The following is a 72,089-nucleotide window of genomic DNA, read 5'->3' as shown; positions in this document are numbered from 1 at the left end:
CTGCAACCCGAAAAAAGCTGATTTTGGCTGTTTTTGACAGTTTTTCGACCGTTAACCGCCTAAATTTGTTCTAACTGATAAAATATCATCCATGAACATGGTTAAGTAGTTACAACTGAGGATAAGAGGGAATCGGCTGTTCTTATTCGTAAATAGAGGTCCCAAAGCCTATAAATATAGCCCCAGGGCCTTCATTTTTTCAGATCTGGAATTCTCGAGCGTTGGCGAAGCCTTGCCGAACTGAAGACTGAAGGAGCATGAATTTTAGAAGAGAGGAGGAGATCGATCGAGTTTGTCAGCGCATGAAAGAAGAGTTCGTCAGATCTACAGTTCCCGTGTTCTTCCCTTAAGATTACCCCGTTGCGATAATCTTAAGAAGAGTAATTATCTCGCCGTTGCTGAGATAATTGCTTCGGCTTTTTGATTCATTCGCGAATTGATGAAGCTTTGGATTTGATCTAATCGTCAGGTGGTCCATGGATATTAACGTCCCCGTCACTGGCCAAGAACCCACGCAAGCAAGAGTCGATAAATGAATCTTGTGTTTATTTTTGAGAGAGTTGTATTTTATTATTATTTGAATTTGTTGTAATCGACTAAAGTTATAATAAAATCAATCACGAAGGCGACTTTCGAAGGAAACAACTGATGTTAGTGTTCAGTCAACTGATAACATTCACAGGGACTTATTTGCACAGAGAAATTAAATTTCAAACCCCTTTTAAAACTAGAAAATAAATTCCAAAAATTATAAAATTTAGGAAAATATTTATAAACATAAAAATAACATGTTACAAAAATTTTTAAATATCATTTCTCATTTGTGAAAACTTTTCATTTTGCAAAATCTCATAAATATGTGTTTGTTTAAACACTTAATTTTGACACTATGACTTAAACCATATTTTGAAATCTTTTGAATTGATTTATGGGCTTAAGAAGAGATGTAAACTAGGATTATTTAGTTCATAAATCAATAACATAATATTTTCTCAAAATACCTTTATTTTGATAAAATTAAGAAATACGTGTGTGTATATAAGAAATGAGCTCGAAGTATTAACACACAAAATATAGCACCTAAACTAATATACCCAAGATGATTGCCTATGAAGCTTGTTCTTGAATCTTTGACTTGATATGTATTGGCTTCATTTCAGATACAATCGACCTAGATACATGATACACAAAACACATATACTGGAAAAATACATAATTATAAATTGTTTATTAATCATCAAAACTAGATTAGATAATAGGCTCATAAACATGAGTCCTAACAGAACTCATTGTCCATCAATGTATTTGAAGCACTGATGAAGTATTGAGAGGATGAGCATATTGGAATGGATCTATGGTCGTCCGAGGAGAAGGTTGTAAGGTATTTCGACATTAATGAACAAGTCACTTTTGTCTTCAAATTACTGATCTAACATTTAAGTCGGATCTTCTCAAGAGATCGGCTACTACTAAAGTTGAAGCTGAATATGGATGCAGAAGTCTTTGAGAGCTTGTGTAGGGGAATACCCATAAAGCTTAAGAGTCTCCGCAATATTATGCTTAATGTAGAGCCTGGATCGATGTGAATCCTCTGAACCCTTACCAACCCTACATACCCTGTATAGTAAAGGGGTCGTTTATGATGGTGGTCTTTAATGAGCATGTCCTCTAGGGTGAAGTCATACAAGGCATTTACTATTCGCATTGATAGCACTGCTTGTGTTTTTCATCTTGAAGAGGCTCAATCAAGTGGGTGAGGGACGCCTCACTATTGCTCAAAGCTTCTTTTAAAACTTCTCTCGTCTCCTTAGACAAAAGTAAAAGTTTAAATAAAGTTATACAAGTCGGGATATTAGCTAATTGAGCCATGATATTATACCAGAATAGGGCTTTGGGATCATCTGAGGGACGCTGCAAAGCCTTGTCAAACCGAGTTTCTTTTTTCTTAACTGGTTTGGGTTATTTGGAAGGTCCTGACTGATCAAACTTCTTTAAATAATCTCGACCGTGTCTCGTCCTTGCCATGATGATCTTTTCTTCCTCTGAATCAGTAAGTGAAGTGATTTGTAGGGATTTCTCTCTAATAACTATGGAGATGGCATTAGAAGACTTTATCTTGTACTTGTTCTTAGAATTCTAAAGAGTCCAATGCTCATCTTAGAGAAGATCAGAACGTACTCATATTATTTCACCCCTCATTGTGGTGAGAAGAGATAAGCCTTGGTTTTGTCAGTTCTGTCAGTCATAGTTAATCACTTCCATCCTTGTAGTAAGAATAGGGAGAACACTGTTCAGGTTTGGATTTCCAGCATGGAGTCGAATTGAAGAGTCACCATATCGACAGTAGCTTTCTTTTTCTTAGGCTTGAGCTTGAGAATTCCTGACTCATTGAAGGTATGGATTATATCAAGGATATAGCAGTTCTTCATCAAGTGTCCCAATATTCTATAATAAAGATAGTAGTTGGAGTCATCAGTCTTTTTGACTTATTCAGGGTGTCGAGCCTCAATAAGCTTTAACCGATTATCCTTGTTGAGAACATAGAAGATGGTTACTGTATGTTCATCTTTGAAAGAATAACTACGTTGAATTTTCTTTCTTGGTTCTCTTTTCTAGTTGTTGGGATTTTAGACTTTGACTGTGAAAGTCTCTTAGGCTTTCAATTGGGAAGTCTGTCAATATTTATCTTTGTTGCTCTTAAAGTTAGTGCTGGACTCGAATATGTTGAAATATTCTGATAATTTTTTTGTTATTTCAGCTTGCTCTATTAAATCCTCCCATGTGTGGGATATAACAATGCCCATGTGAGCTTCTATCCATCCTATAAAATTATGCTGATAAGTCTGAAGTAACATCGACAGAGGCTTATCTCAACATCGAATGTCAGAGTACAGTATTTCTCGATGAATTCCCTGATCGACTCATTTTTTCTTTGCTATTTAGAAAGGAGTTTGGTCATGATAACATCAGATTTTTCCTCATGGAATTGTGAGAGGTACTTTGATTTCAGATCTGCCCATGATTTGATCGAACCTTTAGCAAATTCTGGAGCTAATCGAAGGTTACCCCTAGAGGGTTCCAATGAAAATTCACGCCTTAATGGCATCGTTACCCGCTACATTCCTTGTTTGTTGGTAAAAGTAGTAGATATGTTGGTCTAGAAAACATTTGTTATCAAACATAGGTAACGTCGGTGGCTTAAATTTCATCAGATACAGGACCATGTCCCACTCGATGGGATAAGGTCAGGTAATTCCAGCCTTCTTGAGCTCAGTTCATTGAGAAAGAATATTGAGCTATTTTTGGGTGTCCTCCAAGACCTTTTTTCCTACTTGGCTTTGGAGATGCCAACATTTCTAATTCTAAGTGATCAGAATCTGTGTCATCTTGATGTGGTTCATCTTTTTCTAGGAAGGATTCACTGATTGGCTTTTTTCCTTTTGAAGAACTTAGTTGAAGTTGAGATGTTAATAGGAGTTGTCCCAGTATCTTCTCCAAGCATTAAATTTGCTCACCTAAATCTTTCTTTTGAGCCGTCATTTGAGCAAGAAGATCTTCTCAGTCCATCAAATCTTCTTCTTATTGTCGTTCTTAACTTGAACTGGAGGTTGTATTTGATGTTATGATAGAGTTGGCATCACTAGGATTGCTTTGATCCACTTGAGATGAAGTCTATGATGTCCATGTTTAGAGGGAGGAGTGGTCAAAAAGGATCACTGCTCTTTGCCTTAACCTGATATGATGATACACATCGTCCAACTCCAGTAATATAGCCCCGATACCAGGAGAGTATACCAAGTCGGGTGAGCAAACAGTACTTTCTTCCTCATTCCTACACGCTACACTCGTCATGTTGATAATAAACTTTTAGGATTTACCCTTTTAGGTGCGTCATCATCTTTTAGTACAAACCTCTGAAGGTTCAGGATTACGGGTAAGATGACTAAAAAATGATTCCTTTTCAGGAATAGTTTTACATTGACAACTCCTCTGAATTATCGTTACTACTTCTTTGAGGGTCGCATAATGCTAACATTGGTGAGCTCTTTTTAAAGATAGGAAATCTATCGGGTCACCAGTAGTTCCAAGTTGAGGGCACTTTTCAGAGCCAACTTCACTTTTTTAGCATTGGCATGCAAATGTCAATTACAACGACGCTAGCTAGGCTTTTGTCTAACGAGCTATTCCCTTGTGGGAATTTAGATGAGGGGTTACCCCCCCTTTTTTTTTAGCTTCTATCGAGGAAGCATAGCGAGCATCGTGAGATCCTTTGAACTGAACACCTAAAGGAGTTTGTGGAATGATGTTCGTGATCAATAGATGTAATTACGTCTTGACCTTCGCTCAAAATGATAGTCGAGTTTTGTTTGCTCTGGATGAAATTCGTTTGGCTTCTAGCTAAGCTTAAATTGTCTTTGTCGAATATTGTCTTTACATACGTAGGGGTTGATTTAGACCCGAGGTTCACATTGCAGTGAATTTTATGACAAATGCATACAGTCATCATTGATGAGAATCGGTCTGTGGAAATGAATTCCTCAAATTTCACTTGGTCAAATTCAATGACCAACGATTCAGTAAAAGACCCGAGGGTCTTAGTGTTGGTGCGTGGCACAATTTTCTTGTCAGAGAAGAAAGAAGTATCTAACAGAGTTACCATCTTATTTCGGGTCTTTGGGTATTGCAATTAATGCAGATTATAATAAAAAGAATACAATAAAACTAAGAAAAAAGTTTATATTATTAGGGTTCTTTTTTGTGTGCCGAAGGAACATCGATCTTGTATTTCATTACAGAAAAAAGTATTCGGTTATTGGGGAACAATCAATATACCTCTTGCATCAATTCCCCTCCTTTAAAGAGATAGATCCTCCTTTCCCTTTCATCTTTCTATTTAACTGAATCGGGCTTTAATGAGTTCTAATATGCAGCGCCAAGCAGTTCCTCTTTCTCAGTCCGAGAAGTGCATTGTTGGAACTGGCGACAATAACCATTGAGTTGTTCTATCTCCTATGATTTGAAGTGGCTCATTTCGTACTAGAAAAACAACAGCGTTATTTAGTCTTCGAGACCCTACGAAGAAAACGGAAGTAATCGTTGTTGTTCATTGGATTTTGGAGGAATGACTTCGTTAGGATTGGAGAATTGCTGTGATTCTTCCTGAATAGACTCGATTCTCCATCCAAATGAAAGGGGAATTGATCCATGGTCGATTCCATAACAGATAAATAGGAATTGCTAGTTATACCTTGTGAAAAAAAGAAAGTGCGATCCTATCAACTTGTTCCGACCTAGGATAATAAGCTCATGAGCTTGGTCTTACTTCACTGTCGAGAAACGAAAGAAGACTTCAATATCCATTTCTCCTACTCATTGTCCCCCCTACTTGGCCCTTCCCCTAAGGGGTTATTGTGTAACAAGTGTGTAATGTCCAATCGAACGTCCATGAATTTTATCATCAACTTCGAACTTGGAACGAGCATGAAGAAATTAACGCCCATATCAATGGAACGGGTAACTCATTATTTCGATGAATCATTTCTTCGGACAGAAGTCTTCCTTTGCTTAGGGAATAGGTTGGGTTAAGTATGGGGGTACGACTGAACCGGAAGAAGATATCTGAGAAAAGCCAAATTTAGGGTTAGAGGTGGAAGTTCGCTTCAAGACGGTTTTTGTTTGCTCACAAAAACTTATTACCCAGAATCCTATTTTTTTGGAACGAGTTGAAGGAGTGGCGATTATTGGTGGAGAGGGGCCAGGTCATTTGACGGAAATGGAAGGTTTTTTTTTTCCGAGCGGCTCATTCATTCTTTGAAAAAAAATTCTTTTTCGCTCCTTACCTTACCTTTCTTTCCTTTTTCTTATTCCTATCCTAAGTTTTAAATATAAAAAGTAATGGTCGAGAACACCGGCTCTACTTCCTGAAACTAAGGAACTGGCTTTCGATCGGCTCATTTGGAGGGAAGAAAGACTGCCGGTGAGAAGCCGGAGGAAGGTGAGGATGCAATTTCAGTAGTAATTTTCCATTTTAGTTGAAAGTTGGTGAATACAACCAACTATCATTAAGAATTTCATCTTTGGACCAAAAACAAGCAAGAGGTAGGTTGAACTAGCGCTTAGAGTTCGATGCGAGCAATCACGAATGAAGATGTGTCGAAGTGAAGGCCCCGGGGGGTATTTGAACCCGAGTATCCGGGAAAAAGAAGAATATTTGATGGACGAATAGACGGGAGGCAGCAGTGGGGAATTTTTCGCAATGGGCGAAAGTTTGACGGAGCAATGCCGTGTAGAGGTAGAGCTCACCCTCGCGGGATCGCGACCCTATGTCCTGCCCATTGTAGCACGTGTGTCGCCTAGGGTAAATGAATGCCCCGGTAACCTTCCTTTAGATCGTGCAGGGTCCCTTATCTTTTGCGGGTTCCTGGGAAGACTCAGACTTCTTTCCTTTCTCTGTGATGCCCTGACTAAGATGATGAGTCTTTTGCTGTAGATAAGAACTTAGTGGCTTGGAAGATGGCTCAATATTCTCTTAGCACTTCTACTTAATTGGATCACAAGTGCGATAGTAGTAATCTCTTTATGCATTTGTGTTGATCTCTCTATGACCTCCTTTCATGCCAAAAATGAGCAATCTTTCCTCCTTTTATAGGCTAAAAGAGAGAGTTAATAGCATTTAATTATAAATTAAGTGACCATTAAAATAGGAGATAGTGGGGAGTAGTTATTCTCTTGAAAATAACCTTCAAACCGCTATTTGGCAAGGTTTGCCGACTTGGCGAAGCTCACTGAAGATGTCTAAGCGAAGTTCGCTGAAGATATTTAGGCGAAGTTAGTCGAAGACATTTGGGCGAGGCTTGCTTGGACATGGATGAGTCTTCTTCAAAATTGTGGATGACTTGGTCCACTTGGTTTGCCATGAGCGAAGTTCATTGGCTGGCGAGCTTTGTCAGTGAGTTTGAATTTGACATAGAATTTGACTCATGATTTGACCAACTAATGACGCCTTTTGACTCAGTCTAGAGCATGAATTGGGAGTCGACTTGCTCTTGACTTGGTCAAGTCGAGTTGAGTCGAGATAGGCTGTGTGGTGAGGTTCACATGTTTTGTTAAGTGACCTTCGCTACATCTTGTTGTAGGCTCGATTTTGATTATTTTTAAAGTATTTAGCCTATGAGCGTTCACTTCTTGGATCCAAGCTAAACATTAGCTTGAGTAAGAATATATTTTAACCGTCTACACACCTACCCTAGTAACAACGTCAAAAATTTGATACGAATAAAATCACGCAAAAGTTACAAGTGCATAACAATCAAGTTATAGCATTTAAGATATCGATCCATAGGGAAACGTAGTATTAGAAAGATAGCTCTAAGTGAGTCCTTGAATGAATAGAAACTAATAATGAGAGTGTAAAAGAGAGTGCAGAGTGATTTTGGTAGAGGTTTGTACAAAAATAAAAGGCCAAAGGAAGAGGGAAGAATGAGATAAAGAGAATAAAATGAGAAAGAATAATAAAATAAAAAATAAAAAAATCAAAATAAAACAATAAAGGATTGAAAATATAGAGGAAATCAAGAGAGGAAAATAGGAAGCTAGAATTGAATCTACTAGTTTATTTCAAATTGCATTTAAGAACTACTTTCTTTTTATTCACATATTACTTTATAATTCTTAAGCATAGACTATCAAGTTACTCAAAATAAGCATAACATATCTAACTCACATCAGTAATAGACAACTAGATAATAGTCCAAAAATTAAATAAGCACAACCTATAAAATCATTCAAGGAAAGCATAGATTATTAAACTCTTTTCTATTAATTAGTTCTCTAGTTGATTATCCTAAGATGATTATTTTCAGCACAAAGGAAATAAATAAAAAAATAAAAAAAGAAATTAAACTAGTTCATCTAATCCTAGAATTCCTCAAGAATAAGCTACTCATATTATAAAAAAACAAAGAAATAAAATCTATATTAGAAAGCATAAAAGAATAAGAAAATAAATTTAAACTATAAAGCGATAAAAGAAAGAAATAAAAATTCAAAGCAAAAAAGAGCAAAAAATATATCTATACTATGAAGTATAAAATAATTCTAATCTACAAAGCAATAACTCTAATCTACTAAACATGGAATTAAAGAAAAAACAAAATCTTAAAATATACAATCCTAAAATTAGAAAATAAAAGAAAAAATAAAAACTTATATTGCAAGGGGTGACCCCTTAAAAAGCAAATCTTCATCTCATTATCAGAAGAGAAACATAAAGAAAATTAAAAAGGAGAAAAAAATATTTATTTATCATAAATAGAAAGCTTATAATTTTTGGAAGGCCTTCTCAAATAAAAGTGGCCCTTCTCTCCAAATGGAGCTTATAAAATTTACATACCCTCAACCCCTCACTCCACACCTCTATTTATAGCCTACAACCTTTAACCTCATCCCTTAGACTAGTTAGGATTTTGAGAAAGTAAAAATTAGCCATTGATCGATTCTGTTACACTCTAATCGACGAGCTCATTGATGATTTCATCTCATTGATGGTTTATCGATTAATTTCTAATAGAATTGTAACAAACTATCTTGATTGTATTCACTCCGTATTCTTTTGGGCTTCTTGTAGGCTTCAATAAAGTCTTGAAAAATAAGGAGAATTGGTCCACTTGGGCTTTAATTTTTTAAATCTTTATTACGTGCAATTTAAGATAAAAATATTATTAGCAGATATTTTTATTCAAAACAAAATAGATAATGAGGGTATAAAACTATAATAGAATATGATAATCATAAGGCACACAAATGTTCTCAAATTAAAGTAATTCGTTGGTTTACCTGACCATACCTATAATAGAGTCTTGCAATTAATAGTTGTAGTTGGGGAGCAGTTGACGAAGTAAGCAGCCATATTGACTGTTTCTGCTCAAAAAATCTTCGGCAACCATGAGTTGGAAAGCTTCCAATGACCTTCTCCAACAATGTTCTGTTCATCCTCTCTGCAACTCTATTTTGTTATGGGGTCTCTCTGATGGTGCAATTTCTTGTGATGCCTTCATTCCTACATAACTCATCAAGTTCTTTCAAACAAAACTCCATGTTGTTATTAGTGTCAATACACTTTACTTTCTTCTCTACTAGAGCCTTCCACTATATGAATGCTTTAAACACATCATTCGTATGTCTCACCACACAAATCGACCCTATTCATGAATAAGCATTGATCAATGATAAAAAATATTGAGTTTCACCCTTTGATGGAATGGAAGCAGGTCCCCAGATAAAATATATGTAATCAAGTGTTCCATTTATGTGATACAATGCCTTGCAAAACTGGATTTGGTGTTTCTTATCATAAATATAATGCTCACATAACTCTAGACTTGAAATCTTGTGCTCGCCAAACAAACCTGGCTTGCTTAGAATAGTCAACTCCTTCTTACTCATGTGACCAAGTTGCATGTGCGATAACTTAGTCTTCTTTGCTTCTTTCTTCTCTATCAATACAACTAAAGTTGAGTCGATGGTGGTTTTTTACTGTAGGAAATACAGCTACGATTCTTCACTTCCTTCATCATAACAAATGCACCTCTAGCGGCTCAAATAACTCCATCGCTGATTACAATCTTATAGCCCATGGAGTACATAACTCCCAAAGAAATTAGATTCTTTTTCAAATTTGGAACATGAGGAATCTCTGTAAGTGTCTTGATGTACATCATGTATCTTTATTTATATGGTGCCAAATACCAAGCCCCTTGCAGGGCTTATCATTCTCCATCAATATGTTTCCACCATCGAACCTCTCATATGTTATGGAACACTCCATATTCAGACATATGCGATATAAACATCTTGAATATATCACCCATACCGCCGCATAACCTGAATCAGTTACGGTGAGAACTCAATCTCTTCCGTCAAATGGTTCACTCTCTGTAACTCTGATAGATAATTCACTCGTCCTTTCCTAAGTGTTCCTTATTATTTTTTGGACAGTTAAACTTCATATGTCTCAGCATGAGGCAGTAGTGGCAAATGATATTCTCATTCCTGGTGTGTGACTTTGATCTACCTATATGATAAGTCTTATCTTATCTCTTCTCGGATCGACCCTCAGCCATGATCAAAACTCCTAGCAATCAAACCCTTAGCAAAATTCTCGTCAGCTTGTCCTGACATATTTTGCAGCAACTCTATTGTGTGTAATGCAGATATAGCTTCTTTGAAAGTTGTACTATCTTTACCGAAGAGAAAATAATTTTAAAAATTATCGTAGGAGGTGTTAGAGAGCATAGCACAATAAGGACGACGTTGCGATTGTCAGGCATGCGTGCCTAATGCAGCCAAACCTCCAAATCCTTTCAGCCATTTTGTTTGACAAAGGAAAATAAAACAAAAATGGCGGGCCCTACAGCATAGTAAAATATTAATATTTTATTGTACATAGTGTTTTTCCAAATCCTTAAGGAAAAATTCATCCCAGAAATAACTCCTCATATAGAAGAGTGAGAGAGAAAAAAATAGAGAGAGAGAGTATCTCCTTGTAAAAAAAGAGAGATTATAACTTCAGAGTTTTCTCCTCATAGTAGATCCTTCTATTCTTGTCCGTAGACGTAGACAATCAAGTACCGAACCACGTAAATCTGTGTGTCCATCCTTTTATCTCTACTTTTGCTCTACTATTACTACGACCCTGCTCTATTGGGCCCCCTGTGTTTGTCCCAACAAGTGGTATCAGAGCCAACTTAGGATACTTGTATATATCTACTTATCATATGCTCTGTGGCTGTCACCAAAGGTGGATCCTCCACATCAGAAAATAAATTAGGTTATCATTTACCCTTTGAAGGTGACGGTACTATTCACAAGTACGGTACTGTTCACAAATACGATACTATTCACAAGTACGGTACTATTCACGAATACGGTTACTGTTCATAAATATAGTACTATTTACGTAAAATAGTAAGAAGTTATTGTTCGTGATAGAAGCAATGGCGATGAAGTTCAAGATCGAGAAATTCGACGGGAGAATTTCTCTCTGTGGAAGTTGAAGATAAAGGCTCTCTTGAGAAAAGATAATTGTCTAGCAGTCATCGATACAAGGCCGACCGACATCATAGATGATAAGAAGTGGAATGAGATGGACGAAAATTCTATTACAAATCTCCATCTGGCATTAGCAGACGGAGTGCTATCAAGCATAGAGGAGAAGAAGACAGCAAAGGAGATCTGGGATACTCTAACAAATCCATATGAGGTGAAATTCATGCACAACAAAATCTTCTTAAAAAGGAAACTTTACACTCTGAGGATGGTGGAATTTACATCAATGACCAACCACATTAACACCATAAACACACTGTTCTCCCAACTCATAACGTTGGGGTATACAGTTGGTGTGAATGAACATGCAGAATTTCTACTTCAGAGTCTACCTGACTCGTATGATCAACTCATCATCAACCTGACAAACAAAGTCCTTACAGACAATCTAGTCTTCGATGATGTTACAGCCACTGTTCTGGAGAAGGAAAATCAGCGCAAGAACAAGGAATACATGCATACAAGTTCGCAACAAGCGGAGGCCTTGTTAGTGATGAGAGGAAGATCAACGGAACGTGGCTCCAGTAGGAGTATACCCATGGTAGATCAAAATCAAGAAGTAAGAAAAATATCAAATACTACAATTGTGGCAAAAGAGGGCATGTCAAATCGGAGTGTTGGCACAACAAGAATAGTGGAGATAAAAAGTCTTCAGAGCCATCAACATCTCAAGGATGCGTTGTCAGCACATCAGACGATGGTGAAATTTTATTCAGTGGAGCAACCACAGTTGATGAAGGCAGAAAGAGATTTGTTGATGTCTGGCTTCTAGATTCAGCAGTCTCCTAGCACATGACCTCCCAAAGAGAATGGTTTCACAAATATGAACCTATCTCAGGAGGATCTGTATTCATGGGGAATGATCATGCCTTAGAGATTTGATCAAAATCAAGAAGTAAGAAAAATATCAAATACTACAATTGTGGCAAAAGAGGGCATGTCAAATCGGAGTGTTGGCACAACAAGAATAGTGGAGATAAAAAGTCTTCAGAGCCATCAACATCTCAAGGATGCGTTGTCAGCACATCAGACGATGGTGAAATTTTATTCAGTGGAGCAACCACAGTTGATGAAGGCAGAAAGAGATTTGTTGATGTCTGGCTTCTAGATTCAGCAGTCTCCTAGCACATGACCTCCCAAAGAGAATGGTTTCACAAATATGAACCTATCTCAGGAGGATCTGTATTCATGGGGAATGATCATGCCTTAGAGATTTCTGATATTGGCACTATCAAAATTAAAATGTTTGATGATACAATACGCACTTTTCAAGATGTACGACATGTGTAGGGCTTGAATAAGAATCTATTGTCTTTGGGATAATTAGATGAACTCGGGTGCAAAACTCATATAGAAAATGGAATCATGAAGATGGTTAGAGGGGCGCTTGTGGTGATAAAAGGAGAAAATATAACTGCAAATCTGTACATGTTCAAGGGAGAGACTCTGCAGGAAGTTGATTCATGTGTGACATCAACCAACCGTGAAGAAGAACAAAGCATGATGTGGCATCGCAAATTAGACCACATATCAGAACGAGGCTTGAAGGTTCTCTCCGATCAGAAGCTGTTTCCTAGACTTAATTCGGTAGCTCTTCCATCTGCGAGCATTGTGTTACAAGTAAGCAGTATCGGCTGAAGTTCAACACATCGAGTTCTAGAAGCAAGGCTATTCTGAAACCGGCTCATTCTGATGTATGGCAAGCACCGGTTACATCCTTGGGAGGAGCAAAGTACTTTGTGTCATTTATTGATGATTACTCCAGGAGATGTTGGGTGTATCCTAGCAAGAAGAAGGCGGATGTGTTCTCAGTCTTTAAAGCTTACAAAGCACGGGCTGAGCTTGAATCTGAGAAGAAGATCAAGTGTTTGAGATTAGATAATGGAAGAGAATACACAGACGGTGAATTCCTAGCATTCTACAAGCAAGAAGGTATCAAAAGATAATTCAGTACTGCTTATACTCCTCAACAAAATGGAGTGGCAGAGTGGATGAACAGAACTCTGTTGGAAAGAATAAGAGCTATGTTGGTAACTGTAAATCTAGATAAAGTCTTTTAGACAGAAACTGTAAAAATCGCCTGTTATGTGGTAAATCGATCTCCATCAACTGCAATACAATTAAAAACGCCGATGGAGATGTGGACTGGCAAGCCAACTAATTATTCCAACCTCCATATATTTGGAAGTCCAGTGTACGTAATGTACAATGCCTAAGAAATTACAAAGCTGGATTCAAAATCCAAAAAATGCATATTCTTGGGATATGCTGATGGAGTAAAGGGGTATCGCCTGTGGGATCCTACTTCCCATAAGGTTATCATCAGCAGATATGTTATCTTTGTAGAGAATCAACTACAAAATGAAGAGAAAGAAAGCAGTTTGAGGAAGGACTCAGAGACTGTAGATGTTCAGGTAGAAGATGATCTGAATTCTTTTGAAGCAACACCGAAGCATAATGTACAGGAACCAATCGAGTCCGAGGCTTCAGAAATTCGAAGGTCAACTCGTGAGAGAAGACCACCGACTTAGCACTCGAAGTATATTACGGAGAGTAATGTTGTATACTGTCTTCTAACAGAAGATGAAGAGCCATCAACTTTTTATAAAGCTATAAATGGCACAAATGCATCTTTGTGGATGGCAGCAATGCAAGAAGAAATTAAAGCTCTCCATAAGAACAAGACTTGGGAACTTGTGTCACTACCACAAGGAAGAAAAACCATTGGAAACAAATGAGTTTACAAGATCAAGCGAAATGGCAATGTTCAAGTGGAGCGATATCATGTTAGATTGGTGGTAAAAGGATATGCTCAGAAAGAATGTATTGATTTTAATAAAATATTTCCTCCTGTAGTTCGATTTACAACAGTTCGAATAGTCCTGGCTATGAGTGCTATATTTGACTTACATCTAGAGCAGTTAGATGTAAAAACAGTTTTCTTCATGGAGATCTTGAAGAAGAAATTTATATGCTCCAACCAGAAGGTTTTGAAGAAAAAGAAAAGGAGAACTTGATTTTCAGATTGAACAAATCTCTGTACGGTCTAAAGCAGGCACCGAGGTGTTGGTATAAGAGATTTGATTCATTCATCATGAGCTTTAGATACAACAGACTTAATTCAGACCCTTGTGAATATTTCAAGAGGTTTAGTGAAAATAACTTTGTTATCTTATTATTGTATGTTAAATACATGTTGGTTGCAGGCCCCATCAAAGATCATATCAAAGAATTAAAGGCTCAGTTGACTAGGAAATTTGAAATGAAGGATTTAGGATCCGCAAACAAGATTCTAGGGATGCAAATTTACAGAGACAAAGTTAATAGGAAGATTTGGCTTTCTCAGAAGAATTATTTAAAGAAAATCTTACGGTGTTTTAACATGCAAGATTGTAAGTTAATTTCTACCCCACTTCCTATTAATTTCAAGTTATCCTCCAATATGACTCCTAGCAGTGAAGAAGAGAGGATGAAGATGTCTCAAGTACCGTATGCATCAGCAGTGGGAAGCTTAATGTTCGCTATGATTTGTACAAGATCGACATTGCACAAGCAGTGGGAGTGGTTAGTCGATACATGACAAATCCTGGTAAAGAGCATTGGAATGCTGTAAAGAGGGTTCTAAAATACATTCAGGGAACCTCTAATATTGTATTATGTTATGGGGGATCTGATTTTATTGTCAATGGATATGTTAATTCTTATTATGCATGTGATCGCGATAATAGCAAATCCACCACAGGCTATGTGTTTACACTTGCTGGCGGAGCTGTAAGCTGGGTTTTAAAACTGCAGTCAGTTATGACTACTTCAACAACAAAAGCAGAATATGTAGCAGCTACACAAGCTAGTAAAGATGCGATGTGGTTGAAGATGGTACTGGAGGAACTCGGCCATGAACAAAAAAAGATATCTCTATTTTGTGACAGTCAGAGTGCTTTGCATTTGGCAAGAAATCCAGCTTTTTATTCAAAGACCAAACACATTCGAGTTCAGTACCACTTTATTCATGAGAAAGTGTAAGAAGGAACAATGGATATGCAGAAAATTCACACCAAAGACAACCTAGCAGATTTTTGACAAAAGCAGTCAGTACTGACAAATTTACTTAGTGTCGATCCTCTTGTGGTCTGTCAGGTACGTAAGCAACATGAAGATGACAATATAGAAAGAATGGTGTGAAGATATGATTGATGCTCAATCAAATCTTCAAGTGGGAGATTGTCAAACATGCGTGCCTAATGCAGCCAAACCTCCAAATCCACTCAGCCATTTTGTTTGACAAAGGAAAATAAAACAAAAATAGCAGGCCCTATAGTATAGTAAAATATTAATATTTTATTATGCATAGTGTTTTTCCAAATCCTATAAATAGGCTCCAAATCCTTAAGAAAAAATTCATCCCAGAAATAACTCCTCATACAAAAGAGTAAGAGAGAAAAAAATAGAGAGAGAGAGAGAGAGAGAGAGAGAGAGAGAGAATCTCCTTGTAAAAAAAAGAGAGATTGTAACTTTAGAGTTTTCCCCTCATAGTAGATCCTTCTATTCTTGCCTGTGGACATAGGCAATCAAGTACTGAATCACGTAAATCTGTGTGTCCATCCTTTTATCTCTACTTTTGCTCTACTATTGCTGCGACCCTTCTCTATTGGGCCCCCTGGGTTTGTCCTAACAGTGATCTTCAACCTTCTCATCAACATTTCATAAATCCATCAAACTTGGATTCAATTTGTCGAGGTGATCCTTTAAGGTATCTCCTTGCTTCATTCGAAGAGCGAACAGACGTTGTCTCAAATACATATTGTTGGTGAGAGACTTAAAAGTAATATAATGATGAATTATTCATGATTGTAGGCTATCTAAAAATCACAACAGATAGCCAATCCCCATCAAACACCGATAATGGAAGTTACAATCTGACGACTTCCAGAAGGTTATAATTTGAAGACTTTCACGTAGATCGATGAAAGTTACAAATTGACGACCTTCGCAACAACTGATGAAAGCTCTAATCAACAGTCTTCACAATCAACATCGGGAGTTACAATCTGACGACTCTCTTATTTGCAAGGAGCCAAGATGAAGATTACAAGATGATGGTCTTTGCAATGCTCCAGCAAAAGAGACCACAAATTGATGGTCTCTTCACATCAAAACGCAGAGGTCATCCCTGCGTTTCACCATCAAAATACAGAGGTCATCCCTGTGTTATACCATCAAAACGCAGAGGTCATACCCATGTTTCAGAGTCAAAACACAAGGGCCATCCCCAGTATTCAAGTCCAAACGCAGAGTTCGTGGACTCAGAAACGCAGAGTTCATACAGAGTCCAACTATGCGTCTCAGGTCCAAAACGCAAAGTTCATGCAGAGCCTAACTCTGCGTCTCAGGTCCAAAATGTGGAGTTCATCTCTACATCTCAACTCTGCATTTCAGATTTACAACGTAGCGTGACCTGTGCGTTCATCCACCAAAATAGGCCCAATTCTGTGTTTTTAGTCTAAAACGCAGAGTTCAACTCTGCGTCTCAGGTCCAAAACGCAGAGTTCATGCAGAGCCCAACTCCGTGTCTTAGGCATGTTTGCTATATCCACTCCCAAACAGTAATTTTGAGAATGGGTTGCCGAAAATGCCCTTTTGATGTTGATGGTGTTTCTGGAATGGACTTGGCCTGTTTTGGTTTAGGAGAAGGGCAATTTAGTCCTCACACACCCCCAAAGTTACTGTTTGGGAGTGTGAATAGTTGGACCCCGTCTCAGGTCCAAAATACAGAGTTCATCTCTGCGTCTCGACTCTGCATTTCAGATTTATAACGTAGCGTGACCTGTCCGTTCAGCCACCAAAATAGGCACAACTCTGCGTCTCAGGTCCAAAACGCAAAGTTCATACAGAGCCCAACTCTGCGTCTCAGGTCCAAAATGCAGAGTTCATCTCTGCGTCCTAACTCTGCATTTCAGATTTACAACGTAGCGTGACCTATGCGTTCAGCCATCAAAATAGGCCCAACTCTGCGTTTTTAGTCTAAAACGCAAAGTTCGGGCCCTGAACGCTATTTTTCAGCGTTTAACTCGTTCAAAGCACGAACTGGACGGTTTTAAAACCGTTCTCCCCACGATTTGGGAAGCTATTTAAGGAGGGCGGTTACACCCCATTCAGCCTCACTTAGGAGCGAATTAAGAAGGCGGTTATACCCCTTAATCCCCTATAAATAGTGGGAAACTCAATTGAGTTCGGGGGGATTTTTTTGCTCGGGGATTGATCCTTTTTTTTTAGCAGCAAAGAAGAGATATTCGGCTGACTTTTTAGGAGAATTGCTGGAGCTTCCTGCAGCGACAAAGTTCATTGGAGCCTTCGGCATTGGCTTGTCAAACCGATTTTCGGTTAAATCAACTCTTTCATAGAGTTTCAAACTCGTTCAAAGTTATCAACTCGTCCAGAGTTCTAAAACTTGCTTTGCAAGTTCTCCACAACGTTAAATCGTGAGGAGAAGATCACGTTCCAGTGAAACAAGACGTTCGGATCGTTAACGGAGAGCAAACTCGACGTGAGCATTCGAGGGAGGCACTCCATCGTCACCATGAAGAACCCAGAATTAAATAAAGGGGAGAATCCAGATCATTCTCCTCTCTTTTATAATCGGAATCCAATTGTAATCACTGTTTTAAATATCGGCCGATAATCGATATTATCGGCCGAGTTATCGGATTTGGGAGCTCTCCGATAGGATAACTTGGATTTTTAATCGGTTATCGTTTTGACAAGTTATCGGGGAGTTATCGGCGTTATCGGTACTTATCGGCCGATAAGTAAGGTTTTTTTATCGGGATTATCGGCCGATAAGTAAGGCTATGCAATCGAATAGTTTCATCGTGCAGTCAAGATGCAAGTTTTGCTTTCTATAATTGGTTAGTGATTCTAAACATGATGATTTACATTTTGGTATGCTTATATTTCATTAAGTATGGTTAGATTATATTTTTTAGTTATCATATTATATATATACATCATCCAGTATATCACTCCGATAAATACTACTTATCCCCGATATATCCCCGATTTCCGCTATCCGATAAGGATTTTGGCCGTCCGATAAATCCCCGATAACCGCTATTTAAAACCTTGATTGTAATTGAGATGGAGAGAATATAAATAAAATTTTTCTTTCATTTCTTTTACTACGAATTTTCCACAAACAATGACATTGTACATGATTTTGCCATTAATCAGTGCTCATAATCATTGTTAATATCAGTTAAAGTATGCATGACAATTTAAAAGTCTCAAGTCAAAAACAACAATTATTTGTTTCCTCTCGGGAGAGAGAAGGGGAGCAGCGGCAGCAGGGTTTCAGGGAGTACGCTCGTAACCGCCTCTGCTGCACTTTTTCTCTTTCCTCCTCAATTCTCTCTCTCTTACTTTCTCTTTCTACTCTCTCTCTCTCCTCCTTCACGCCATTCCCATTGCTGTACGATAAAGGCGACGTTTTTACAACAAAGACAGCCCCTTTCTCATTCTCTCTCAACTGATACGGGAGTTCATCAACAAAGCAATAAGCTTTTTCTCATCCCCCCTCCCCCCCTCCGAGCTCGCTCAGGTGCTCTCCCTCTCTCTCTCTCTCTCTCTGTAGAGTTTCTGTTACATTGATTTCATTAGGGTTTTGTATTTCTTCACTGCACCCAAAAACCTGACCTTTTGATCTTATTTTTTAAATGACTGTTGTTTTGTAGCTTTTCTTTTTTCTTCTTCTAAATAGTGGGGCGTTTGGAGAAAGAAAGCACTCCTCCTTGTCCTTTTCAAACACAAATCCGCGTATTTAATGTTAAAAATCGCGCCTTTTTCGGGGCCTATTTGAGTTGGAGGGCGATTCCCCAATCCCTAACCCTTATTTAATTACTGCTCGTCTCAGCTGATCACTGCCAGTCGTCTGTTTTTTGAGATTCGGGGGGACTTCTTTCGTTTTCAGCTTCGTTTACTCCTTATTTAAGACGTGGGTCTTGGGAATTTTGTATAGTTTAGAGCGAAGGGGGGGCGAGAGAAAGAGAGAGAGAGAGAGAGAAAGAGAGAGAGGGGTGTTGTCTTTAATTAATGAGGCATTACTGTAGTTCACCAGCTGGCCTAAATGGGCTGAGGAATAAGTGAAGTGAGTGGGGAGGCATTACTGTAGTTCACCAGCTTCAAGAACCCCATGCTTGTCCTCTGTCTCTGTGCAAATTGCATATCAAAGTGTGACATAAATGTGAGCTTTGGGGGGTGAATCATGGGCTTTTGCTTATCATCATTATTATTATTATTTGTTTTTATTTATTTATTTATTCTGCTTCATGGGATCATCATGATGAAGTTGGAGTGGTTTCTGAGCCATTTCCACTTTTTTTTGTTTTTGTTTTTGTTTTTTGTTTTCTTTCGCTTGGCCTTTTCTTCTCTGCTCCCCGTAAGCTTTCTTTCCTTCTCTGGGCTCCTTGTGATCTTTGCTTTTGTCCATTTGCCCTGTGCAAGCGTATTCATTTGAAGTAGTTCAGAATCTTGTTCCCTTTTTTGAAGTCTAAAGGGTGGGTTCCTGGGTATGAGGTTTGTGTCTGTCACTTTTGCTTTCTGTTTCTTCTTTCCTATACCAGCTTGCGGTTTTTACTCTCTCTCTCTCTCTCTCTCTCTCTCTCTCTCTCTCTCTCTTTATGCATTTCCATGTGACCTTTGGTAATCATTGGAGTTTGGAGTCTAAAAGAGGAAGTTTGTGTGTCGCTCTTTCTGAAATTTTGTTTATAAAAAAAAATGGAGAAGCTAAAAAACTGGTGAAAATTTATCTCTCTAGTTTCTTGTTTTGTTTTGCTTTGTTTAGATTGAATTTGTGTTTAAGCTTAGCCTTGAAAGTTTTACTTCTCCATTAATAGCAATTATTTCTAAACATATACCTAGAGCTGCTAGCCGTTGAATTCCTTTTTGCAGCTTTAGTGGTTAGTCTAATGGTTGCTTTCTAATCTGTCTGGCCCACAAATGTTAAGACATTGTAATCTGTAAAGACTTTCTTTTGAGTTCTTTGTGATGGATGTTTAACCCAAAAAAAAAAGAAGAAGAAAGAATAAAACTGGAAAAAGAAAAGAGAGTTTATGTTCCAAATTTACTGTGGTAAAAGTTCTTTTTAGGAACCTAGCCATTTACCATTGTAAATACAGCTTATCTTATTTGTTCCTCTTTCAGGGTACTAACGCAAACCGATGGTTGCTGAAGCAAATAACTTGTGCTTAAGGTGAAAGTTGGCATTACCAAATAAGGTGATTTTCCTTTTTAAAGCATGTCTTTTTTCTGTTGTTATTATAGTTTCTTTGCCTCTTATTGCTTAATCATACTATAAAGGTGCCTAGCCTAGTTGCTAGTCTAATTGCTGATGAAAGATTCGAAGCCTTGGTGCCTGATTAAACTATGAATGCTTTAATCATTATCCGGGATTCGTGCTAAGTGCTTGTTTGCTTTATATATGCATAATGTATAGGGTTTGGACAAGTCCAGTCCATCAACCTTGAAGCTTACCAGTTCTCTTAACTTCTTCAGATTTCAGAACCTGTTTCAGATTGTGAGGCCTGTCTGCTTGGTATTTTTTGTGACAAAGTGAAAGCGTCAAGCTGTTCTGATCTCAAATATTAGCAGGGTGAGCAATTACATAGTTGAATATGTGCATCTTTTGGTTTACATTGCTGAATATGAATTATAGCTTACTGTTTATTCCAGAGCTCTATATATATATATTTGGGTGACTAAAACATAACATCAACATGGAAGATGCAGAACTTCTGCTATTGTAATGTCTTTTGTAATTAAAATATTTTCTATTAGATATGTTATAATTTTGATATATATATATATATATATATATATATATATATATATATATATATATATAGGGAGAGAGAGAGAGAGAGCAAATGCTTAGCTTACTAAAGAACGGTTCATCAGTCAATCTCCTAGTACTTGGAAAGTTGTTATTACTTTTCCTTTGTCTTTTTCTCTATTGACTTATTCTTATTTTCATCTGAATGGGAGTATTACCATCTGAACATGTCCTTTTTTTTGCTCCCTTAAAAAAAGTAGTTTTACTACCCTTAAACTTTTCATTGATGTTAGAATTAATATAAAACTATAATCATTAATCCTCACCATAACTTCGGAGTTTTGGTGTAATGATTAGGGGAACTAAATTTAAGATGGTATCAGAGCAACCTAGGTTCAAATCCGCTACGTGAGTTCAGGTTTCGACCCATAAAAAAAGGCGCTCAATCTGCAGGGGCATGTTAGAATTAGTATAAAACTATATTCCTTAATCCTCACAATAACTTTGGAGTTTTGGTGTAATGGTTAGGGGACCTAAATTTAAGAATTGACATTTTTGCTTCACTTATTCTTGAGTTCCAAAGCTTAACTTGTCTCAGACGCTCATTTTTGGATTTTTGTGACAAAATAAAAGTAACTAAAGAACGGTTCATCACTTAATCTCCTAGTACTTGGAAAGTTGTTATTACTTTGTCCTTTTCTCTATTGACTTATTTTTATTTTCATCTGAATGGGAGTATTACCATCTAAACATGTTCTTTTTTTGCATTCACTTAAGAAAAGTAGTTCTACTGCCCTTAAACTTCCTATTTCATTGACATTTTTGCTTCGCTTAATTCTTGAGTTCCAAAGCTTAACTCGTCTCAGACGCTCATTTTTGGATTTTTGTGACAAAATAAGAGTAAGCATCAATAACTCTTCAGAACATTGCAGTCTGTTTTCTCTTGTTTCAAATGATGGATTAGTCCTTTAAGTGGTTTGGATTCGAAAGACCTCATCTTGGTGTGTAGCTCCTGTTGTTCTACCATCTGTTTTCCTCAAGCTTCCTTTTATTGCATCTTTTTTCCCTTATGGATTGTATGTGGTATGATATTTTATTTTCTGTTTGTGTTTTCTTAAGGCCTCTTTATCTTTAGCTTAACAGGTAGAGAAGAAAGAAATTGGACCCACATAAATGAGGAAACTAAATATTTTCCTTTTCCGTGTGTGGAGAGGTGGAGTTAAAACTGAAAAGAGCAAAACTCCCCTTCTTACAGTAACCCAAACAGAAAGCATGACATGATATAAATACACAAAAAATGTGTGTAGCCTGACCTCTGAGTTGAGTGCAGCTTAATTTATTATTCTACTTGTAACATTTACTTTGTTTAAACTTAACATAGGTTTCAGTAACCAATATTTCTTTAGCGACGCTTCTTGATGAGCTTGAGCTCTCTGCCTTTCTCTGAAAAACAAGACCTTTCTCACAATTGTTATTCTTGGTAATGGCTGTTTAATAATTGTTTGCTCTTGCTCCAAATTTACTGTAATATACTATGATTTCAGATGTCTAGTGTTGATTCATTTTCTTATCTTTAATTGTACTTTTCAGGTTAACTTGGGCTGGTGTATCGCAACATTTCAAATGAGGTGAAACTGGAATATATAAATTGGTAAACCTTTTTTTCACTTGCTACTTATTCGCCCTGTTCTCTCCTTGATTTATATTTTCACAAACCAAATTTCCAGATTCAGAATATTTCTCCATCAAGTAATTATGTGCTTAGGTTTTGGCTGTCTTGCCTTCTAGTCCTTGTAAGTCTTCAAGTGTTTCTGTATCCTGGTCATCAAGTTGTATTAATAAAGATTTGAGCAAAAGAAGAGAAGATAGTACGTAAGGAGTTTATTGAAGTTCTTCCAGTTTCATATCTTGCAATGTAAAGCAACTTATTCTATATAGAACACGAGGAAATATAAAAAAAGGGGCTTAGTTCAAGCTATCAAGGATCGGCAAACACGTGTTGGTGTGCTCCATCTGCAGTTTAATTTTTCACTCTAATACTGGAAATTGACACCTCCATATTCTCAAGGGACCTGAGTGTTTGAAATTCTCAAATTTCGTAGTGAAAAACTCATCGGTGTACCATTTCCAATGAAGCTATTATTTCTCATTGATGTATTTCTCTATTTTCGTGTTTTGCATTGTTATTTTTACAGGAATATGTTGGTAGAATTATTTCTATATTTTTTTGATTCATGACTTCGCCTTGGCTTTTCTCTGATATTGAATTTGCTGTGCCGTACGTTGTACCAACTATTGAACATTGTTTTGCTTTAATATGTTTGAAAAATATACGGTGCTAAATTATTTTATATGAATGTGAACCTGCTGTATTGAATAAATAATCTCATGAATCCTCTAATGTCCATGCAGGTTCACTCCCTTCAATCCAAAAGCTGCAACTTGTTCTAAACATAATTGAGGCTATCTCTTGCAGAAGGATGTCATATATTCATCCATTCCTCTTTTATTTCCTTCTCTGCATCTCTACCTCAAGTGCAAATTATGCAGGAGATATCCAAACATTAATCACTCTGAGGGATGAATTTTCTCCAGCAAAAAATCTTATTCCCAACTGGTTTGATCCCAAAATCCCACCCTGCAATTGGACTGGCATAACCTGTACTGGGCTAACTGTTGAAGGAATAGATTTATCATACATTCCCCTTAAACTCTCTATTCCAAGCTGCATTGGGGAATTTAGATCTCTGAAGCTCCTCAACTTCAGCAATTGTCAACTCTCCGGTCAACTTCCAGAATCAATCAGCAAGTTAAAAGACCTACAAAAACTAGACTTAAGTACAAATCAACTCTCGGGAGCTCTTCCACCGTGGATTGCCAATCTGAAAATGCTCAGGGAACTAATGTTGGACAACAATTCCTTCTATGAAAGCTTGACTCCATTCATTTGCCAGCTTCGAGGTCTTGTAAAGCTTTCTGTGAAAGCAAATTCCTTTTCTGGAAGTCTATCACCGAACATTGGAAATCTTCAGAACCTGGAATTTCTTGACTTGAGTAGCAATTCATTCTCTGGAGTTTTACCTCCCAACCTTGGAAATCTCACAAGGCTTCAGCATTTGGATATCAGCCAAAATGGGTTCACTGGATCGATCTTTCCTGGCATTGGAAATCTGCGGAATCTCTTAACACTTGATTTATCTACCAACAGCTTGACGGGAATCTTGCCTTCAGAAATTGGCAATTTGGAAAGCCTTGAGTTGCTTTGGCTGGGACCAAATGGCTTCACTGGTAATATTCCTGCGGAGATCGGCAACCTGAAGAAGCTCAGAGCACTTTCTCTCCGAATTTGCAAGCTTCAAGGGGAAATTCCAGACGAAATATCCAATCTGAAGAGTTTGACAGAGTTGGATATGTCAGAGAACAGTTTCGAAGGGGAATTGCCAGCTGAAATAGGGAATTTGGGTAATTTGAAATATTTGGTAGCAGCTAATGCAGGGTTGGATGGGCTCATTCCAAAGAGTTTGGGACGATGCAAGAATTTAACAATGCTAGATTTGTCATTCAATTCTCTCTCGGGTCCTTTACCAGAGACTTTGACTGGGTTGCAATCGATCAGGACTTTCATCGTCGAAGGGAATCATCTTTCAGGTCCAATACCAATCTGGATATCAAACTGGAAACTCGTCAATTCGATTAGGCTTGGCAAGAATCTCTTCTGTGGTTCTTTACCATCTATAAAACTGCAATTTTTGATAGAATTTTCAGCTGATGCCAACCAATTATCAGGGGAGATCCCTTCTTCTATCTGTGAAGCTCAGTCTTTTTCTTCTCTTTCACTCTCTGAAAACAATCTTACTGGGAGCATTGAGCACACCTTCAAACGCTGCTCAAATCTAACCACCCTCACACTTATGGGAAACAATTTGTCTGGAGAGGTACCAGGTTATTTTGGTGAGCTACCTCTTATCACCCTCGAACTGTCACAGAATAACTTCTCTGGTTCTCTCCCTGATCAGCTTTGGGAGTCACACACCATTCTCGAAATTTTCCTGGGCAATAACAAGCTTGATGGCCAGATTCCTGATAATATCGGAAGACTTGCTGGATTACAGAGGTTGATTTTGGAAAATAATTTATTTGAAGGACCCATTCCGAGCTCTATTGGGAAACTAAGGAACCTGACCAATTTGTCACTCCACGGAAATAGATTATCTGGTGAAATCCCTGCAGAACTCTTCGACTGTGAGAATTTAGTAGCTCTTGATCTAGGCATGAACAATTTGACTGGGTCAATTCCTAAAGCCATATCTCGCTTGAAGCTACTCGATAACTTGGTTCTGGCTCAAAACCAGCTCTCGGGTCAAATACCAAATGAGATATGTGCCGGGTTTCAACAGGTTGTAGACTTACCCGATTCTGAGTTCAGTCAACATTATGGTGTGCTAGATTTGTCATATAACAATCTCACAGGTAGCATTCCCTTAGCAATCAAGAACTGCACTGTGGTGAAGGAGCTTCGACTGCAAGGTAATAAACTCAATGGCAGCATCCCTTATGAGCTCACTGTGTTATTGAACTTGACCATCTTGGATTTGTCCTTCAATTATCTGACTGGTGACATCATTCCTCGTCATTTCCCTATGAGAAATCTCCAAGGGCTCTTACTGTCAAACAACAAGCTTGAAGGTTCTATCCCTGATGATTTGAGCACAATGGTACCTAACCTTGTGAAACTTAATTTATCCAGCAACCAACTTACCAGTCACTTTCCAGGATCCATCTTCAATATCAAGAGCCTGACTCATATTGATATCAGCCAGAATCTCCTTCAGGGACCTATACCATTTTCTGGGAGCATTTCCCTTCTGATACTCAATGCAAGCAACAATCAGTTCTCTGGTTCTATATCAAAGTTTGTTTCCAATTTGACTTCCCTTTCAATTCTCGACCTCCACAATAACAATCTCACCGGCAGCCTTCCTTTGTCGCTTACAACTCTTGATTACTTAACATACCTTGATCTTTCTAACAACGATCTTTATGATGCTATCCCTTGTGATATTTGTAGCATTGTTGGGCTTTCCTTTGTAGATTTATCTGGAAACAAGTTTGACAAGTTCTCACCTGAGAATTGCAAGGTTAGCAACTCTTGTAGAGGCAGTCACATTGCATCAGTTCCTTTTGGAGCTCACCCCTCTCCACGAGCTCTAACTCAAGCATCTGTTTGGGGAATTATTATTGGGGGCTCTACCAGTTTCCTCGTTCTTCTGTTTAGCTTCCTTCGTTGGCGTACACTAAGGCAGGGAAGTTCAACTCTTGGTCTTTCCAGCAAGGGAAAGCCATCGGCCATTGAACCAGCATCTACCGATGAGCTCCTAGGCAAAAAGTTGAAAAAAGAACCCATTAGCATAAACATAGCTACTTTTGAGCATGCACTCCTTCGACTAACTCTTGGTGATATCTTGAAAGCAACAGATAACTTCAGCAAGGCCCACATCATCGGTGACGGTGGCTTTGGCACTGTTTATAAGGCAGTCCTTCCAGAAGGCGGCGTGGTCGCAATCAAGAGGCTAAGTGGTGGAGCGAGTTATCAAGGCGATCGAGAGTTCTTGGCAGAAATGGAGACGATAGGTAAGGTGAAGCACCGCAATTTGGTCCCTCTCCTCGGCTACTGCGTCTTTGGGGATGAACGCTTCTTGATCTATGAATACATGGCAAACGGGAGCCTTGACCTGTGGCTGCGTAATCGAGCAGATGCAATAGAAACACTTGATTGGCCAACCCGGTTCAGGATTTGCCTTGGCTCTGCACGTGGTCTTGCATTCCTCCACCATGGATTTGTACCACACATAATTCACCGAGACGTGAAGTCCAGTAACATTCTACTCGACGAGGGTTTCGAACCGAGAGTATCTGATTTTGGACTGGCACGCATCATAAGTGCTTGTGAGACGCACGTGAGCACAGACCTTGCTGGGACTTTCGGATATATCCCACCGGAGTATGGCATGAGTATGAAGTCGACAGCAAAGGGCGATGTGTATAGTTTCGGTGTAGTAGTGTTGGAGTTGATAACAGGAAGGCCAGCGACTGGGGAGGAGTTGTTAGATGGAGGAGGGAACCTCGTGGGATGGGTGAGGTGGATAGAAGAGAAGGGAAAAATCGATCTCGTGTTTGACCCATGCTTGATGTCAGCATGTGATGGTGGTCGTGGGAGATGGAGAGAGCAAATGAGAAGGGTCCTGACAGTGGCGAAAGCATGCACAGCCGACGAGCCATGGAGGAGACCGAGCATGCTCGAGGTGGTGAAGAATTTCAAGGGGATTGAGTTGATGGAGGATTACAGTGATACAGGCGCACAAGGCGTTTGATCGTGGAAGGTACTAACTAACTAGCTACTGAATATGTTGTTGTTCCGTGCCTTATATATCATATGTTTTTCTATGTAGTTTAGTGAAAGCTGTATGTGAATTTGAGAGATCAAATGTGGTGTAAATAATCTGCTAACAAAATCGAGCATGTATCATTCTGGAATGAGTAAAATTGAGGTATTAGAAAACTTGACTGTTTCCTGATCCAGAAGCTATATTAGAAAAGTCTTACCTTGATGCGATAATGAGGAAGGCCTCTGTACTAGGCTGTTTCATGATCCAGAAGCTATATTAGAAAGGTGGAAATTTTCTAAATAAACCCATTCATAATTTTTTTTTCTAAAAATAGACCTCTTGAGTTTTATTTACAAAAATAGATTCATTTTATCTTAATCCGGTTTCTAAATAGTCGGGGTTGGGAGGTTGTAAACCCCCAATTATAACCCTAAACACTAACATTAATATGCACTAAATAGTCGGGGTTGACAACCTCGACTATTTAGAGATCGGATTAAGACAAAGTGGATCGATTTTTGTAAAAAAAAAACTCAAGGGGTTCTATTTTTAGAAAAAAAAATTTATGAATGGGTTTGTTGAGAAAATTTCTTCCACGCAAAGGGGATGTTAAGAAAACCACACTGAATCCTCCGTAATTGTAAGTTTTGATTTCGCTTCGATGGCGGACAACGAGCTCCTGAATATGAAGAAAGCAGACGCAATAATGACAAAATTGTTATTCGACTGTTTGTTATTTAACTTCAACGTTTTAAATGTTAGATCAACTTTACAGATCTACCATGACCGGAACTTCGTTCTTTATTTTCTTTAGTAGTATTTTTCTCGACACAGGACGAAAATTTTACTTTAGTATTGAGTTTTAAGATACTGAATAACATTGTCAAACATAGAGCATCAAAGTGAAGTGAAATTTAAAAAAAAAAAGCGTACTGGTAACAATATTAAACTACAGTTTTATTAAACGTTTGAATGCGAACAGTTCTAGAAAAAATTGGCAACGAACCACTCCCAGAATTAAAAGATTTGGCAATGGCAACACCAGGACATCAATAAGAATGGCAATGCATCCGTAAGCAAAAAAATACTTATAGCTAGTTTCAAAAACCTGCAGTAATCAGCACACGATAAACGATTGAGATTTTCTAGTAACAACCATTTTTGTACCGCGAGTACTTCGGGCACCGTCTTTAACAGCTCGCCCAATCCATCAAATATTGTACGACGCAAAATAACACTCAATGGCATAGAATTAAGAAACTCTACTGAATAGTTAAAATAGGAGTATATGTTGCCCAAACAACGGGATATAACAAAAAGATAAAGTCATCATACGAGTTTCAACAAAACTTGCCTAAACCACAACTTGTCTAAAACACAACCAAGCCGATACAATCAGCTGCAAGCATAAGCATGATTTGCGAGGGGGAAAACAGAACATCTCCACTCAAACATAGCATCACTACTCAACGGTTGGCCTTGGCAACTCGTTCAATCTCATCCTTCTTTTTTATTGCGTAACTGTCACAAGAACAATCTCATTAGCTTCACATAATTTTAATACACATTTCTACATGCAAAATATAGTTTAGCACTTAAATACGAGCAATCAGTACTGTGAATACCTGTTAGAAGAACCCTTGGCAGCATTGATGAGCTCATCAGCAAGGCATTCTGCAATGGTCTTGATATTTCTAAAAGCACTTTCACGAGCACCAGTTGTGAGAAGATAAATCGCCTGGTTCACTCTCCTCAATGGAGAGATATCAACAGCCTGTCGGCGCACAACACCAGCAGAACCAATTCGTGTAGCATCTTCTCTCGGCCCACTGAAAGAGCCAATAAAGTCATACAAGGCTTTTGCATAAAATTTGGTAGAATGTTAAGCAGGCTTCTTGTCACTTACAGATATTGCACATTAAAATCAATTAGGTCAAAATGGATGTAAAAGAACAATGAAGAATACTAATTAATTTTTCAAGTAACACAGAACCATAGTTTCCTGGTGGCTTACCAAACCAAGCAGATAGGAAATACACTTATGCTGGATTGGTGCTCCCAAATGAAATACGAGCATTTTGTAGTGTACTCTTATGGAAAAAAACAATCTACTACTAATCAAAATGAAAGAGAAAAGAAAGCTCAACTCAAAAAGTCATGGAATAAACAGTTTCCTTATGTGTCAATTTAAAACTCTGGTTGTAACACAGTTCTAAACTGTCACAATAATTTCTGATGGCACATATATGCCTGTTCGGCTAAAGAAATCAGAAGCAATAGAAGCTAGAGGATATGAAGCTAAAAATATTACTACAAACTATTAAATAAGTTAGCCTTACTAACCTACAGAGAATCATTAACATCAGGCTTAACATATAAGACAGCCAAAAAGTCTGGGATAAAAGTTTTATTGTAGTTATTAGCATTATATTGCATTCTCTAACAGTAACTAAAATTGATAACTTTAATAAAATATGCTACTTTTTTGAACAAAAACTTCATCTTTCCCGTAAAACAACTACAATATTACTCATAGCTTATAAACTAACTACATCTTTGCATGACAGGATTTTATTTTTTTTTATTTTTATTTATTTATTTATTTATTTATTTATTTTGGGGTTGTAAAGCACGAGACTAAGTGTACCTAGACCTCAACGCAACACGCACTCATTAAAGCCTTGAAAAATGAAAAGAGTACACTAATGGAAGAAACAAAAATTCAATGAGGAGTCCATCCTCAATTTTTAACAAACGACAATATCTGAGTTTGACAATTAACACAGCCAGATTTTAACCAGGTCCAGTCTTTAACTTTTGATTGGCAAAAGCTGGGCCATTACTGGCCCAGCTTATTTTAGTTCAAATTTGGGCCTCTAAACTAGTCTAGGTGTGAAAGAGCTGGTCCACAACTAAACTGGTTCTGGGCAGAACAGATTAAAGCTGGTCCAGTTTAGTTGCGTTGCCTCACACACCCTAATAGATAGGCTCGGAAAATAATATTTCATCATCATGGAAGGAAAAAGAATAATCATGACAAATGGCCTTCGCACAAGGTGAGCACCATCCTAATGAACTCGTTTTATAGTTAGTTATCACTTGTTAGCTAATATTTCCAGAAGTGAGTGTCTTATTAATTCACTTGGTGACTGCAAAACAAAAACCTACAGTACAAACAGTCAGAATGGTTTCTCACCTGTTAATAACAGCATCCACAATCACTTGAATAGGATTCAAGTCAGTAAGGAGATGAATGAGCTCCATTGCATGCTTGACAATGCGAACTGCCTTCAGCTTCTTGCCATTGTTGCGTCCATGCATCATCAGAGAGTTTGTCAATCTCTCTACAATAGGACACTGGGCTTTACGGAACCTTTTCACAGAGTAGCGTCCAGCAGTATGTGGAAGATATGTCGCATGCTTCTCAACTCTTACAGCTATATAGTCAACCAGTGACATATCACTTACCTATACAATCAAATGTTAAGTTCATCAGACAAATGATTAATGATTTACAACAGATAAACAAGCATTTAAAATAAAAAAATTGATAGCAAGCTACAAAAGAATAAAACAAAACAAAATAAAAAAAATAAAACACTCCACTGATAAAGAGATAAAGAAATAAACTGTAAACTATTTATGACAAAATATATAATGCAATAAGTGATATCCTGTGTCTGAGAATCTTCTAAATCTTAAAGTTATGGCTATAGTGTACCAAAATTGATACCGTTAAAGTGGGTTTTTTTAAAAGTCAGTTCCAATTAATTGTACTATATTCCTTTCATATAAAACATTACCTGGAAGGTTACCCTACTTGACAACTAAAATCCTTTTAACTCACTCACTTGTGCTAAGAGTACAAGACGCTTGAAGTTTACCATTCGACGTAATCTAGCACTTAATGAAAGGAAACGAACTAGGTGTAGGCTGTATAGCTATATATTATCTTTCAAACTCAATATGGTAATACATGAAAAGAGGAAACTAATAATTATTTAATCCTTTCTAGTTACAACCATAAAGTGAACATAAATAAGGATAGACAGGCATAGTCTGACACAAGATCTTTCAAAAGAGTCCAAACAAAAAAGAATGACGTAAAACTGATAACATTTCCTGTAATGAGCTAAATTAGGACAAATTTAATAGCAAGTTACATTAGAATTAAGAGGACATTGCATCAACTAATCAAGGCAAGAAATAAAGGAGTATCCAAATTTTCTGATACACTGTGCTAAAGATCATTGAAAAAACTAATTTAGAGCAATATATTTCTAGGAAACATGTAATTCCAATGCTCAAAACCCATCTGAAAGTATGTTGCACTATTAAAATGCATTTTGATAAGCCATTAATATAAATGCCAAATGAGGAAGAACAAGGTGCTAAGTACAATAAGGCAGCATCTGGCCCAAATTTAGCTAATGTGAATCATGCGATGAGGTTTTGCTGTTCATGAGAGTCCCAATAACGATAAGCCCAAAACTAGTTGAACCTCACAAACTAACCTAGGCATGATCTTAGTTATGGGTCACATAATTTACGTAATGCAAAATGTGATCAAACCCCAGCAATCAAAATATGCATAGAACCAACACATACTGAAAAAGAAAAAACGTAGGATTTCTAAACCAACATTTTGTAAATTTGACTTGAAATACCAGAATGGCATCTTTATCCTATTAAGTTTGAAGCCAAATGTCATTCCATGTTTTTATAGTAATTGACTAATTTCTCTCAAAACAATGTTTTTCTCACTAATTCTTTTTAGTAATTGAAAATTTTCTCAGAAACAATGTTCTTACACTAATTCGTCAAAATAACCCAGTTAAATGAACATCAAATAGCTTTGGGCAGTCCCGGCGTCATCAAAGTTAAAAGTTAATTAAATAATTACATCTAATATTATAATTTACAGGTCAATCAACTCTGGTACACTTTTGGGCTATAAATCAAACAATACAAAAAAAAATCAAGGGATAGATCATACAACCCAATTTTAGAAGTTCTAAGTAAAATCCTAATAAAAACTTTAATCTTGACTACAAGTTTTGTTGAACCAGACATTCACAAGCTTAAAATTATAATTAATTGCAGACGAAGATCTAAAGATGAGTGCACCAACACTTACAGGATATTGATCAGCATAATTTTCAACAAAAGGAAAGACTTTTCAACAAAAAAAGAAAAAGAAAAAAAGAAAAAAAAAGAAAAAGAAAAAAAGGGAGAGGTTTTGGTAACGAACATTAACATCATCGAAAGTCCATCGTTGACGAGGCTTAACGTCGAGTGCCGTCGTCTCAACTGCCGCCGCCGCCGCCACCGCCATTGGAGATGAGAGATCTGAGGAGGGAGAGTGGGAATGCAAAGGATGTGCGGCTAGGGTTAGGGTTTCGGCGCGGCACTGAGGAGACGGTATTAGGGTTCTTATATCGACAGTACGCAAGGTCGGGTAACGGGTCGGTTTGTTGTGTATTCGTAGCCCGAACTTATCCAAATTTGTGCGTTGGACGGTGCTGGGCCAAGCTGGATATCATGATCTTATTGGGCTATCTTATTAGATCTACAGGCCCTTATAGACGTACAACTGTAATGTTTTTGTCAAAGGGGTTTAAAAAAAAGGCGGATCCCCCAACAAAAGATAAAGGCTAGCACTTGGAAGCATGGTACAAAATTCATATATTTTGGACAGATGAAGGTGTGATGAGCCTCGTTTTCTTTGTTGGTTTCATAGTTTTAGACTTGTTCTCTTCTCTGCTTAATTTGTTAAAAAAATTCATATATTTCCCCTTGAGCTTTACTGTTTTTTGTTTTTTAATCTATATATTTAGATTTGGTCAAATTTGGAACCAAAGTTTATGAGATTTTATTGAACTCGGGCGTGTCTGGTTAGGAGGAGCTAGAACAACCAATGTTTTAACTTCATATTGTTCTAACTCGTGGTATTAGAATACTCTTGAATTTGCGCGATTCTAACATTAATATTTTTAACTTATTTTTATTATTGCAACAACCTGTTGGCATAGAGGCAAATTCTAGCCAAAACAAGACTTTTGAAATTAGGATGTAGTTCGAACAATATGGGGTTCCAATTACTTTTTACTAAACACACAATATCGATACTAAGGCAAGACAAATAAATTATGTTTGCAATGTCGTATCAAATAAGCTCTGATTTAGGGTTTCCATGACTATATATCTTGATTGGCCTGACTACAAGTGTCATTCTAATTTGTACATTAACGATCTCAGAAGTTGATTTTTCGAATATCTGAGCGTGCTACTCATTACGTAATGTCTTATAACTTTGTCTTAGATTTTCATATGTGGCCTAAGAGAAATGAGAAACCTAAACTCTATAACTTATTTTAGATATCTATTAGGCATATTATTCATAAATATCTTGTTGCATATTTTTAGGAATATATAGCTGTATAGTTTCCGGTTTTGTTAGTTTCCGGTTTTGTAGCTTAGTTTCCTAACTAATCTTAGCTAGCATTAACCTAGTTTTGTATATATATATATATTGGCAGCAGCCGCAAGGCATAACCCAAGGAAAATACAGAAGAGAATTCCTCTCTTTTCTCTATTCTTAAATCTAGCATGGTATCAGAGCAGGTTTGATTTAACAATTTTTTTTTCTCTTTTGTGATATTCAATTCTCCATTGCAATGGGCGACACTGAAACTAACAAGGGTGTGGATTCTTCGTCTCCGTATTATTTACACCCTTCCTCGAACACAGATCGAATTATAACCCCGGTGGTGCTCCGTGGGAATAATTACAATGAATGGGCTTGATCGGTCCGCAATGCTTTCAAAGCGAACAACAAACTTGGGTTTATTGATGGCTCGATTCAGCCACCCAAGTCGACAGAATCGACGATGTATTCTCCATGGGTGCAGGTGAATTCTATGCTCGGGGCATGGTTACATAACACCCTCGATGCATCCATCCGTTCTACTGTCCCTATTACTGATGATGTTAGGGATATGTGGGAAGATATTAGGCAGCGTTTCTCGGTTGGAAACGGACCTCGAATCCATGAATTAACAAGTCAATTGACTCATCTTGAACAAGGTGGCGACTCGGTGGTCGACTATTATGGCAAAATACGAATGATTTGGGATGAATTAGCTTGCTATTCAGCCCCTGTGTGTACCTGTAGCTGCAAGTGTGGTGCGAAGGGTGCATTGGTGAAGGAAAGGGAAGATCAGAAGGTTCACTAATTTTTAATTGGTCTTGACTCATCCATACATGGTACGGTCCGTTCTTAGATTCTAATGGAAGAACCTCTTCCGCCATTGAACACGGCCTTTTCCAAGGCTTTGACTGAGGAACGCCATCATTCCATTATTCGTCAAGGTGACAAGAAGGCTGAGGCCGTGGGTTTCGCGGTTCAAGGCAGTGCTCGTGGGCGTGGAGCAGCGCCTACCAAGGAGGGTGACAAGCCTCGCTTCACCGGCACATGCTCTCATTGTAACAAAGTCGGGCATGACAAAAACAACTGCTTCCAGCTTCTGGGATTTCCTGACTGGTGGTATTCTAAAAATAGGGCAGCAGCTAGGGGTGGCGGCAAGTACACCCGTGGTGGCAGTGGCAACGGTCGTGGACGTGGGAATGTGGCCAATGCTGTTGGCCAATCCTCTGGCAGCACATCAGGCAACAAATTGGCGCACCCGATCGCAATGGGGTGCAACTGTCGGATGCATAGTGGCAGCATTTGTTGGGTATGCTAAAACCCTCTCAACCTAATGATGCTACTCCTACACATGATGGTAAGTGTAAGTCCACTCAATGGATTATTGACACTGGTTGTTCGAACCATATGACCGGGAATATTTCTTTATTCGAAAGTTTGTATGATGTTTCTCCATCTCTAGTTGGGTTACCAAATGGCAACCAAACGACGGCAATTAAGGAAGGCAAAATTGTCTTGAGTGATGGTTTGATTTTGAAGGATGTGTTATATGTTCCTGATTTGAATGTTAATCTCATTTCTGTTTCACAATTACTTGCTACCTTGAATTATTTTATCACAGTAACTGATAAGCTATGTATCATACAGGACCGCAATTCGAGGACCCTGATTGGAGTAGGTGAACAATGTGATGGAGTATATTGGTTTAAGCCCACGAAGCTGATTCAAGCTAATCAAACTACTGTGGTTGGACAGCAAGAATTGTGGCATCGTCGGCTTGGTCATCCTTCCCGAAAAGTGGTGTCTCTTTTGCCTTTTATTTCTTGCAATAAAGCTCACAGTGAGAGCAATGATTTTTGTGATTCTAAGGAACCTTGTGGTATTTGTTTAATAGCCCATCAAACTAGAAGTGTTTTTCCGATTAGTGAAAGTAAAACAGTTGATTTGTTTGAGATTATTCATTGTGATATTTGGGGTGATTACAAAGTTGCTTCTAGTTGCGGTGCTTATTACTTTCTCACAATTGTTGATGATTTTTCGAGAGCCGTTTGGGTGTATTTAATGAGTGCTAAGAGTGAGGTTGGACAGATTATCAAAGATTTTTGTTCTATGGTGCAAACTAAATTCAATAAACGGGATAAAATTTTAAGGAGTGACAATGGGCATGAATTTACCTGTTTACGACGTTTTTATGCTGAAAATGGAATGTTACATCAAACGTCATGTGTTGATACACCTCAACAAAATGGTAGGGTAGAACGTAAGCATCAACATTTACTTAATGTGGCTCGGGCTTTACGTTTCCAAGCTAACCTACCTTCGAGTTTTTGGGGTGAATGTGTCTTGACGGCTGCTTATGTGATCAATAGAACTCCTTCTCGTGTGTTAAATGGCAAGTCTCCGTACGAAGTTTTGTTTGGAAAATCTCCGAATTACTCTCTTATACGCATTTTTGGTAGCTTGTGTTATGCTAATTATCGTCCTAGAGTGAAGGATAAGTTTGGTCCTCGCTCTCGGAAATGTATATTTGTCGGATATCCATTTGGGCAAAAGGGTTGGCGGCTTTATGACTTGGAGAGGAAGGTCTATTTTGTCTCTCGTGATGTTATTTTTGTGGAAACTAATTTTCCTTTTAACAACATGGATGCACCTGTGACAATTGATAGAGTTGGTATAAATGAGTTATTTCATCGCCAACCACAAATTGTTGTTGATGAGAATGATGGAGATAGTGGAGTTAGGGGGAGTTATGAGGGTCATGAGGTTGGAGAGGACAGCCATATTACTGCTCCCCTTGACCAGCAGTCTCCACGGCCTGGGTGTGGCACGAATGCATTACCCACGCCCTCTCCGTGGCCTGCCCAGCAGCAGCACACGCAAGAGCAGCAGGCTCGGCTTCGATGCACCAACCACAGTCCCGTTGCCGCAGCCACTTACCACTCCACAACCTATTTTTGAAGAACCCCTTGGTAAAGGACATTGTATACGGACTCCGTCAACTTGATTAAAAGGCTACATCACCAACACAATCCAAACCATTACTCCCGTCACTGTCACTAGTTCATCTCCTCCAAAGCAGTCCTCAGGTACGCCTTTTCCAATAGCTTATTTTGTTAACTGTGATAAATTTTCTATGAAACATAGGCAATTTTTGGCAGCGGTGACAACTTGGGTTGAACCAAAATCCTACTCTGAAGCAGTCAAGCACCCAGGATGGCGTAATGCCATGAAAGACGAACTTGACGCTCTCGAATGACAAGGCACGTGGACATTGGAATCTTTACCTCCGGGAAAGGTCGCTCTTGGTAGTATGTGGGTGTACAAGGCTAAGCTCAAGCAGGACGGGTCTCTGGAACGACTGAAGGGGCGACTTGTTATCTTTGGCAATAGACAATTGCCTGGTATTGATTTTAATAAAACATTTGCACCAGTCACAAAAATGGTGATTGTCCGCATGTTTTTAGCCGTTGCTATTGCTCGAAATTGGGAACTTCATCAAATGGATGTGCACAACGTATTTCTTCATGGAGACTTGGAGGAAGAGGTCTATATGAAGCTTCCCCCTGGCTATGCACCATCGGGTTCGGCGGGTAAGGTCTGTCGTCTTCGAAAAGCTTTGTATGGTCTTAGGCAAGCACCTCGGCAATGGTTTGCCAAATTATCTTCCGCTCTGAAGTTGTTTGGTTTTAAACAGTCCAATGCAGATTACTCATTGTTTTGCTATACTAAGGGGGGTGTGTCATTATATGTTCTTGTATATGTGGACGATCTACTCATTGCAGGTTCATGTCATGATGCGGTGCTAAAATTTAAGGCCTATCTGCGTGATTGTTTTCATATGAAGGATCTTGGGGTCCTTAAGTACTTTCTTGGAATTGAGGTGGCTCGAGGTCCCGATGGCTTGTTTTTTAGTCAAAGAAAGTATGTCTTGGATATCATAAGTGAGGCCGACTTATTAGGGTAAAAGCCTATCTCTACTCCAATGGAGCAAAATCATCAATTAGCTCGTGTTGAGGGGGAGTTGTTTTCAGAACCTGAAAAGTATAGGCGACTTGTAGGGCGGTTGGTCTACTTGACGATTACTCGACCTGAGTTCTCCTATTCGGTTCATGTATTGGCTCAATTTATGTCTTCTCCTATGATCGACCATTGGGAGGCAGCTCTTCGCGTTCTTCGATATCTTAAAGGGTGCCCCGGCCAAGGAATTTTGCTACATCGTCAATGCAACTTGCAGATATATGGTTTTTGTGATAGTGATTGGGCTAGTTGTCCTATTACACGACGATCTTTAACCGGTTATTTTGTGCTTCTTGGGTCTTCTCCGGTATCTTGGAAGACAAAGAAGCAACCCACAGTTTCACGCTCTTCTTCTCCGGTATCTTGGAAGACAAAGAAGCAACCCATAGTTTCACACTCTTCCGCTGAGGCAGAATATCGTTCCATGGCTACGACTACTTGCGAGTTAAAATGGTTGAAGTCTATTTTATTTTGTCTTGGTGTACGACATGATCGACCTATGCACCGATATTGTGATAGTCAGGCGGCTTTACATATTGCAGCAAATCCAGTATTCCATGAATGTACGAAGCACATTGAGGTGGATTGTCATTTTGTTTGAGATGAGCTTAAGGCTGGTAATATTGCTACGTCATACATACGAACGGGTGATCAATTGGCGGATATCTTTACAAAGGCCCTTGGAAAATCACAGTTTTTGGTACTTCTTCGCAAGTTAGGCATTCGAGATCTTCATGCTCCAACTTGAGGGGGAGTATTAGGCATATTATTCATAAATATCTTGTTGCATATTTTTAGGAATATATAGCTGTATAGTTTCCGGTTTTGTTAGTTTCCGGTTTTGTAGCTTAGTTTCCTAACTAATCTTAGCTAGCATTAACCTAGTTTTGTATATATATTGGCAGCAGCCGCAAGGCATAACCCAAGGAAAATACAGAAGAGAATTCCTCTCTTTTCTCTATTCTTAAATCTAGCATGGTATCATAGCAAGTTTGATTTAACAAATTTTTTTTTCTCTTTTGTGATATTCAATTCTCCATTGCAATGGGCGACACTGAAACTAACAAGGGTGTGGATTCTTCGTCTCCGTATTATTTACACCCTTCCTCGAACACAGATCGAATTATATCCCCGGTGGTGCTCCGTGGGAATAATTACAATGAATGGGCTTGATCGGTCTGCAATGCTATCAAAGCGAACAACAAACTTGGGTTTATTGATGGCTCGATTCAGCCATCCAAGTCGACAGAATCGACGATGTATTCTCCATAGGTGCAGGTGAATTCTATGCTCGGGGCATGGTTACATAACACCCTCGATGCATCCATCCGTTCTACTGTCCCTATTACTGATGATGTTAGGGATATGTGGGAAGATATTAGGCAGCGTTTCTCGGTTGGAAACGGACCTCGAATCCATGAATTAACGAGTCAATTGACTCATCTTGAACAAGGTGGCGACTCGGTGGTCGACTATTATGGCAAAATACAAATGATTTGGGATGAATTAGCTTGCTATTCAGCCCCTGCGTGTACCTGTAGCTGCAAGTGTGGTGCGAAGGGTGCATTTGTGAAGGAAAGGGAAGATCAGAAGGTTCACCAATTTTTAATTGGTCTTGACTCATCCATACATGGTACGGTCCGTTCTCAGATTCTGATGCAAGAACCTCTTCCGCCATTGAACACGACCTTTTCCAAGGCTTTGACTGAGGAACGCCATCATTCCATTGTTCGTCAAGGTGACAAGAAGGCTGAGGCCGTGGGTTTCGCGGTGCAAGGCAGTGCTCGTGGGCGTGGAGCAGCGCCTACCAAGGAGGGTGACAAGCCTCGCTTCACCGGCACGTGCTCTCATTGTAACAAAAGTCGGGCACGACAAAAACAACTGCTTCCAGCTTCTGGGATTTCCTGACTGGTGGTATTCTGAAAATAGGGCAGCAGCTAGGGGTGGCGGCAAGTACACCCGTGGTGGCAGGGGCAACGGTCGTGGACGTGGGAATGTGGCCAATGCTGTTGGCCAATCCTCTGGCAGCACATCAGGCCAACAAATTGGCGCACCTGATCGCAATGGGGTGCAACTGTCGGATGCACAGTGGCAGCATTTGTACATTAACGATCTCAGAAGTTGATTTTTCGAATATCTGAGCGTGCTACTCATTACGTAATGTCTTATAACTTTGTCTTAGATTTTCATATGTGGCCTAAGAGAAATGAGAAACCTAAACTCTATAACTTATTTTAGATATCCATAAAATATATGCTGGGTTTTTGTGTATCGCTTTTCATGTGGTTTTATCAGGGAAATAACTCTTATTATATTCAACATTAAGTTTCTTCGTGCAAGTTTAACCATATATAGATATAAGTTTCTCAATATTTCTTAGAAAACTTTGGAAACTTAAGCATTTTCGTGATTAACTCATTCCCAGAAGCTATCAAAGCCTTAGTCACACTCCAGCATTATTAAAAATTTGCAGCTGTACGTTACATAATTTTCTTTCCCAATTTTCTTAAAAGATTGCAATTTACGAACTTTGGACATTTTTTTTTCTCTTCTCGCTTTTGTCACTCTTCCACTCTCATTCCCTGTTCAACCAAACACTGAACTCAGATATTTTATTTGAAAGCAAATTTAGAGCCACTCGGTTAAGAATAATTGCAGTTACAGTTAAAATTATTACTTTTGTTATAAATGCAGACGTGTTACAGCTGCAATCCTAAAAAGTATTTCTCACAAAAACAGCTTGTAGCATGAAAATTCATTTTGAAATTAGGATTACGCTAAGGGCCTGTTTGTTTCGCAAAAAAAGACTGAAAGTGGGGAAAGTGGGGGAAAAGAAGGTGAATTTTGATGTTTTCCTCCATTTTCAGAGGTTTGGTTCATCAAAGCTATAACCAAAAGTGGGGGAGAAAATGAATTGTCACCATATTATTGGTTGATGCGAGTAATTTTTGATGTTTTCCTCTACTTTCCTTGTTTAGATTCTTTTCTTGTGTTTGGTTCATTCTTAAAAGTGGGGGAAAATAGATGAGATGAGATGAGTTGTCATTATATTATTGGATGATGTGACACATACTTAGGAAAATAAATTTCCTTGTTTTTTTGGAGGAAAGTGATGGAAGGAAATTTTAATGAGATGTGATGAGTTGTCACCATATTATTGGATGATGTGAGTAATTTTTAAAGATGATAGAAAATAAAATAAAAGTGGGAGAAAATGAGTTAGATGAGTTGATTGATGTGACTCATTTCTTGTGTTTTGTTTATTTTTAAAAGTATGAAATGAGATGTGATGGGATGAGTTGTCACAATATTATTGAAGGAAAATGGAGAAAGTGAAGGAAAGTGGGTTTTGAAAAGTGGGGGAAAGTGAAAAAGTGAAGGAAAGTGGGTTTTGGATTCTGGGGGAAACGAAACAAACAGCCCCTTACACTGTAGTTTTCCGCAAACCAAACAAATGGCTAATGGTAATTATTAGAACTTGGAGCAACAAACAAAGTCACCCAATTTCATATGCCCTCAATCTGAATCAAAAAATTACAGGCTCATACACCATGTGATGTTGTACCCTATTTTCTCATATATAATATTTCCGCAATCAAGCTAGAGGAGATTTTTGGAAGGCCATCGAGTTATGGAATTTAATGCAAGATTCAGTTGAAGAACAAGGCACACATCTTCGTTCTTTATAACGCTGCTTCATAATTTTGAAGCAAATATGGTAGGAGCAATTTTAGTATAACTAGGTTTTATTTCACACCACATCTAACCAAGGATCGATATACATCCATTTCCGTGAACTAATGATAATTATGGATCGGTTGTTGCGTATACGTGACTTGAATAAGACCTAGTTTTTAATACAGAGCTCTGTCTCTTACTCATTGGATACTTTGTGTTGTGTTCCTTTTAAGTTTTTCTTGTTTTCCAAGAAACTATTTAACTATTTTGGTTAGGGACAATCACCTTCCACAGATAAGTCAATAGACACCCACCCGAAGAAAAGGGAATTTTATAGCTCTCTACTTTTACCTTTTGACAAATTTGCCCTGACTAGAGATGAAGTACAGGGCAAGCTAAAATGGTGGGTATTTAGGGGCTGTTTGGTTGAAATTTTTTACCCTTGTTTCCCTGTCAAAACTGACAGAAGCTGTCAGTTATGACAGCTTTACTTGCAAAAACGTCCCAAAATGGGCGTTTTTGCAAGTAAAGCTGCCAAAACTGACAGCTTTACTTGCAAAAACGCCCCAAAATGAGCGTTTTTACAAGTAAAGCTGTCAAAACTGACAGCTTTTGTCAGTTTTGACAGGGAAACCCAAATAAAAAAAGCCAACCAAACAACCTATAAGAGAAAAACTATCCAGTGATTCATGCTATTTGATTCAAGAATATAGACAACCTTTTGTGAGCTTTGTACTATAAAAAGACCATTGAAAATTTTCTTAAAGGCTTGATAGAGGAGACACGGGCCATATGGCCGCCTTAAGAGAAGTCAAGCATTGATATTAATAACTTTTCAATTCATTTTGTGTACAAATTTCCTTGGATGGGAAGGGACCTAGAACTTGCACCAGTAAAAAAGAGGGGATTGACGACGGGGTGTTGGTGACGGATATCAAATCCGTCGTCAATACAAACATTAGCGATGGGTACAGACCTGTCGCCAATACCTCGTCGCTAATGCAAACATTTGCATTGGCGACGAGTTTTGGCCATCACCAATGTTTTCCCATAGTCCATGACCATGGGCGACGAGAAAACATTGGCGACGACACTGACCCGTCGCCAATGCAAACATTGGCGACGGGTATTGGATCCGTCGTCAATACAAACATTAGCGATGGGTACAGACCTGTCGCCAATACCTCGTCGCTAATGCAAACATTTGCATTGGCGACGAGTTTTGGCCATCACCAATGTTTTCCCATAGTCCATGACCATGGGCGACGAGAAAACATTGGCGACGACACTGACCCGTCACCAATGTTTCTATTGGCGACGGATTCGGCATCCGTCGTCAATACCCCGTCGTCAATGTTTATATTGGTTAGTGCCCATCGCCAATGCACATTAGTGACTGATTATCCCGTTGCCAATGAGTGGCCCCCACAAAATTAAGGGTTATTTTAATATTAGTCCCTCAAATCTTCAATATTTCAAAAGTAGTCCACCAAATTATGAAAATTGCTAACACATCAAAGAGTAGAAATGAACCAAATAATTAACAAATAGTTCGATAATTGTTCGAATAATTATTCAGTCATATTCGATTCGGTAGTTCATTTAACACTAAATAAATATTTTTTAGTATTTGAGTTTGCTAATGATTCGAATTTGATTAGATGTATATTCGATTCGTTTGTCTATTAAATATTCGTTTAAAATTAATCACATATTATTATTTGTATTATTGCATATATGATGTCGTATTTTTAATTACCATTTCTACTTAAGTTTTATATACCGATTTAAGACTTAAATAATCTTAAATCTTTTTTTTTAATTAAATTTTGATTTAAATATATACACATCATATAGTATAAAGGAATAATTTTTATTTCTTAATTTTAATACTACTTGAAAATTAAATTCTTTTGCGGAATAAATGAACTTTAACATTCGATAAGTATTCGTGAGTTTTTGGCTTCGAATTTGATTGGTTTAGAGAAAGTGATGAGAAAAGTGAAAATGATGAGAAAATGGTGAGAGAAGAGTAAGAAGATCATTTTTAGTTATACGTGTTGAGAACATGTAACCATATTGAACTTGCTAATAATATACCAGAACTTATCATAACATTTTTTAATTAATTAGAAATTCTATGTTAATTTTAAAATTTATTTTTTATTCTTTATGCTAGCAAATTCGATGACCTCCACTACTCTTGGCTTCATTTACGGATGATCTTGAGCTTGCAAACATCATTAATGAATTTGAGAGGAGTTAAATGAGGTTTAATCACTAAAGAAATAGATGAAAAAGTTTAGATAAAGTTCTCTTGGAGTTTTTATAATGTTAATAGGAGAAAGAGCCGTCGAAATTAAGTTAGAGCGAAGATGATATCTGTTGGAGGAAAAAGAATTTTTTAATGGATTTGGGTTTTCATGTTTTAACGGGTTAACTAGGTCCAAACAGGTTAGATTTTTATAATTAGAAGTCAATAAAAACTGGTAATAATAGTTAGATTTAAAGGAATATTTCTTTAAATCTAACCGGTGTTAACCAGAGGACCTAATTGTAATATTGTGATGATTTGAGGGATGCAATAGAAATTTTTATGATTTGAGTGAGTAATTTTGAAATATTGAAGATTTGAGGGACTAATTTGAAAATATTGAAGATTTGAGGGACTAATATTGAAATAATCCAATCATTAACTCTGAACTCAAGAATATAAAAGGAAAATTGATAATAATAGTTAGATTTGAGGGTTACAATAGCAATTTCTTTGATTAAGGGAACTAGTTTGGAAATATTAAAGATTTGAGGGTCTAAAATAAAAATATTCCAAACCTTATCTCAAATCAAACTCTATCTTCCACTCATTCTCAGTCTCTCTCTTTCCCCTCACTCTCCAAACCCCTAGCCCAGCCCCACTGCCCGCTGCCCTTGCCTTCCTCCCGCCCGCCCCGGGCACCGCCTATTTGCCAGCGCTCGTGCGCTGCTAGTGCCCACGGCCGCCTCGCCTCTCATGCCGCCGGAATGGGCCTGCCGCTCTTGCGCCTCCGCACGCCACCCGCAGCTAGATCGTGGGCGCCCCTTTCGCCTACGTCCAACCAGGCTACTTCCGCTAGGCACCGCCTCAGCATGCGTCACCGCCGCTCCACGTCCTATGCCCGCGAGCGCCCGCACGCTTGGGCCCTGCCGATTCCATTTACCAGCCGACCGAGCTCATTTAATCCGTACACTCATCAGTTGAACTTACCTGCAGTAAAGTTTTTATTTTTTTAATTTATAGTTTTAGGATGATTTTTATTCTTTACCTAACTAATTAAATTTTTTGGACTTTGATTGTACTAAGTTGCAGATTTATTATTCAAACACCTCCATCCTCAACTCCAACCACAACCATTGTCGACATCCTCCATCTCCTTGAAAGGTTTTTACTCTTCACTTATTTCTAGTTTTTTTTATTATTATAAAATTATTATGTGATATTGATTGTCCATAATCATGTAAATGTAGTTATCCTAAACCTAAATGTCCTAATTTTAACTCTAATTTCACAAAAATATAATATTACCCTAATTCTAAGCTTAATATCTTAATAATCCAACAATAACCAATACTATTCATGCCCTACTAAAACTGAACTTAAATGCTTCCCTAATGTTAATTATATTTAGTATAATATATAACACAAAAATATGTTATATATCCATTATAGGTGAATAAAAATTAGTTAATGATAGTTGTAGATCCCCGTCCAATAATTACTACCAATTTTTTTGGAGTTATAATATAAGATAGATGACTCAAATTTTGGTATGGAATTTAATTCTATACCGAAAATGATCATTTAACATATATTATAGAGTAAAAAGAATTGGTACGTAACTATTGGATCTGTTCAGTTCGGACGGATTAGGAATATAGTAGTGCACACATCTAACTTTGTATACTTTGTACATTTTTTGTTTCGTGCAAATGTAATTATCCTAGTTTTAATATTTTTATTATTATAAAATTATTATGCAATTAGTTCTATTGATTATTCATAATCATGCAAATGTAGTTATCCTAATTTTTGTTTCTAGAAAATTTCGGTCGCAAGTAACTACCATTTTTTGTTTCTAGAAAATTTTTGTTTAAAACTCAACTCATGTTACTAGTTTTCATACATTACTTGAGTTAACTTAAAATTTGGTTATTCACAAGGCACCTTGACTATGCCACCAACTCTTCTTGCTAGAAGAACATATACACCACCTGAGGGTTATGATAAGGAGGAAAAGATGACGAAAATTAAGGATATGCATGTAAGTATAAGCTTAGTTTCATATTTACACAAGTATTTCTAATTAGAATTCCTAATTTATTTATTTTTATTGCTATATATTATTCAGGCGGCGGTTGAAGCATCACAAGACTTTGCCTTGTCCCAATCTTAAGGCATAGAGGACACTCCTACGGATCCTAATCGCATGACCAGAGAGCAATGGAGGGAAATTGTTGATGGAGCTTATGGTTCTAGACCAATCATGAAAGGGATGGTGCCTCTATCAAGTGCTAAAGTTAGGACATTCACGACTAGCAGGACTATACATAGCGACTCGTCCGTGACCTAGAAGCGACCATGTGAGACATCATACGTCGTGGGTAAAATTGGACAGTATTTATTAGACAATTTTCAACCCTCCATGGCTTTTCAATTTCTTCCCATTATTACGCGCGAGCTATGGGGTGCACAATCGACTTGGGATGTTGCGCAATGCCTCATTGAGTGTCCGTCCTTGAAGGAGAGTCTTCCCGAGTCGATATACGTATCTATCACTAAGTTGGCGTTTGACGAGCATGGAGTTCATGGTGGTGGAGAGGTATATATGACATGACATATATGCATTTATTATGATTTTTTTGGAATATATATACTCTTATGTTGAGTGACAATCTTTTCAGGTTAGAGGAGGTACTTTCATAGGGAGCAATAGTATGATACGATGTTCTAATGTAGACGACGCTAATAACAGGGATGCCGACAACGACGATGATGAGGAGTGAGTGAGACTTGTTCTTTTATGTATGTAGTTTTAGATTGTGTTAAGACATGTTATGACTTTTGAATTTTACCTAAATGTATTATATTTGTGATTTTATTGCTTAGTGAATGAATATTGTTTGAGCATGCGAGATGTGTTATGATTATGATTATTGGATGAGTATTATTTGATATTGTGGATTGGTGGATGATGATGAATGAGTATTCATTTGGAATGTGAACGTATATAATGGTTGATTTTATGATATATTGTTAAATATTATCATTGGATTGATGTGGATACATGCTATATGTGTATTCCCGTCTGGGAGGCTACCAGAAAATATATTTTTTTATGTGCATATGTAAATTGGTGACAAGAAACCCGTCGCTAATGCGTATTGGCGACGGGGCCATCTGTCGCTGATGTTTTAAACATTGGCAACGGATTGCCCCATCGCTAATAAGTATTGGTGATAGGTAATCCGTCGCTAATGTTTAAAACAGCGACGACGAATTGCCCGTCGCCAATAGGCTTTGGCGACGGGTGACAACCTATTGCCAAAGATTCCGTCGCCAATGTACATCCGTCGCCAATGCATATTGGCAACGGGTTCCCACATCGCTAATACATATTGGCGATAGATTTATTAGCGATGGATCATATACCGTCACCAATGTGTATTGTGATGGATTTCCCCATCGCCAATGTCCTGTTTTTTACCAGTGTTGTCGAGAATGGCGACGTTACAGGTTTTACATGCTTTATTAAATGATATAAAACAAGTAGAAAGAGTACATCAAAACTTTTCTTTTCTCCAAATGCATCAATCATGAGTAAGTCACACTTAACTTTCTATCTTTTTTCTCTTTCCTAGGAATGAATCCAGGCCCCCTCTTCCAAAAGGATATGGAGCTGTTCACAACCTTTTTATCTACACGACATAGTCGGGTTAACTCTGCATGAAATAATTGCTATATATACTTGTAAATCATTAGTCCTTGTCTTATAATATTTCAAATCAGTGTATCTTAACTCTACTTTTGAAAAAATATTGGGTGATTTTTTTTCGCTGGATAGTTAGTATATTGAGAGTTGTTAATCTTTGAATCAATACAAAATAGGATGAATTAGGGACTAGTGAACTAATTAAAATATTCTCCTCTTTGTGCATAAACACCTCGCCCATATATCTAGAAGCACTTAACACCCTTCAACTCATTTGTTAGCACCTAGCCACTTCAATTCATGAGGAAAGGGATGATGTCTACATGTTATCATTCTAAATATAACAAGGGGTGCTAAGTACTAATAAATTAATTGGTTGATGAATGTTGAGTGCTATTAGTTGTATAGATGAGTGAGGTTATGTGCAGTTTACCTTTTTCTTCGTGCATGGACCTGTTATAGTACCTCTAAACAAAAATTAATTAATTTCAACGCGAAAGAGTTAGATGCAAATAGCAATTTGTTAGGGATTTTATGAAGATTAATCTGCGGAATTAAATACTAAACGAATAATGACACTAATGAAAATATCACAACCAAGCAAACACCAAGATTTAACGTGGTTCGACAAATCGTGCCTACGTCCACGGGACAATCCAGAGAGAAATATTTCACTATGAATCAAGAGTACAACACCTCCAAGTTACACCTGAACTTGAAGATTAAATCATAAGAGAAAGATACAGTGTTACCTCTAGGGCACCAAACCCTAAAACCCGTCTCACTGAAAATCTCTAACACCCACGAAGAAACCAACATCGTACCCTCGATGACATAGTCGTTCTAAAGACAATAACTTTTAAATCACTGCAATAGAACAACCAAGCTATCCGAAATCTCACTTCTCTCTCTCTCTCTCTCTCTCTCTCTCTCTCTCTCTCTCTCTCTCTCTCTCTCTCTCTCTCTCTCTCTCTCTCTCTCTCTCTCTCTCTCTCTCTCTCTGTCTCTCTCCCCCCTCTTTTCTTTTCTTGGGTTACTGTTCATGGTTAATGTAGTACCAAAATTAATTTTAGGGTTCTCATAAATATAATTCTCCAAATCTATTCCTATTATAAATAGATCATCTAAATCCTCTTCTAGATATAATTTTAATTCATGTAAACCTCATGTGGGCCTTATCTTGGGCTGGACCCACAATAATCTCCCCCTCCAGCCAACGAGGGGGTATGCCAATCTGTAACTCCTCAACGGGAGTTCATGCCATCCAATCGCTGACACAACTCGGTCTTATCTTTGGAAATAATCTTTGTTAAAAAATCTACTGGATTTTTATCCGTGTGAATCTTCTGTAGCTTTAGCTCCTCTTTCTCAACGGCTTCTCTAAGCTAATGATATCTCACATCAATGTGTTTCGTCCTGGAGTGGAATGTGGAATTCTTGCTCAAATCAAGAGCACTTTGACTATCAATGAAGATTTGATAATTGTCATGCCGTAAGCCTAACTCCTACAGAAATCTTCTCAACTAAATCATCTCCTTATTGGATTCTATAGTTGTAATATATTCGGCCTCTATTGTAGATAAATCAACACATTTCTGCAACTTGGACTGCTAAGATATTACTTCCCTCTATAAAAATGAACAACCAACCTGAGGTAGACTTCCTGTGATCAAGATCACCCACCATATCCGTATCTGCAAAACCATATAATAATGCCTTCGAACCTCCAAAACTCAAACACAATCTGGAACTGCCTTTTAAATATTTTAAGATCCACTTTACATCTTCCCATTGAACTTTCCCTGGATTAGAAAGAAACATGCTCACAACGCCAACTGCATAAGCTATATCTGGCCGAGTGCAAACCATGGCATACATCAAACTCTCTACAGCTGAAGAGTAAGGAATATTCTCCATCTTACTCTTTTCCTCATTTGTAGTCGAGCAAAACTTTTTGCTAAGCTTCAAATGACCTGTAAGAGGAGTACTGACTAACTTGGCATCTTTTATGTTGAATCTATCAAGTAGTCGTTCAACACATTTCTCTTGTTATAACCATAACTTCCTACCTTTTCTGTCACGAGTAATATTCATACCAAGAATTCGCTATGCCGAGCCCAAATCCTTCATGTCAAAAGATTTAAATAACTCCTTCTTCAGCCCACTGATTATCTGACTATCCTGACCAACAATCAACATATCGTCCACATAAAGTAAAAGGATAATGAAGCTAGAATATGAAATTCTCCTAAAATATACACACGAATCTGCAACTGTCCTCTGGTGGCTATGACTCAACATGAAAGAATTAAATTTCTTGTACCACTGCCTGGGTGTCGCTTCAAACCATAGTGCCTCTTCTTCAACCTGCAAACCATATGTTCTTTTCCCTTCACTTCAAAACTCTCCGGCTGCTGCATGTAGATCTCCTCCTCTAAATCACCACGAAAAAAATATAGTCTTCACATCAAGCTACTCAATCTCAAGGTCTAAACTAGTTGCTAACCCCAAGATAACTCTAATGAACGTCATCTTTACAACCGGTGAAAAAATCTCATCAAAATCAATGCCATTTTTTTGACCAAAGCCTTTTACCACTAATCTGGTTTTGTATTTCTGAATCTTTTTATAGCCATCCTTCTTTAACTTGAACACCCACTTGTTCTTCAAACCTTTTCTGTCCTTCGGTAAATCCATCAAATCATAAGTATCGTTCTTCTCAAGAGAGTTCATCTCTTTCTTCATAGCCTGGAACCATTTGTCCTTGTCTTTATGAGTATGTGCCTTCTGAAAGCTTTCTGGCTCCCCCTCTTCTGTTAGCAAAGAATACTTTGAAAGAGGATATCTCGTGGATGGTCGATGCTCTTTAGCTGATCTCCTAAGTTGTGGCTCTGCAAACTCCTACTGCTGGTGATGCTCCCTCTACTAAAGAGCCACTTGCTCGTGATCCTGATCACCGTCTCCCAGTTTTGGTATCTGACCATCATCATTAATATCATTATCATGCACATGCTCTATATCTGTAGGATGCAACTGTACTGGAGATGAAACGCGTGTCATATCTGGAATCTCACTAGCAACACTCTCTAACTGCTCTGCTCTCCTAAGATCTGTAATAGTCTGATCCTCCTAAAAAATCACATCTGCTCGTCTGATAATTCATCTCTTTTCTGTATCCCATAGTTTGTAGCCGAACTCATCTTCTCCATACATCAAGCTTCTATCTCTTCTCCTTCGAAATATGTGCAAACACCTTATATCCAAACACCTTCAGATGAGAATAGAAAATATCTTTTCCGGACCAAACTCTCTCTGGAATATCAAAACCCAAAGTAACTGAAGGAGACCTGTTGATATGTAGCTTGCAATGTGAACAACTTCAACCCAGAAGCTCTTAGGTAACTTCGCCATTTTCAACATGCATCTCACTTTCTCCACGATGGTCCTGTTGTACCTTTCTATAACTCTATTATGCTACGATGTGTCAGGCTCTGCCCTCTGATACCGATTACCATGCTTAGAGCAATAATCTCTAAACTCAATGGAAGTGTATGCTCCTCTATTATCGGTGCGCAAACACTTAAACTTCTTTCCTGTTTGCCTTTTTTACCATGATATGAAACTGCCAGAAGACTGAAAACACCTGATCCTTTATCCTCAATAAGAAGTCCCACATTCTCGGTGATGCATCATCAATAAATGTGACAAAATACTTATTGCCACCCAAGGACTCCACCTCAATAGGACAACAAATATCAGAATAAATCAAATTCAGGATATTATATTTTCTTTTAGAAGGCTTACTAAAAGAAACTCTATGTTGTTTTCCAAACAAACAATAATCACAAGGGGTGAGTAATGAACCTTTAGCAAAGGAAATGAGAGGCTTCTTTGTTAATATATGCAAACCCTTCTCGCTCATGTGCCCGAGCGTCCTATGTCACAAACTGAGAGTATCACCGTATTGAGCCACGCTCAAAGAATCATATGAAGCCTTTGCTTGAATCTTATAAAAATTACAATATATTCTTCCTCTAGCCACCACAAGAGAGCCTTCGGTGATTTTATATTTTCCTCCACTAAATTAAATTTCATATCCCATTTAGTCCAAAGTAAGACCCAAAATCAAGTTGAGCCGTAAATTGAGAACATGCCGCACATTCTTTAAGATCAATGTGCATGTGATATCGATCTGCAAGTGTATATCACTAAGTCCCACAATCTTCGAGTAGCTGGTATTGCCCATCTTCACATTGCCAAAGTCACCTACTTTATACGACGTGAAAAGGTCTCGATTGGAGATAGCATGATATGTAGCTCCTGTATCCTCTATCCACTCAGAATGTTAACTTGTAACATACATACAATCTTCTTCCCTACAAATAAGAATAACATCGGTCTCAGACAAAGTAGCTGTAGTGTCTGAAAGTACCCTAGAGGGGGGATGAATAGAAAAATTGCTAATATAATCCAATTTTGATGCCAAATTAAAACTTATAATACAATATCCTAGAAATATGATATACAATAATGATTATGTAAGGTTAAATAAGAGAAAATATATGATATAAATAATAAACACAAGATATGAAGAGAAATAGTGCTCAAAAGATAATCGCAAACAAACGATATGATCACAGAGTTTGGTGTAACACTCGACCTACGTCTCCGCTCCTCACCTCGAGGAGATCTCCACTATATCACAAATAATCTACACAATAACGATTTTCAAAGATCACCGATAACTTTTACAACTCACGTTGTCAATCATACAAGCCACACTCCTCTAAATATTAGACTACGCGTGTTACCTTCCTCAAGTGTTTGGATTTACAACCTCTACCTAGGCTTTACTACCAATCCACTCCTCTCGGAATTAACCCTGGTCTCTCTCCAACCACTCCTCTAAGCGTTCTTGTGTATTACAACGTGTTTTCACAATGAGTGCAAATCAAGGATTTGTTCTCTAACACAAATGAGAACAAAATGTAAGCTCTCTCAAGGAATCACTCTCACAACCCAAATATACTTAATGTGAAATAGTATAGCTCAAATGTGTGTGTGTGTGTAAACAATGAGTAAAACGAAATTAAACTTAAATTAATCTAGCACATATATATGAGAATCAAAATAAGCTAGATAATGAGTTTAGTAAAACTTCTCTAAACAAAGAGAGATGAAGATTTGAGGTTAAACTCCTCAAAGATGAAATTGAAACCCTTCTCTTTGTGAAACTCTCTTCACATAAATAAGTACTTGATTTTTCTCAAAAAATTGTAGCAAAACACCCCAATAACTTCTTAAGAACAAATAAGGCTTGAGGGCTTTTTATAGTCTCTCAAACAACCAAAAACAGAAACTAGCCGTTATAGGAAAATGACCGTTGATCGGTCGACTGATCGTCTTGATTGGTCGACTGATTTGTCTATAAAAATGAAGACAAAAAAACTTGTTCTGGTCGGTCGACTGGTGGAACCCATTGGTCGACCGATAAACATGCACAACAGATTCCCAAATATACTTAATGTGAAATAGTATAGCTCAAATGTGTGTGTGTGTGTAAACAATGAGTAAAACGAAATTAAACTTAAATTAATCTAGCACATATATATGAGAATCAAAATAAGCTAGATAATGAGTTTAGTAAAACTTCTCTAAACAAAGAGAGATGAAGATTTGAGGTTAAACTCCTCAAAGATGAAATTGAAACCCTTCTCTTTGTGAAACTCTCTTCACATAAATAAGTACTTGATTTTTCTCAAAAAATTGTAGCAAAACACCCCAATAACTTCTTAAGAACAAATAAGGCTTGAGGGCTTTTTATAGTCTCTCAAACAACCAAAAACAGAAACTAGCCGTTATAGGAAAATGACCGTTGATCGGTCGACTGATCGTCTTGATTGGTCGACTGATTTGTCTATAAAAATGAAGACAAAAAAACTTGTTCTGGTCGGTCGACTGGTGGAACCCATTGGTCGACCGATAAACATGCACAACAGATTCTTGACTTTTAAAAAGTTGATTTTCTAAAATCAATTCAAAATAGTAAAATAACTCCAAAATTAGTAAAATTTGGGGAATATTTATACACATGAAAATCAATATGTTAGAAGAGAAAATTTCAAAATATTATTTTCCATTTGTGAAAACTTACTATTTTGCAAAACGTTCAAGAATACTAACTCGTTAAAAACTTAATTTTGATGGAATCCTTTCAAAAAAGTTTTGAGTTTCTTTTTAATGGATTGACAGACTTTAGAAAATATGTAAACTAGTATTATTTAGTCTAAATTTGAAAACCATGTTAACTCACAAAAGGATGTATAAGCAACAAATATGAAATAAATGTGCGTGTATATGATTTGAGCTTTAAGCATGAACACATAAAGTATAAAACTAAACTACTATACCCAAGCTAAAAATCTTCATTTGAGCTCGATCTTGGACAATCCTCAGCGTGGTAGTAGAGATGAAGCACGATCTCGTATTTGACTTGAATTGTGATGACTTCATTTCAATTTCTGCCAACCTCTAAGAATATCATCGTTAAAGCATAAGTCCAACCAACCTCCAACCTGGATGCATATTGGAAGAAAACATGAATACTAGAAAATATCATTAACAATTGTTTGTTAATCATCAAAACTAGATTAGATAATAAGCTCATAAATATGAGACCTAACAGTGTCACTGTTAGGTTTCTTCTTCTCATCTTTATTCTCAGCTTGCTCTTTCTTCAGTGCCCAACAATTCTTCTTGATATGACCTAGCTTTTCATAATAAAAACAACCTCTTTCTTTAGACTTTGATCTGCCTTTGGATGTGCCATGACCTCTGGACTGGTCCCTGTACATGCTCCTACCCCTGTTCTCTGTGACAAGTGCCTGTTGTTTGTGTCGGAAATTGATTTCTTAGTAGAATCCGTTACAATCGTTTATCAACTTTTACAGATTCAAAAAAGATGAGACTTTTTATAAGACTTCTTTACACAAAAGAAATAGATCAATAATTTCCTAGAAACACACGCAGAGGATGTTTATCACTCGCTGCTTGCGTGGGGTCTTTGCTTGTGCCGGGGTTTATCCATGAACCACTGCAGATCAGATCCGATTGATTTCATTGTCTTGTAAAGGAAACAAGAAATTGAAGTGAATGACTCAGCAAGGTGAGGCAAACACTCTTCTCGAGATCAAATCAAAGTTTGATCTCAAGGGAAGAAGATAACGGGTGCTGAAGGGTTGCAGATCTTTCGAACTCATCCTCTTTATGTTGAAGAACTCGTAGATCTCTCTTTCTCCTCTCTAAAATTCATGCTCCTCTGTTGGTCAAAATGATAGGGCTTCATCGACAGCTCCAAATTCCCGATCCTCCATGTATAGGGGCCCTAGGGCTGTATTTATAGGCTTCAGAAGCTCTATTTTTAGATAAGAATGAATGATTTGATTTTATCCTCGGTTATAACCATTTAACCACATTCAAATATAGCGTCAAATCAGTTAGGGAGGTTCTAGGATAAAATCTTATCGAAAAACGGGCAAAAACAGCTTTACTGGTCGAGAGACACTAATGGTGTCTCACCTATTGGGTGAGACACCACTGGTGTCTCTCCCATTTGGGCGAGATGAAGTTGGCGTATTTTCCCTGGTGTCTCTCCCATTTGGACAAGACGGCGTTCGTGAAGGTGCCAATGAATGACCGGACCATCAAAGGTTCATTGCCGGAGATCATGCCCAGCTGGGACTTGAAATAAACCAGATGCTGAGTGGGTGAACCTTTTCCGTCAAATGACGTGAAGTTAATTAGATTGAACTTCGTCGGATACGGAATCGACTCCCACTCTCTGGGATATGGACATGGAATCCCGGTTTTCTTCACCTCTCGAGCGGACATCAAGGTGTTGATCTTACTCTTGAGGTTTTTCATCTTCTGGTCCTCTTCGCATGTATTTCCCTTTGGCTGATTTTAGGGAGGAATAATTGTTGGGTCATTTTGTTTTGATGATGATTAACAAACAATTTACAACTAATGTTGTTTGTCTAGTGTTTGTGTTTTGTATTTATTCTAGGCAAACAATAAGTTAGAGGATGGATGGAATTGAGCATTCACAATCATATCCAATGGAGGTTGACAGAATAGTGGAGTGAAGCAATGCAATTCATATTGAAGATCCAAGTTCAAGCTTCATCCACAAGTGTACCAAGATAGAGCTTCGTTGAAGATCACAAGCTTGGGTATATTTAGTTTAGTTTTTTATATTATGTGTGTTAGTATTTTAAGCTCAATCATACACACACATACACGTTTTGGTTTATATATATATATATATATATATATATATATATATACATGTTTTGGTTTCAAATTCACATGGGTAGTGAGTGGATAGAGATGTGACACATCACTACCAAGCACAAAATTTGTGCTTGGTACCAAACATACTCATATTTCTCATATATATATATATATATATATATATACATGTTTTTGTTTTATAGTTTTCAAGTTTATACAAATATAAATTTGTGAAAATAATGAGTTATTTGTTTATAGACTTAACAATCATTATATACATATTTCATTAAGTCTATATAAACATTTTATAAAGTTTTAAAACATGGTTTAGTCAAAATGACAAAACAAGTGTTGTTCATTTTCATGTTTTGGACTATTTTGAAAAATGAAGAGATTTCTCATTTTAGAGGTGCTTTTTAAAAACTAGTTTTTGTAACATGTTTATTTTCATGTTTATAATCATTTCCCAAAGTTATACATTTTTCTGATTTTATTTGCTATTTTTAAAAAAGGTTTGAAAATCAGATTTCTGTTTCAAAACAGGCTGATAACCTGTTATCAGTCGACGGGTAAGTGGACTGATGTGTCGACTGAAGAAAACACCTAGAATAATAAAAAGTTTATGTTTTGTTTTGATCGACTGACCAGTCGACTGATGAGGTCATCAGTCGATTGATAAGTCGTCAGTCGACTGATGAGCTGGAAAATGCCTCTAACGGTCAGCTCATCAGTCGACTAATGAAAGTCGTTAGTCGACTGATGCTGTAACGGCTAGTTTTTTTTCCAGCCTGTTCGAGTTTTGGTTTTTTGATCTTTTTGCTTTGATTTTCTTGTGTATTGGGGTCTCTATAAATACCCCTCATACCTTAGACAAAAAAGACTCAAGAGAATATTTTAAGAAAGTTTAACAAGGGTTTGAGTTTTGGTTTAAGTTTGTTTAAAAAGCTTTTAAGCACTTGAGAGTTTATTTTGTGAAGACAATTTCACAAGAGCTTGAGGAAGATCATCCATTGGTGTTTGAGCATTCAACTCTTCTCCCTCTCTCTCTTGATCTATAGAGAAGTTTCTCTTAAACTCAATCCTAGCTATTTTATACGTTTGAGCCTCCCTCTCTCTCTTGATCTATAGAGAAGTTTCTCTTAAACTCAATCCTAGCTATTTTATACGTTTGAGCACATTTTCATAAGCTAGATTTACATTGAGTTTATATTTGTTTTTCTAATTGTTTACACACACAACCATTGAGCTTATTGTATTTTCATACTTAGTATAATTTGGGTTGTGGGGAGTTGTAACAATTGAGAGTGAGCTTACATAGAGTTCTCATCCTTTGTAGAGAACAAACTTTGTTGTAGAGAGCCTAATTGTATAGATCACTTTGTAATACACTAGTACACTAAGAAGAGTGTGTGGTGAGAGACGGGGTCGTCCCAAGAGGAGCGGGGTAGGTGGTAATGCCTAGAGAGAGGTTATAATTCCTAACACTTGAGGAATACACAGGCTAGAGACCAACACTTGAGGTGGTAGTTAGTGTTGTTACATTGTGAGATTGTGAACGTTGATCGGTGAGTGTTGAAAACTGATATTGTGTGGTGTAAACATTTTTTGGTGATTGTTGAAAACCCGGTGTGGTAGTGGATTTCTCCCCGGGAATGGGGAACAGAGACGTAGGATGGAAGGTCCGAACTCTGTAATCATATTGTGTGTTTGCATTGTTTATATTGCCCTATCACAATTGTATCTTTTGTTTATCTTATTTCACCCTTGTTTATTGTGTTTGCATTGTTTATATTGCCCTATCACAATTGTATCTTTTGTTTATCTTATTTCACCCTTGTTTATATTGCTTATCCTTGCTAATAACTTCTATCACAATTGTATCTTTTGTTTATCTTATTTCACCCTTGTTTATATTGCTTATCCTTGCTAATAACTTATTGCATATCTTATTTGCTAGGATAATTTGTTAATAAGTTTTAATTTGGCATAAATCAGATTAGATTAGTATAAACCCTATTCACCCCCCTCTAGGGCTCTTTCCTAGTGGCATGAGGGTGCTTTCACAACGGTACCACCCCTAACGTTATTATTATTGATGGCACCACCCCTAGCGTTTTCGCTGTCGGGAGGGGTATCAGCATTGAGATTTTCCTCTACTTCTGGATCGCAGTTTGACTGATTGACAATGTTGCGATGGCTGGATTCACCAATCTGATCTGACAAAGTCCGTATCTGTTAGTCATGTAATTCCTTTATTCACTGCACAGATAATTCCATTTTAACTTTGAACTCCTTCTTCTGCTTGGCCAAAGCGTCTTCGAGGATTTTGTCTATTTGCTCGGTGTTGACCATGAACACTTCACGAGCTTGTCCAATGCTAGACATCGCATCGTTGGAGGCGATTGCGGAGTAAGTATATGAAAGTTCGTCATCTGAAGATAGTCCTTCGTGGATCATCGGGTAATCCCTATGTCTGATGGCTTCTACCTGGAGCCAAGACATTCATTGGGCTATTCCTGAATTGATTTTTCTTCCTAGAGAAAAGTCGGGATTAGAGTTGTTCGAGGCAATCGCTGTCTTTCCTTTGTCAACCATGTTGATAGTAACTTCAAAGAATTCATCCTCTTGACCGGTTGATCTTCTTTTACAGAAGCATCTTGATTTAGATTTAGGGGCTTCAGTGGAGATCCTTTCGAATACCGAGACCCTCCATGGAGCAGTCCTGGGGCAGCTACATGTTGATAATACTGTCCTGATTAACTTTTCACATGGACAATGAGAGTCTAATTCTGAGATACTTCTCTTTCAAGATTTCTTCGTACCCTTAGCCTGATAGTACAACTCATCGGCATTATGGTCGGAATAGCCTATCGAGTGTTGGCATAACTTCCAAGGTGTAACATCACCGTCGTCTGATAGACATGTTTTCTTCTGGGGATATACCACCTTGTTAGCGTTCTCAAGAGTCACACATTTAGATCCACCCTCTTGCGAGCATGAAATCTCAATGGGCTCGTGTACCTGGACACGTAATCCTAAGCGGACAGTTACGAGTATTTTCTTGATATGGGATGACTTTAACTTGTTGGGAGGACACGTACGATGCCTAGCCTGAAGAGTCAATCGAGATTTGTTTACCAGACCCAAACGTTCTTTAACTAGAGCTTTGCCCTAATCCTCGTGCAAAGGACAAGGCGATCCACTATCTTCATTTTGAATTTGGATAGGTCCACGCTGCCATGAGGCTTCACTAGAGGTACATGATCAGATGGTGTAGGATCGGAGGCTGTTGGACGCTGAGAAACATGTGCGGAGCTAGGACCAGGTGCAAAACACACTTGGTGTTTCGCACCAGGTGCGAAACACACTTGGTGTTTTGCACCAGGTAGAGGTGTTTCGGTTGTTTTCGGTGCTATTTTTAGCGCTATTTTGGGCTTTGGCATCCAGTCTTGTTTAGATTTTGGCAATTCTTTGGCCATCTCTTCCTTCTGCAACTCTTGTGCCTTCTGCACGAGAATCCGTGCATGAGCAAGAAGTGTGTGATGCTTTTGGATGCGCTCCTCGAGAGTCGAACGAGTTCATTTGACACGAACCCACTTGTTGGTTGATGGTTTAGAGGAGAGCTCGGTTGCTTGTTGTGGTTATGGATTAATCGCATGGCGCCTCCTAAATTCCAAATCCATTTGATAGCGGAGTTCGTCAACCTGCTCCAGAGCTTTGGCAAATTGACGGGCAAGGCGTTTGCACTGCCTCTGACGAGCCCTCTTCGTTAGAATTAGCGCAGCTTTAACGGGCAACTCCTTGATTGATGAGGAGTTGTTCTCAACATCAGATTCGACCTGCTTAGGTGCCGAAGAGGCGATAGGGTGAGAATCACTGTGTCTTCAGATCCGAAGACCAACAAAGCTTCTTCAACGAAGAGATCTTCCTATGCTTGTAAGGAGAGGAGGATCTGGAGGAGGAGAATGAGACGTACTCCTCGAACTTCTGCTGGTCGAACTCGTACTCGACCTCTGCTTCAATCGGGATCTTGATCAATGGTTCCAACACAACAGCCTCGACAGCGAGATTGTTGGCTCCTACTGTGGTCGCTAGCGTGTTTGCGTCGGAAATTAATTTCTTAGTGGAATCCACTACAATCGTTTATCGACTTTTACAAATTCAAAAAAGATGAGTCTTTTTATAAGACTTCTTTACACAAAAGAAATATATCAACAATTCCCTAGAAACACATGCAGAGGATGTTCATCACCCACTGCTTGCGTGGGGTCTTTGCCTGTGCCAAGGTTTATCCGTGGACCATCGCAGATCAGATCCGGTTGATTTTGTTGTCTCACAAAGAAAACAAGAAATTGAAGTGAATGACTCAACAAGGTGAGGCAAACACTCTTCTCGAGATCAAATTAAAGTTTGATCTTAAGGGAAGCAGATAACGGGTGCTGAAGGGTTGCAGATCTGCTAAACTCATCCTCTTTATGCTGAAGAACTCGTAGATCTCTCTTCCTCCTCTCTGAAATTCGTGCTCCTCTGCTGTTCAAAATGATAGGGCTTCGTTGACAGCTCCAAATTCACGATCCCCCGTGTATAGGGGCCCTAGGGCTGTATTTATAGGATTCAGAAGCTCTATTTTCAGATAAAAACAAATGATTTGATCTCATTCTTAGTTATAACCACTTAACCACATTCAAATATAGCGTCAAATCAGTTAGGGAGGTTCTAGGATAAAATCTTATCAAAAAACGGGCGAAAATAGTTTTACTGAGCGAGAGACACCACTGGTGTCTTACCTCTGGGCCGAGACACGATTGGTGTCTTGGCCATTGGCCGAGACACCAATGGCGTCTCACCCATTATGTGAGACACTGCTGGTGTCTCTCCTATTTGGGCAAGACACGTTGGCGTATTTCCAAAATGACCAAACTGAAATGATCTCGGAATGAAGTGATCCAAAATGCGTTAGAAAGCTAGAGAAGAGATCTACAACTTCACATAGACAAAATGCACATGGAGTGAGCGAGACAAGAGTGACCTGTGACACCTAGGGTTCACATAAGGCTGCAGTCCAATGTGAAATCCGGATTGTCTAACCTGCCAAGCACCAACACCATGCTACGACATGTTTCACCATCATAGTTACTATCTCTCCAGTAGAATAAACAAATAGGTGAAGGTACAAAATAGGTAAATAATGGAAATAGAACAAGAACATAATATACACAGAAGAAGCATGAGAATGATTAACAAATGAGCCCAACTGAAATATAACAAGAGTATCACTGAACTATAATAAATGTACTATGTCTTAAAATAAAGAGTCAAAGAAATCTCACTAAGGCACACTGCCACTACAAAATAAAAATACAATCTCTAGAGTCTGAAGACGAACAACTACTGTGGAGCTATGTAAATAACTACTAATAAAATAAATAAAATGGATACTAATGTGTGACTACATCAACCTACGACACCCGTACGCTTGACTCGTCTCCTGAAAAAAGGGGAACTAATGAGCGTCAAGCTCTAGCGAGATCATCTCTACCGCTCCTAAGGGGAAGAGGTAGTAGTATATGAAAAAATACTAGTTAGTACATATAATTATAAAATCATCAATACTGCACTAAATGGAAATTGATATTTAGAGATTCATAATACGAGAATAGGTACGTCGAGCAAAATAATCCAAACAAGAAAACCCTCATGTAAATACCTCGTATCCCAAATTATGAATAGCTAAATATCAATCTCAACTAATAATTAAAATACAAGTGAAATTAGTAACTAGAAATCCACAATTCGAGATTGGTACGTCGAGCGAAATAATCCAAACAAGGAAACCCTCATGTATATACCATATATCTCGAGCTATGAATCACTAACTACTAACTTAAATCCTATATATGAACAATTATCACAAATAGAAATATTACAGCTTTTACCCTCAATCATAATAAAACAATTTATCACAATCTCAGACTACCCTCAGGTAGCTGGCACCATCATAAGAAAATATTATCTAGCTCAAACATTACAAAATACCATGTCATGTATGTCATATATCCAATGTATACCCTACTCATGGTTAAACTACATGGAATCATACTACAATTGTATATATGTATGCATCTCTTTTGCAATAGCGATACTCTTGTAAGGTTCTTACTCAATCGCTCTGCGGCAATAGGTTTTATCTCCCTATTTCGGCTACATAAAATAACGATACTCTTGTAAGGTTCGCATAATAACATGTGGGTTCAACTTCCTTACTTAATCATTCTATGATAATAGGTTTTGTCTCCCTATTTTGGATATGTTTTCAGATGATCGTACAACGGGGAATAGACACATCAGCCCAACCCGAAAAAATACACCGATCACGAGTATTCGGTACCACCGAGGTCTTATTACGGGAAAAACAACAAAATACTCCTAGTGTGGTACAACCGAGGTCATATTACAGGATAAACAACCACACTGAGTATCCATAACTGATGAGCAATACTTTATCATATGTTAATTCACTTTCATCAACTCAACATGTGTTAAGTATCTTGATAATGGATGTCAATACAACATAAACTAAGTGTACGTGCACATATCTCGGTGTACGTATCAATATATGGTGTTCACCAACACCTCAGGTGTTTAACAACTCATAAGGATCATTATGCAATATAACAAGATAGAGAAAACTTCACCGAAATCAGAAATCAGGGAAGAAAACATGCACTGGTCAATTATCAGACTGGCGGTCGACCGCAATATAGCGGCGGTCAACCGCATCATGTTTCAGAGGCTACTCATGCCTCTGCCTGGCACGCTGTCGACCGTCGCTTATGCGCAGTCGACCGGCACACGAACAGAAGCATGTTCTGTTCTATTGTGACTGTGTTGTGTTCGTGCGTATTTTCATGATTCAAACTGATTTTATTTGTCTTGAAACTTGTGTAGAGCATTGTAAACAGTAGATTTACATCTCTGGGAAATATCAAACATGTAAAATGTAATTATTTGCATACTAAAATAATTAAACTCTTAAACTTGCATGAGACATCAAAACGAAGAACAAATCATCAAAACTCAATTAAACAACGTTATTAATTACTTTCAGATCTTCAAACACTTCTGTAATTTTATTCTTAATCTTTTAAACATGAAAATACCTAGTCTTTATACATATAATACAAAAGATTTGATTTTATACACAAATTAGTCAATTTGGCTCTATAAAAATCTTTAGAAACTCATTTAAAATTCTTTAAAATAGGGGATAGGGGTTAACAGAGATGAAGCTTGCCTGAGACTTGATTTTAAACGTGGAAGATGAAGTTCCAAAGCATATCTCCAAATCGCAAACTCAAAATAACCCGAAATCCCACTCCAAAAGCCTTTAATCTTTCTCGAAAATCAAAATAGGGTTTGTAGGGGAGTTGGTGGCCACTAGGGTTTTTAGAATACTAAAAACTCGTGAATATATGATATATATATAGCAGAGAAAATGAATATGGATCGTAAATACCCGAAATCAAGTCAAAACAGGATAAGGAATGTTCAGGTTTTATGGTCAACCGTGGCGGTCGACCAGACGGAGGTCGACCGAGCTGGAACTTTCCAATTTTCTCAGATTTTTTGTATTTTGGCCATTGTGCATGTTTCGACTCGTTTCTCTCTCATTCACTGACTTGCTTATACTCAAAATACTTGTTAGTGTACTCATACACTATTTAATGATATTTATCTCAATAAATATCCATTTATTATAATCAATCACATACTAATATACATTTGTTATTTCACTTTCATCATAAACAACCAAATACTCCTAGTGTGGTACAACTAAGGTCTCATTACGGGATAAACAACCTGACTAAGCATCCATAGCTGATGAGCAATACTTTATCATTTGTTAGTTCACTTTCATCAATTCAACATGTATTAAGTATCTCGATAATGAATGTCAATACAATATAAACTAAGTGTACGTGTACATATCTCGGTGTGCATATCAAAATCCGGTGTTCACCAACACTTCAGGTGTTAAACAACTCATAAACATCATAATACCACATAACAAGATCGAAAAATTCTCCCAAAATCAGCGACAGAGAAGAAAAACATGCACTGGCAATATGTCAGCCTGGCTTCTGTCTGGCACGCGGTCGACTGCCGCTTAGGCGTGGTCGACCGACACACGAACAGAACCCCGTTCTGTGCAGGTTTTGATAAACTGTGTTTGTGCGTGTGTTTGTGATTTAAACTAGTTTAATTCGTCCTGAAACTTGTGTAGAATATTGTAGACATCAGATTTATATCTCAGGAGATTATCAAACATGTGAAACATGATTAGTCACATAATAAATCATATTAAACCCTTAAACATGCACGATACATCGATACGAAGAATAAATCAACAAAACTCAATTAAACAACGTTGTTAAATACTTTTAGATCTTAAAATATCTCTGTAATTTCGTTCTTAATCTTTTAAACATGAAAAGATCTGGTCTTTATACATGTAATACAAATGATTTGCTTTTTATATCCAAACTAGTAAATTAGGCCTAAGAAATCACATTAAAAACTCATTAAAACGTTTAAAAATAGGGGAGAGGGATTAGCAGAGATAAAACTTGCTCGAGACTTGTTGTAAAGCACGAAATTTGCAAATCTAAGTCAGGTCCAAAAGCCACAAACTAAACAATTCTCCTTCACGATGAAGATTCGCTTCACAAGCACTTGAAAACTCAAAAATAGAACTAGGGTTTAAAAGTGGAGATGATGGCTGCAAAACTTTGAAAACTCTCATAAAAATCGTGAACAAAAGGTATATATAACCTCCACAAGAAACTGAGCCTCAAAACAAACCGACCTGAAACCAACTCATATCAAGAAACTGGATTCCCGATCTCCGATTGACCGCGAGGTAAGCGGCGGTCGACCAGACCGCAAAATTCTAGCTTATGTAGGTTTGCCTTTTGTGCATGTTTTTGACTCATTTCTTTCTCATGTACTGACTTGTTTATCCTCAAAACACTTGTTAATGTACTCATACACTATTTAATAATATTTATCCTAATAAATATCCACTTATAATAATTAATCATATATTAATTCAATTTATCAATCGTTAACTCAAATTTTTCAGTGTTTTACATTCACCCCCCTTAAAAGAATTTCATCCTCAAAATTTCGTGATCGTATCTTAAAGATTAATAATATGAGAAAAGCACTAAGAGGGGATAATCTAGATAAGGAAATCCTCCCATACACATCTCTTACCATTAATTCACAGATTCAAAATATAAGCAAATATTTAAACTTAACGGGTCTAAAATGTGTGCACTCTTACTTAACCCCTAATTAGACGGAACTAGTATGTCATGCAAAAAATCCAAAGAAGGAACCCCCCATATATATACCATATGTTCCGAATGATTAGGAGCTAAGTGTTGAGTGACTCATTCTAGCGTTAAATATAAATGTGGCTAAACAATATATATAGACATAGATGCAAACGCATATAAGCATATTCAAATATCAACAAGTCTTACCTATTCAAACAGGTGTGGATAGTCGCGACGTACATCCTTCTCGCGCTCCCAAGAGACTTCTTCGGCTCCTTGTCGATTCCTCTGAACTTTTACTAACGGAATGACTTTATTTCTAAGCTTTTTATTCTCTCTAGTAAGAATGCATACCAGAATCTCTACGATAGTCAAATCATCCTAAATCTCGATCTCTGGTGCATCAATCACCCTCTGCTGCTCCTCATCACGCAAATGTTTCTTGAGCATCGAAACATGAAAGACATCGTGTACGCTCGATATCGATGCTAGAAGATCTAATCTGTAAGAAACAACTCCAATACGCTCAATAATCTTGAATGGACCAACATATCTCGGGGCAAACTTTCCCCGTCTACCAAATTGATGAACGCCATTCATCAGCGATACTTTCAACATGACTAAGTCTCCAACCTAAAACTCTAGAGGTCGTCGCCTCTGATCCGCATAGCTCTTTTTTCGACTCTGAGTCGCAAGAATGTGCTCTCTAATCAATACCACATTCTCTGTGGTCTGCCTAACAAGCTCCAGCCCATGCAATATGCTATCCTCTGGCCCTGCCCAACATATTAGCGATCTGCAAGGCCTCTCGTATAATGTTTCATATGGCGCCATCCCGATAGTAGCTTGATAACTATTATTATATGCAAATTCAATCAATAGGATATGATCCTCCTAGCTACCCTAAAAATCTATCACACATACTCGCAGCACATTCTCTAATATCTAATTCACCCTTTCTATCTGACCATCTGTCTGGGGGTGGAAGACACTACTGAATGATAACTGGCTGCCGAAAGCATCCTGAAAACTCTTCCAGAAATAGAATATGAAGTCTGAGCCTCGATCTGATACAATCGTCTCCGGGACTCCATGCAATCGAACTATCTCCCAGATGAAAATCATGTTGGGAACATGGTTGATGTTACAATATCTCTTGTATTTTGATGATAACAAATCATTATTTATCTAACATATTTTACTGCAGATTCAAGATATACATCTCAAAGCAATAATCAAATTATCAAGGCTATTTCAAAGATCAAAAGATGAAGTTCAAAAGATGTAATTCTGTCAATTCTGTCTTTTCTTTTAGAAACTTTGTACAAGCCTTGATCACACACACAACTCACTAATCACTTCCAGGCCTCAATCTGGTCGACCAGACAGCCATTCTAACAGCTATATTTTTCAAATGAATATGAACGTTTTGTGAACGTTTTTGGCAGTTATTTTTGAATATTTTTGAACGAAAATTATACCTATAAATAGGTGTTAAGTTCTGAAAATTGATATTAGAATTCCTTTCTATAAACTTGAGTTTTTCTTGAGTTCTTAACTCCATTTTTGAAGAGAAAAACTGAGTGTTATTTTCAGTTTTGTTCTTGATTAAAACTCCATTACTCTAGAACAAAAACCATTCCTATAGCCTATTGTAAGTCACTCACATCTACACATCAAGGCTTATAGGAAGAGAAAGAGTTGTATCATTTTGTTTCAGTTTGATAATCTCTTGAAAGAAGAGATTATTGTGGCATTGGCAATTGAAGATTGTCGAAGTTGTACGGTTTGCTTGCGGGTTGCAAGTGCTTGCGGTTTTGCAAGTGGAAATAGTGGAGAAATCTCAAGCGAGGCTTGGGGACTGGATGTAGGTCTGGAGGACCGAACCAGTATAAATCCTTGTGTTTGCGTATGCAATTTTCTGTGATTGTCTACACATTGGTTTGATCTTTCTTACTCTTTGTGATATTATTTTATTGAAATTTAAAGTTTCCGCATTAGATTTCATAAACACTATTCAACCCCCCCTTCTAGTGTTTGAATGCCATTGCAGCGATCCTTCAATTGGTATCAGAGCAGGTTGATCAAGAATAACAATGGCTACATCATCTACATCACAGTTCAAGGAAGGACATTCTACTCAAAGACCACCACTTTTCGATGGTTCCAACTACAACTACTGGAAGTGTAGGATGAAGATCTACCTTCAATCGATAGGATTCGATCTCTGGAACATAGTGGAGTCTAATTACAACAAGCCTACTACTCCATACTCTGAATGGACATTGGTGGAAAGGACAAATGCGAATCTTGACGCCAAGGCAATGAATGCATTGTTTTGCGCAATGGATAAGAATGAATTCAACCGCGTGTCTACTTCCAACACTGCACATCAAATCTGGCACACACTTGAGGTAACCCACAAAGGAACTTCTAAGGTTAAAGACTCAAAAATTTCTGTTTTAGTGCACAGGTTTGAAATGTTCAAGATGAAAGACAACGAGACAATTGGTGAAATGTTCACAAGGTTCACCGACATCATCAACTCCCTAATTGCGTTAGGAAAGGACTATACACAAGTGGAGATGGTTAGGAAAATCCTCCGGGCTCTTACTTCGGATTGGGAAAAGAAGACTACCGCAATAGAGGAAGCCAACGACCTATCCACATTGACAGTAGAAAATTTGATAGGGAATTTGATGGCATACGAGGTGCAACTTGAAGATCGGAAAAAGGATAATGAAGATAAGAACAAGAAGGTTCTTGCTTTCCAAGCATCTACTGATGATGAGGATTCCGATGACGAAGAAGAGTTTGAAATAATCACACGCAAATTCAGAAAATTCTTGAAGAAAGGTAAGTTCTCTTCTAGTAAATTCAAAGATACTAACAAAGTCACTTGTTTTGGTTGTAATAAGCCAGGACACTACAAGAAAGATTGTCCCCTACAACAAAAGTTAAAGTCGAAGTCTTCTAACAATTTCAACGGGTTCACAAAGAACAAGAATGAACAAGTGAAGAACAAAAAGAAGAAGGCTTTGTCGATAACATGGGATGATAGTGACCAGTCATCTTCAGATGAAGAAGAGGAAAAAGAAGATCATCAAGCGAATATGTGCTTTATGGCAAATGAATCTGATGATGATCAAGTAAGTAATCATGATGAGTTACTTGACGCATTTAACGAATTATTTTTGAAATACAAGCAACTAAATTCTTCTTTTAAAATATTAAAAAATAAAAATGAAAATTTGAATAACACTTTAGTCTCTCCTTATGCTTCACAAATAGAAGATCTTAAAGAGAAGAATAAAGAGTTATTTTCTAAAAATTACAAGTTATCTAGTCACAATCAACTTCTTAAAAAAGAATGTGATTTCTTTAAAGTTCGTATTTCAAATTTGGATGATAATGTTAAAAGTCTTAAAACCAAATATGAAACTATATTAATGAATGTAGGTAAATTTAACAAAGGAAAAGAGAATCTAGATAATCTACTTTCTTATCAATTACCTGCTACGAGTAAACAGGGATTAGGATATGTTTCTAACTCCAGTAATGAGAAAACATACTCTTCTATGCAAAAGAAAATTTATGCTTATTTATATTCTAAATTTGTGAAAAGTAATTATCATGCACATAGTGATACATCTATGCATGCTAGTTCTAAGGTATTTTCACATAATGATAGAAAAATGCATATGAAGAAAGTTGCATGTAAGAATATTTTAAAATCCAACTACATTTGGGTTCCTAAAAATGTATGTTTAAGTGATAGAAAGATATACTTATCAAATTACAAAAAGGATATTTGTGATTCTAAAAACCATCTTTCATACAATGTAGGTAAACCAAATTCTTATTGGGTTTGGTTTCCTAAATGCTAATCTCATGGACCCAAAAGTTAAAGGGTACCAAAACATATTTCTTTTATTTTGCAGGTACCTAATAAAAGGGAAACATGGATTTTAGATAGTGGCAACCTATGATGAAATCCATGGAAATATCTACCCACTTACACTCGGGAATGGGTAAAGGCTGTAGGGTTTCTGTAAGTCTTTGATGTCCTTCCTTAACTTGCTAGCAGGTAAAACACTTGGTCACATACTCTGTAATCTCTCTATGCATGCCATTCCACCAGAAATATCTCTTTAAGTCCTTGTACATTTTCGTATTTCCTAGATGCACTGTATACCTAGTACGACACGCCTCATTAAAAAGTTCCCCCTTTAGCTGTGGATTATTTGGCATGACTAACTGGCCCTTCATCCGAAGACCTCCATCTACTCTAATAGTCCAATCAGCCTTAGGTTCTTCGGAGATCTTCCCCTTTCGGGTTTGAATCCAAGAATCCTCTAGCTGAGCTACGACCACTCTGTCGCTCCAAGATGGATGCACCAATAAGGCTCCTAAGAACGTGGCTCCCTCTAATCTCCGGCCTGAAATCATAGTGGCTGAGGGTATAAAGGTCTTGATATAATGAACATCTCAAAGCCGCAAGTCCACGATGATGCTTCCTACTCAATGCGTCTGCTACAATATTCAATTTTCCTGGATGATATTGAAGTACAAACTCATATAATCTTTTATAAACTTGACCCATCGCCGCTACCTCTGGTTGAGTTCTTTCTGTGAAAAGAGATATTTTAAGCTCTGGTGATCTGTGAATAATTCAAAGTGTACTCCATACAAATAATACCTCCACGCCTTTAATGCAAAGACCACTGCTGCTAGCTCCAAATCATGCGTGGGATAGTTTTGCTCACGAGTCTTCAACTACCTCAAAATATAAGCCACAACTCTCTGGGTCTGCATCAGAACACCTCCAAGACCCGATAATGATGCATCTGTGTAGACGACAAAAGTCTTATCATGCTGGGAATAATCAATACTGGCACTGTGGTCAATTTAGCCTTTAAAGTCTCAAAGGCTTCCTGGCACTCTTGTTGGCCTTCTTGCTTTAATGATGATTTACAAACAATTTACTACTAATGTTGTTTGTCTAGTGTTTGTATATTCCTATGTATTGTAGACAAACAACGTAGTTGGAGGATGGATGGAATCGAGCCTTAACGATCATATCAAATGGAGGTTGGCGGAATTGTGGAGTGAAGCAACGTCAATTCAAGTTAAAGATCCAATTACAAGCTTCTTCCACAAAGTTTACCAAGTCATGCTCATTGAAGACCTTCATCAAGCTTGGGTATATTTAGTTTAGGTTTTATATTATGTGTGTTAATACGTTAAGCTCAATATCTATACACACACATTATATTGGTTTTCATATATATATATAGTGATATATATATATATATATATATATATATATCTCGAGTAAATAAGAATATCATTAATGAATACTATAACGAACCGATCCAAGTATGAACAAAAAACCCAATTCATAAAATCCATGAATACCACGGGTGCATTGGTCAGCCCAAATGGCATGACGAGAAACTCAAAAGACCCATATCGAGTCAGAAAGGTGGTCTTGGGAATATCCACCTCTCGGATCCGCAACTAATGATAACTAGAACGAAGATCTATCTTCAAGAAACACTACGCTCCCTACAACTAGTCGAACAAGTTATCAATCCTCTGTAGTGGATACCTATTCTGAATAGCGACCTTGTTTAACTCGCGATAATCGATGCACAATTGCATACTACCGTCATTCTTCTTCACGAAAAGGACCGGTGCCCCCATGGAGAATGACTCCGGTGAATGAAACCCTAATAAAACAACTCATCTAACTAGATCTGGAGCTCCCTCATCTCAACAGGCGCTATACGGTAAGGAGCTCGGGAAATCGGTGCGGTGTCGGGCTGCAACTCTATGCAAAACTCGACCTCTCTCACTAGAGGTAAACATGGTATGTCCTAGAAGACGTCCTGATACTCGGAGACCACTCGTGTCTCGCTCAAGTCTGCGCCCCAATCCCTAACATCACCTCCTCAACATATGTCAGAAATGACTCCACAAACTGGTTGCCTCTAGAGGTCGTTACCACCAACTCAGATCCATCATAAGCTCGCAAACTGACTGTCTTCACAAAACAATCGATACTCACATGGTAAGAAGATAGCCAATCAATGCCAAGGATAACATCGAACTCAAAAATATGTAACACGATTGTAAGGATCATGAATTTTGATACTAGTTACAATAATTTTTTTAGTATTTTAAAATATTTAATTATGATTTTAAAAGAGTATTTATATTTTTCTCGAATTTCTATAATTTTTTATGATTTAAAGTCCAAGTTTTATATTTATTTAAATGATTTTAATACTTATAAATTAATTTTGTGTGGTGAAAATTTTTGGAATTAATCTGTTGTATTATCGATACTATTACATACTATTTAAAATAATGCATTGTATTATTGTTAATATTACGTATTATTTCATGTATTATGTTGTATTATTAATTACGTATTATTTGTGTAATTTATTATATTATTTCTACAATTACGTATCAACTGTCATTTTAACACAACTGGTACATTTTATCGCATAGATAATTATTCCATAATTATTTGATTTTTAAAATAAGTAATTATATTTTTATTAATTATTCTTGTTTAATTGTATAATTTATTATATTATTTCTACTGTTGCGTATTATCGATTGTAATACTACAACTGATACGTTTTGAAGTGTGGATAATTTTCACGTAATTAATTAATTTTTTTGTGATTATTAATATTTTTAATTATTTTTCAAAACCCTAAATTTTTTGACCACCCACCCCCATCTCCGACCACCACAGCCACCAACCTCCACCGCCTCCTTCCCCACTATCGTGCTTGTAACAATTTTTGTAGGAAGACGAAATGCGCTTAGTTATGTTTCAAAGCCACACAAGCTAAAAAAAATAACCAAAAATGTACAATTATCAAAATTTACTACATTTCAAAACTTTCGTCTGGAAATTATTGAGCTTAGCCCACATATAATGATGGAGAAATCGCAATTGCAAAGTTGAAATCATCCTACGGCCAAAAGAAGAAGAAAGATCTTGCTTACTCACCTATAGTCGCCCAGAAGTCA

The 72,089-nt window shown here is 37.7% G+C and overlaps 2 protein-coding genes and 1 pseudogene across 7 annotated transcripts; 2 read left to right on the top strand and 1 right to left on the bottom strand.

The window, feature by feature from the left end:
* On the top strand, positions 18,444-27,545 carry LOC109837868 (leucine-rich repeat receptor protein kinase MSP1). 6 transcript variants are annotated; one of them, XM_020406236.1, is made up of 5 exons: positions 18,444-18,700; positions 20,302-20,375; positions 20,653-20,749; positions 22,520-22,580; positions 23,342-27,545. In XM_020406236.1, the coding sequence occupies exon 5, from the start codon at positions 23,410-23,412 to the stop codon at positions 27,298-27,300; it is 3,891 nt and encodes a 1,296-aa protein (XP_020261825.1). In that variant the 5' UTR covers positions 18,444-18,700; positions 20,302-20,375; positions 20,653-20,749; positions 22,520-22,580; positions 23,342-23,409; the 3' UTR covers positions 27,301-27,545. The 6 variants fall into 6 exon arrangements, with proteins under 6 accessions (XP_020261825.1, XP_020261829.1, XP_020261826.1 ...); XM_020406240.1 differs by having other exon boundaries at positions 20,594-20,749; XM_020406237.1 differs by lacking the exon at positions 18,444-18,700 and adding an exon at positions 19,170-19,342.
* LOC109837866 (40S ribosomal protein S5) lies at positions 28,548-32,736 on the bottom strand. The gene is made up of 4 exons (XM_020406235.1): positions 32,567-32,736; positions 30,512-30,783; positions 28,941-29,144; positions 28,548-28,836 (listed from the first exon to the last, which is right to left on the bottom strand). Exons 1-4 carry the CDS (start codon positions 32,648-32,650, stop codon positions 28,782-28,784), a joined length of 615 nt encoding a protein of 204 aa, XP_020261824.1. The 5' UTR covers positions 32,651-32,736; the 3' UTR covers positions 28,548-28,781.
* Positions 34,605-45,867, top strand: LOC109839055 (annotated as a pseudogene).

The sequence above is a fragment of the Asparagus officinalis genome, chromosome 4 (assembly GCF_001876935.1).
Source record: "Asparagus officinalis chromosome 4, Aspof.V1, whole genome shotgun sequence".
Taxonomy (NCBI): domain Eukaryota; kingdom Viridiplantae; phylum Streptophyta; class Magnoliopsida; order Asparagales; family Asparagaceae; genus Asparagus; species Asparagus officinalis.
The sequence above is the reverse complement of the archived record's forward strand: the minus strand, read 5'-3'. Positions and strand labels throughout refer to the sequence as shown.

Bases quoted from the DNA above. Each gene is read 5' to 3' on its own strand.
- LOC109837868 (XM_020406236.1), top strand. From the start codon at position 23,410: ATGTCATATATTCATCCATTCCTCTTTTATTTCCTTCTCTGCATCTCT.
- LOC109837866 (XM_020406235.1), bottom strand. From the start codon at position 32,650: ATGGCGGTGGCGGCGGCGGCGGCAGTTGAGACGACGGCACTCGACGTT. The intron at 30,784-32,566 runs GTTCGTTACCAA...TTGATTGTATAG, and splicing joins GGACTTTCGATGATGTTAAT to GTAAGTGATATGTCACTGGT. The intron at 28,837-28,940 runs GTATTCACAGTA...TTCTTGTGACAG, and splicing joins GCCAAGGGTTCTTCTAACAG to TTACGCAATAAAAAAGAAGG.